This window comes from Aegilops tauschii, chromosome 7 (genome assembly GCF_002575655.3).
Source record: "Aegilops tauschii subsp. strangulata cultivar AL8/78 chromosome 7, Aet v6.0, whole genome shotgun sequence".
Taxonomy (NCBI): domain Eukaryota; kingdom Viridiplantae; phylum Streptophyta; class Magnoliopsida; order Poales; family Poaceae; genus Aegilops; species Aegilops tauschii.
In genome coordinates, this window is record NC_053041.3 from 94,949,195 (window position 1) to 95,021,283 (window position 72,089).

General features: G+C 45.3%; 1 protein-coding gene and 1 pseudogene across 1 annotated transcript; both read left to right on the top strand.

The window, feature by feature from the left end:
- Positions 1-19,629: 19,629 nt before the first annotated feature.
- On the top strand, positions 19,630-21,656 carry LOC109732614 (uncharacterized). The gene is made up of 3 exons (XM_073505047.1): positions 19,630-20,613; positions 20,706-21,067; positions 21,139-21,656. The coding sequence occupies exons 1-3, from the start codon at positions 19,785-19,787 to the stop codon at positions 21,376-21,378; spliced, it is 1,431 nt and encodes a 476-aa protein (XP_073361148.1). The 5' UTR covers positions 19,630-19,784; the 3' UTR covers positions 21,379-21,656.
- An 11,553-nt stretch (positions 21,657-33,209) lies between these two features.
- On the top strand, positions 33,210-35,555 carry LOC109732599 (uncharacterized; annotated as a pseudogene).
- Positions 35,556-72,089: the final 36,534 nt, after the last annotated feature.

Below are 72,089 nucleotides of genomic sequence, written 5' to 3' on the forward strand. Positions count from 1 at the left end.
GATCGGACGAGGAGGAGACGAACCACGCGGACGCGCTGCCCCAACTCCTCTTCCGCTGCACGGCACTGCGCGTCTAGTGGTAACAAACTGTGATCCATCTTCCGTAGCATGTTCTTAGTTGTTCTGCGCATAGGAATTTTTAATTTGCGGTCGACGCACCCTACTGTAGAACCCTACAGTGGTATCAGAGCCTCTACTATGGGATTGGGATTCAGATCGTATGCATATTAGATATGTGGAGGCGGCAGATGAGATCTGTTGTCGTTGATGAGATCGGCTATGTGCACGGTTGATGAGATCAACTGCACATGGGGATCGATGAGGCTATGTTTTCTGTCAATCGGTATCGATGAGGTCGTGACACAACCTACCCCTACCGGTTGGTATCCGCCATCGGGGTTAACAGTGAAACGTAAATCCGTATCGTATTCGCGATGATCGATGGGACCGCCGTGTGCGTAGCGCCGTGTATTTCGTACCCGTCACTCAAACCGGTAGAATGCAATTCTATGCATAACTTTGTTTTGCAGGTTTGATGTGAATAGTATGGCTCATATGTATGTGATGCATGTGTGTAAATTATACATGGCCTACATGTCATGTTTGTCAGCCGGCAGGAGCCAAAGTGCTGTCATTATATTGTATAACGACCTGCGTGTCGACTTGTGACTCTATGTAAAATTCATTACTAGTTGTAGTAGTTGGATAATAGAGATCAGGTTGGTGTCTTGGCGTCCCGGCGTGACAAACAAGAAGGAGTTCCTAGATGGTCATCGGAGTCGGAGCCGACCTGGAAGAACGTCCATGAAGGAGCCATACTATTTCACAATATATGTTTATTTGTGATTGTTATGCTTCTTGTTTTCTATGCATGTTAGAATGGTAGAAAGATCCCTCATGAATATCAAGAGAATTGCCATCCCCGATGTTGCACCTTCGCACGTCAAGTACGTCTAGTAGTGGGCTCATAAAATTGAGGTGCTGCTGGGTGTCCTTGAACTGAAGGGTTCGTGTCGGACACGGACATGCACTGCATCAGGTTAACTTGACAAGGCTATCAAAACAGTTTTAGGCCTTGTGGCAAAGAAGGTTGGGGGCCGGGGTATGAGATACCTTCCCGACCGACAGGAGTCGTATAGAGATACGATTAGCAAGGACTTTCTTACCGAATAGGCATGTTGTCTAGCAGTGATGCTAAAGCTCACTAGTCGCATGTGCTAGTCGGATCCTGAATCACTGAGAGTTTGCGGAGGGATGCCAACTTCAGTGGGAGTATTTCTGTTTAAGGCTAGAATTACTCTACATAAACACATTGCTTAGTGATTGCATATTTTTTGTTGTAGATCAATGGCACCACCTGCTCAACCCAACTTTGCATTGAAATCAATTCTGGAAAAGGATAAACTAAATGGAACAAACTTTACCACCTAGTATAGAAATCTGAGAATTGTTCTCAAGCATGATAAAAAGGAACATGTTCTAGAGGATCCACTACCAGAGGAACCTGCCGATAATGCTAGTGCCACAGCTAAGAATGCCTACCAAAAACTCGTTGATGAATCAACGGAGATCAGCTGTCTGATGCTGGCTTGTATGGAGCCCGATTTGCAACAGCATTTCGAAAATGTTGAGGCTTACGATATGATCGAGAGTCTCAAGAGCATGTTTCAGACACAGGCTAGGACCGAAAAGTTCAACGTCTGGCGATCCTTGATGGATTGCAAGCTGAAGGAAGGTGATCCACTGAGCCCACATGTGATCAAGATGATCGGATATGTGCAAGCTTTGGATAGGTTGGATGAGCTGGCTACAGATGCAGTTCTGGGTTCTCTTCCGCCTAGCTATGGGACGTTCATCTCGAACTATCATATGCACGGCATGGATAAGAAGCTCACTGAATTGCATGGGATGCTCAAAGTGGCAGAGCAGGATATTAAGAAAGGCACGCATCAAGTGTTGATGGTGCAGAAATCGGCTAAGTTCAAGAAGAGTTGGTCTAAGAAGAAGGCTAAGGCAAAGGGCACGGAGATGGTAACCTCCGCCGCTGCGCCGAAGTCTGGACCGGACTCAAAGACCATTTGCTATCATTGCAAGGAAACTGGTCACTGGAAGAGGAACTGTAGCAAGTGGCTTGCAGAGCATGGCAAGAAGGCCGGGAATGCTGCTTCAGGCAAAGGTACACTTTACCTTGCTGACATACCTAGTAGCTCTTGGGTATTTGATACCGGATCGGTTGTTCATATTTGCAACTCGATACATGGGCTGGTAAGAACTAGGTGTGTGGCACAAGGGGAGATTGACATCAGGGTCGGCAACAAAGCAAGAGTTGATGCGTTGGAGGTCGGCATGATGCAGCTCCAGCTTCCTTCTGGATTTATTTTGGAATTGAATAATTGTTATTACATTCCTGCACTTAGTCAGAACATTATTTCTGCCTCGTGTTTGATGAGTCAGGGTTATGAATTCAATTTAAAAGACAATGGTTGTTCGTTTTATTTGAATGGTATGTTCCACGGCTATGCACCCATTGTTGATGGGCTATTTATATTGAATCTAGAACAGGAACCAGTCTATAACGTGAATGTCAAGAGGCATAAGCCTAATGAGATAAATCCGACATACTTCTGGCATTGCAGGCTTGGACACATTAGTCTGAAACGCATGAAGAAGCTCCATGATGATGGGCTCCTAACTTCGTCCGACTTCGGGTCATTCGAGACATGTGAATCATGCTTGCTCGGCAAGATGACTAAGTCTCATTTCGCAAAGAGTTGCGAGAGGGCGTCCGAGCTATTGGAACTTATACATAGTGATGTGTGTGGTCTGATGTCTACTACGCAACCTTCTTCTTGTAGACGTTGTTGGGCCTCCAAGTCCAGAGGTTTGTAGGACAATAGCAAATTTCCCTCAAGTGGATGACCTAAGGTTTATCAATGCATGGGAGGCGTAGGTTGAAGATGGTCTCTCTCAAACAACCCTGCAACCAAGTAACAAAGAGTCTCTTGTGTCCCCAACACACCCAATACAATGGTAAATTGTATAGGTGCACTAGTTCGGTGAAGAGATGGTGATACAAGTGCAATATGGATGGTAGATATAGGTTTTTGTAATCTGAAAATATAAAAACAGCAAGGTAACAAGTAATAAAAGTGAGCGAAAATGGTATTGCAATGCTAGGAAACAAGGCCTAGGGTTCATACTTTCACTAGTGCAAGTTCTCTCAACAATAATAACATAATTGGATCATATAACTATCCCTCAACATGCAACAAAGAGTCACTCCGAAGTCACTAATAGCGGAGAACAAACGAAGAGATTATGGTAGGGTATGAAACCACCTCAAAGTTATCCTTTCTGATCGATCTATTCAAGAGTCCGTAGTAAAATAACATGAAGCTATTCTTTCCGTTCAATCTATCATAGAGTTCGTACTAGAATAACACCTTAAGACACAAATCAACCAAAACCCTAATGTCACGTAGATACTCCAATGTCACCTCAAGTATCCATGGGTATGATTATATGATATGCATCACACAATCTCAGATTCGTCTATTCAACCAACAGAAAGTACTTCAAAGAGTGCCCCAAAGTTTCTACCGGAGAGTCAAGACGAAAACGTGTGCCAACCCCTATGCATAGGTTCATGGGCGGAACCCGCAAGTTGATCCCCAAAACATACATCAAGTGGATCACGTGATATCCCATTGTCACCACAGATAAGCATGGCAAGACATACATCAAGTGTTCTCAAATCCTTAAAGACTCAATCCAATAAGATAACTTCAAAGGGTAAACTCAATCCATTACAAGAGAGTAGAGGGGGAGAAACATCATAAGATCCAACTATAATAGCAAAGCTTGCGATTTATCAAGATCGTATCACCTCAAGAACACGAGAGAGAGAGATCAAACACATAGCTACTGGTACATACCCTCAGCCCCCGAGGGTGAACTACTCCCTGCTCGTCATGGAGAGCGTCGGGATGATGAAGATGGCCACCGGTGAGGGTTCCCCCCTCCGGTAGGGTGCCGGAACAGGGTCCCGATTGGTTTTTGGTGGCTACAGAGGCTTGCGGCGGCGAAACCCCTGATCTATTTTGTTCCTCGATGGTTTTAGGGTATATGGATATATATAGGCGAAAGAAGTCGGTCAGGCGAGCCACGAGGGGCTCACGAGGGTGGAGGGCGCGCCTGGGGGGTAGGCGCGCCCCCCTGCCTCGTGCTCTCCTCGTTGATTCCCTGGTGTGTACTCCAAGTCTCCTGGATTGCTTCTGTTCCAAAAACAACTCTCCCGAAGGTTTCATTCCGTTTGGACTCCGTTTGATATTCCTTTTCTGCGAAACACTGAAACAAGGGAAAAACAGAAACTGGCACTGGGCTCTGGGTTAATAGGTTAGTCCCAAAAATAATATAAAAGTGTATAATAAAGCCCATAAACATCCAAAACAGATAATATAATAGCATGGAACAATCAAAAATTATAGATACGTTGGATACGTATCAGCATCCCCAAGCTTAATTCCTGCTCGTCCTCGAGTAGGTAAATGATAAAAACAGAATTTTTGATGTGGAATGCTGCCTAACATAATTATCAATGTAATCTTCTTTATTGTGGCATGAATGTTCAGATCCATAAGATTCAAGATAAAAGTTTAATATTGACATAAAAATAATAATACTTCAAGCATACTAACAAAGAAATCGTGTCTTCTCAAAATAAGATGGCCAAAGCAAGCTGTCCCTACAAAATCATATAGTCTGGCTATGCTCTATCTTCATCACAGAAAGTATTTAATCATGCACAACCCCGATGATAAGCCAAGCAATTGTTTCATACTTTTGATGTTCTCAAACTTTTTCAATCTTCACGCAATACATGAGCGTGAGCCATGAACATAGCACTATAGGTGGAATAGAATGAAGACAAAAAAGGAGAAGATAGTCTCACATCAACTAGGCGTATCAACGGGCTATGGAGATGCCCATCAATAGATATCAATGTTAGTGAGTAGGGATTGCCATGCAACGGATGCACTAGAGCTATAAGTGTATGAAAGCTCAACAAAAGAAACTAAGTGGGTGTGCATCCAACTCGCTTGCTCACGAAGATCTAGGGCATTTTGAGGAAGCCCGTCATTGGAATATACAAGCCAAGGTCTATAATGAAAATTTCCCACTAGTATATGAAAGTGACAACATAAGGAACTCTCTATCATGAAGATCATGGTGCTACTTTGAAGCACAAGTGTGGTAAAAGGATAGTAGCATTGTCCCTTCTCTCTTTTTCTCTCGTTTTTTTATTTGGGCCTTTTCTCTTTTTTTATGGCCTCTTTTTTTCGTCCGGAGTCTCATCCCGACTTCTGGGGGAATCATAGTCTCCATCATCCTTTCCTCACTTGGGACAATGCTCTAAAAATAATGATCATCACACTTTTATTTACTTACAACTCAACAATTACAACTCAATACTTAGAACAAAATATGACTCTATGTGAATGCCTCCGGCGGTGTACCGGGATATGCAATGAATCAAGAGTGACATGTATGAAAGAATTATGAACGGTGGCTTTGCCACAAATACGATGTCAACTACATGACCATGCGAAGCAATATGAAAATGATGGAGCGTGTCATAGTAAATGGAACGGTGGTAAGTTGCATGGCAATATATCTTGGAATGGCTATGGAAATGCCATAATAGATAGGTATGGTGGCTGTTTTGAGGAAGGTATATGGTGGGTGTATGATACCGGCGAAAGGTGCGCGGTATTAAGAGGCTAGCAATGGTGGAAGGGTGAGAGTGCGTATAATCCATGGACTCAACATTAGTCATAAAGAACTCACATACTTATTACAAAAATCTATTAGTTATCGAAACAAAGTACTACGTGCATGCTCCTAGGGGGATAGATTGGTAGGAAAAGACCATCGCTCGTCCCCGACCGCCACTCATAAGGAGGACAATCAATAAATAAATCATGCTCCGACTTCATAACATAACGGTTCAACATACGTGCATGCTACGGGAATCACAAACTTTAACACAAGTATCTCTCAAATTCACAACTACTCAACTAGCATGACTCTAATATCACCATCTTCATATCTCAAAACAATCATAAGGAATCAAACTTCTCATAGTATTCAATGCACTTTATATGAAAGTTTTTATTATATCCCTCTTGGATGCCCATCATATTAGGACTAAATTCATAACCAAAGCAAATTACCATGCTGTTTAGGACTCTCAAAATAATATAAGTGAAGCATGAGAGTTCATATATTTCTTCAAAATAAATCCACCGCCGTGCTCTAAAAGATATAAGTGAAGAACTAGAGCAAAAAACAAACTACTCCGAAAGATATAAGTGAAGATCAATGAGTAGTCGAATAATTATGCAACTATGTGAAGACTCTCTAACATTTAAAAGTTTTCAGATCTTGGTATTTTATTCAAACAGCAAGAAAAACAAAAGAAAATAAAATGACGCTCCAAGCAAAACACATATCATGTGGTGAATAAAAATATAGCTCCAAGTAAAGTTACCGATGAACGAAGACGAAAGAGGGGATGCCATCCGGGGCATCCCCAAGCTTAGGCGCTTGGTTATCCTTGAATATTACCTTGGGATGCCTTGGGCATCCCCAAGCTTAGGCTCTTGCCACTCCTTATTCCATAGTCCATCGAATCTTTACCCAAAACTTGAATACTTCACAACACAAAACTTAACAGAAAACTCGTAAGCTCTGTTAGTATAAGAAAATAAATCACTACTTAGGTACTGTTGTGAACTCATTTTAAATTCATATTGGTGTAAAATCTACTGTATTCCAACTTCTCTATGGTTCATACCCTCCGATACTACTCATAGATTCATCAAAATAAGCAAACAACACATAGAAAACAGAATCTGTCAAAAACAGAACAGTCTGTAGTAATCTGTAACTAACGCAAACTTCTGGAACTCTAAAAATTCTACCAAAATAGGACGACCTAAATAATTTGTTTATTGATCTTCTGAAATTGGAATCAGCATCATATCACGTTCTGGTAATTTTTAACAATTGTTTCGGTGAACAGAAAGTTTCTGCAATTTTCAGCAATATCAAATAACTATCATCCAAGAAGATCCTATAGGTTTAACTTGGCACAAACACTAATTAAAACACAAAAACAAATCTAACCAGAGGCTAGAAGTATTATTTATTACTAAACAGAACCAAAAAACAGAAACTAAAATAAAATTGGGTTGCCTCCCAATAAGCGCTAACGTTTAACGCCCCTAGCTAGGCATGATGATTTCCATGATGCTCACATAAAAGATAAGAATTGAAACATAAAGAGAGCATCATGAAGAATATGACTAGCACATTTAAGTCTAACCCACTTCCTATGCATAGGGATTTTTTGAGCAAACAACTTATGGAAACAATAATCAACTAGCATAGGAAGGCAAACCAAGCATAACTTCAAAAATTTCAACACATAGAGAGGAAACTTGATATTATTGCAATTCCTACAAGCATATATTCCTCCCTCATAATAATTTTCAGTAGCATCATGAATGAATTCAACAATATAACCATCACATAAAGCATTCTTTTCATGATCTACAAGCATATAAATTTTACTACTCTCCACATAAGCAAAATTCTTCTCATGAATAGTAGTGGGAGCAAACTCAACAAAATAACTATCATGTGAGGCATAATTCAATTGAAAACTAAAATCATGATGACAAGTTTCATGGTTATCATCTATTATATATAAAAAGTATTTGACGGGTTTACGGACTAACCAGAAAAAAAGAAATTATGCTAGAAATTACCACAAAAATCAGAAACATTTAACCTTTAATTTTATACCATCAGAAAATCATAACCGTTAGACCTACTTTAAAGCTAATAAATTACCCACCATTGCCATTACATACATACATACTTTTAGGAAACATAAAAGATAGTTTTATTTTCGGAAACATAAAAGGTAGTTATTTTCCGCGTGACGATGGGAGCATTATTAGGGCCAAAAGAAAACTACCGTGATAAGAAAGTCCTTTGGTTCCTTGATGCTGACGCCTCCATCGCCTCCTTTTCAGATCGCCGCAGACCAGCCAGCCCTTCATCGCCTCCTTTTCAGATCGCCGCCGACAAGCCAGCAGGAGCTCCGTGTAGGCAGTGGCCACAGCAATGAGCAGGTCAGGGTCAACGCTGGCAAAAAATGTAGGAATTAACCACGAGGTGCCCTATCCGGCTCAGACATAGAAACAAGTATGCATGTTATATCATGCAAAATCCATCCAGGTGCTTGCTTAAGCTAGCTCCATGTGTACGTGCATGTCCCGTCTCCTTGCAATATGGTTCGGCTCAGGAAGTAATCCAGCCAGCAACGCACGAGCGGACCTCATCGGAGAATACCCGGATGGTTTGACACAAACGCCGGTGTAACTACAGCAGCATGTTGTCGTGCTGCGGGTTGATGATTGGGTTCGTACTGATAATCTTGTCAGAACCTGTCATGTATGGATGATTAGCTGGAGTACCTAACTTGCGGAACAGCCGACGATTTACGGGTTGATCCGCGGCAACTACAGCACCATATGGTCCTGGTGGCCGGGGCTGATTGGTTCCATAGGAATAAATCCTGCCCGAGCCTACCATGTGTGGATGATCTACAACAAAGAAATCAGCAGCAGGGTTGAGGGAGGGTGCAGCAAAGACAACCATAGTTACTTTATATCTGAAAGTACGAAATTTGGTTCTTTCAGTAATTACTCGGCGACCACATGTTCCAGATGGTGGTTGCGGAGCAACCTCAGATATTTATGGCCCAACTCTTAGTACCATCACCCTCATGCTCCGTGGCAAGCTCCAGGCTGGTACACCAAAACACAACAGTCAAACACGGTATGATAGTTAACTAATTGCATATGTACGTTTTGTTGTAAATAAACGATTTGATTATAATCTACACATGCTCAGTTGCTTATTGTTCTCGCGTTATACGGGGTACCTCGACTGTGGATGTAGAAAAGTAATTTGATTTTCAGTTACACATGCCCTATTACTTGGTGCATATCTGATAAAATATAGTGATAAATCATGGTGTGCCCCTATCTTGGAATCTTATCCCCGTAGTATATATGCACGTGATGTCTAGGTATTTGGATATATTTGAAGTGTTTTGGGGAGCTGCATAGGATGAGTTGGTGCAGTTTCAGTTTCAGTTTCAACCGGAGAATAATTAACATGGTAATCTATTTCAGTTTTGGTAAGCTGATATTGTACTATTATTTTCCATGTCTGCTTGTGGGGTACTTACTTGCATGATGATGTGACTGAAGCCTGTTAAGTTATAGTGAAATTACCACGATTCCGTCGCAAAGCATGATCTGAGTAGTGCAGTTCTTAAGGTCCAGATAATTCTATGTTATATCAAAATAGGCTCTGCTTATGGTTACAAATAGCTTTTTGAAATAATATATAGTTTTCCAGTACTGCCCTAGATGAGAAGCACCTCAAGTGAGATCTAAAAAAAACACCTCAAGTGTATAGATGATCCAAGTATCTTATTCATTAGTAACATCTTTTATTTACAGAACGGAGTTGTATCAGTACAGTTAATGCCCCATTTTTTTTTCCTTTAGTGCAACTGCAAGCTATGTTCTAGACAATGTGGAGGAACTGTATATTTCTAGAGTAATTTCAAAGAAGCTTATTTGATTTGGCTCCTTGCATGGCATTAGAACCATATATATATACCTCGCCCCTCAGAGAGACATAGCTATAAGCTAGACGACCACATCACTCTGATAGTACACATACTTTTTTGGGCAGAATAATAGTAGTACACAATACTAACTATGGTCTTTTAAGGCAGTTTTTTGTCACACGGCATGCTTGGGTCAGTATACGAATCACACGATTGAAATCAAATTCTACATCATGTATGATACTTGTGATAATCCTGACATATTTTCATGCAAATGAATAGATCATTAGCACTGTTTGATGATGATGAATTACATGAGCTATGTTCTTGAAATAAAATTGCATAAAAACCTAGAAAAAACCTGTATGAGCTATACAAACTCAAATAGTATGTCTATATTATGGGTACACTCACATTTATATGTCTAATTTATATCTTGGTGAGGTGACAGGTATATTAGAGGAGATAGTGCGCAGAGAATTCACTTGACTGATATATATCTCATGGTTGAAACTTGACTGATATACACACATGTTATATGTCTCATGGTTCGAGTTACGTATATATGTCTCATGGTTCAAGTTATGTATTTCTTAAATTATTCCAATGTGCATATGACAGCCACACAGGGTGACTACAATTGGAGATCTATTCTTGCATTTAATTCTGTCATATCAACTGACTTTTATACCTACGTAGCCCTCGAACAAGATGAGTATGGTGATGGTCGTTTTTCTAAGATAGTTTGGTATGTCCCCATGTTATGCATTTAGTGATGTAATTGGCGTATTCCTATAGCTTAGTGCATTTTTTCCAAGAATTTCCTTTGTGTGTCATCTTTAAAGTCTCCTCATTCGGGTCGCACCGGCTTCCACTATGGTAGGTTTTTGTGAACTCATTTACATCCATATTTATTTTGGGCAGGCCACCTGAGTACTTTATATACCTCCGAATATTTGCTCTATATTTGGATTGACAAATCTATGTTAATTAAAATGATGCAAAACAATGACATAAAGATAATTGAATAGCTTAGGTAAGACTAATAGCTTAGGTAAATCTAATTCACAATGTGTATAATAAATATGGATACGAAAAAGTACATTGACAATATATATGGAACTTCAGTATACTAATAGATAAACATATAATATACAAATGCACTCTAGCTTCAGATACCAAACTACCATAACACTTATGGTAAAAACTCACGAAACATACTCCTTTATGATATATGCAGGATATATACATCGTACATTTTGATTTTGATTTTATAATTCCTAGAAGAGTTTTGGTCAAAAAAAATTCTTAGAACAAGACAAAAATGGGTATAAAATACAAAAGAGAAACTTCCATTGTCTAATGGCTAGGTCAGAGGTATTCTCAACCTTTCGAATAGGTTCAAATCGTATTGGATATAGTCTTATTTCTATATGTTCTTTACATAACTATAATTAAAAAAAGTACACCTTATCGCAATGGTCATCCTTAAGTTTTGTACAACTTATCTTCATTAAGGATTTTTGTGTTTAAAGAAAAATATATTACAATCCAAAATAATACAAATGTTAGAAAAAATGATAGAAATATAATTTACATAGGTCCTATATTTGTAAATGTCATCAAATTTGGCCACAACTTTTCTTTAAACAAATCAAACAATATGTTCTTATTATTATACTATCTAAAGCTCTAGCCCGCGCATCGAGTGGGCCACTCTGCTAGTTATTCTTAATAGCATACAAGTCATCACAATAATCATCATAGATAGCAACTTTGTTCTCACAATCAATTGGAACCTCTTCCGAAATAGTGGATTCATCACTAAATAAAGTCATGACCTGTCCAGATCCACTTTCATAATTATCACAATAATATTCAACATCCTCCAAAATAGTGGGATCATTACTTTCTAAAGTTGACACTCTTCCAAACCCACTTTCATCAATATAATCATCATAAATAGGAGGCATGCTATCATCATAATAAATTTGCTCATCAAAACTTGGGGGACAAAACATATCATCTTCATCAAACATAGCATCCCCAAGCTTGTGGCTTTGCATATCATTAGCATCATGGATATTTATAGAATTCATACTAACAACATTGCAATCATGCCCATCATTCACATATTTAGTGCCAAACATTTTATAGATTTCTTCTTCTAGCACTTGAGCACAATTTTCCTTTCCATCATTTTCACGAAAGATATTAAAAAGATGAAGCATATGAGGTACCCTCAATTCCATTTTTTTGTAGTTTTCTTTTATAACTAAACTAGTGATAAAACAAGAAACTAAAAGATTCGATTGCAAGATCTAAAGATATACCTTCAAGCACTCACCTCCCCGGCAACGGCGCCAGAAAAGAGCTTGATGTCTACTACGCAACCTTCTTCTTGTAGACGTTGTTGGGCCTCCAAATGCAGAGGTTTGTAGGACAGTAGCAAATTTCCCTCAAGTGGATGACCTAAGGTTTATCAATCCGTGGGAGGCGTAGGTTGAAGATGGTCTCTCTCAAACAACCCTGCAACCAAATAACAAAGAGTCTCTTGTGTCCCCAACACACCCAATACAATGGTAAATTGTATAGGTGCACTAGTTCGGCAAAGAGATGGTGATACAAGTGCAATATGGATGGTAGATATAGGTTTTTGTAATCTGAAAATATAAAAACAGCAAGGTAACAAGTAATAAAAGTGAGCGAAAATGGTATTGCAATGCTAGAAAACAAGGCCTAGGGTTCATACTTTCACTAGTGCAAGTTCTCTCAACAATAATAACATAATTGGATCATATAACTATCCCTCAACATGCAACAAAGAGTCACTCCAAAGTCACTAATAGCGGAGAACAAACGAAGAGATAATGGTAGGGTACGAAACCACCTCAAAGTTATCATTTCTGATCGATCTATTCAAGAGTTCGTAGTAAAATAACATGAAGCTATTCTTTCCGTTCGATCTATCATAGAGTTCGTACTAGAATAATACCTTAAGACACAAATCAACCAAAACCCTAATGTCACCTAGATACTCCAATGTCACCTCAAGTATCCACGGGTATGATTATACGATATGCATCACACAATCTCAGATTCATCTATTCAACCAACACAAAGTACTTCAATGAGTGCCCCAAAGTTTCTACCGGAGAGTCAAGACGAAAACGTGTGCCAACCCCTATGCATAGGTTCATGGGCGGAACCCGCAAGTTGATCACCAAAACATACATCAAGTGGATCACGTGATATCCCATTGTCACCACAGATAAGCACGGCAAGACATACATCAAGTGTCCTCAAATCCTTAAAGACTCAATCCGATAAGATAACTTCAAAGGGAAAACTCAATCCATTACAAGAGAGTAGAGGGGGAGAAATATCATAAGATCCAACTATAATAGCAAAGCTCGCGATATATCAAGATCGTATCACCTCAAGAACACGAGAGAGAGAGAGAGAGAGAGAGAGAGAGAGAGATCAAACACATAGCTACTGGTACATACCCTCAGCCCCGAGGGTGAACTACTCGCTCCTCGTCATGGAGAGTGCCGGGATGATGAAGATGGCCACCGGTGAGGGTTCCCCCCTCCGGCAGGGTGCCGGAACAGGGTCCCGATTGGTTTTTGTTGGCTACAGAGGCTTGCGGCGGCGGAACTCCCGATCTATTCTGTTCCCCGTTGGTTTTAGGGTATATGGATATATATAGGCGAAAGAAGTCGGTCAGGAGAGCCACGAGGGGCCCACGAGGGTGGAGGGCGCGCCTGGGGGTGTAGGCGCGCCCCCCTGCCTCGTGCTCTCCTCGTTGATTCCCTGATGTGTACTCCAAGTCTCCTGGATTGCTTCCGTTCCAAAAATAACTCTCCCGAAGGTTTCATTCCGCTTGGACTCCGTTTGATATTCCTTTTCTGTGAAACACTGAAACAAGGGAAAAACAGAAACTGGCACTGGGCTCTGGGTTAATAGGTTAGTCCCAAAAATAATATAAAAGGGTATAATAAAGCCCATAAACATCTAAAACAGATAATATAATAGCATGGAACAATCAAAAATTATAGATACATTGGAGACGTATCATGGTCCAATGAGCACAACTGCCAGAGGTGGCTATCAGTACTTCATGACATTCACTGACGACTTGAGTAGATATGGATATATCTATTTGATGAGGCACAAGTCGAAAACTTTTGAAAAGTTCAAAGAGTTTCATAACGAGGTTGAGAATCAGCTCGGCAAGACTATAAAGCTTCTGCGATCAGATCATGGAGGTGAGTACATGAGCCAGGAGTTTGATGATCATTTGAAAAGCCGAGGTATAGTACCTCAGCTCACACCTCCGGGTACGCCACAGAGAAACGGTGTGTCGGAACGAAGGGATCGTACCTTGTTGGACATGGTTCGGTCTATGATGAGCAAATCGGATTTACCCTTGTCATTTTGGGGATACGCTCTAGAAACTGCAGCATTCACACTTAACAGGGTACCATCAAAATCCGTAGACAAGACACCACATGAGATGTGGACCGGGAAGAGTCCCAGTTTGTCTTTTCTAAATATTTTGGGTTGTGAAGCATTTGTCAAGCGACTGATGTCAGACAAGCTTACACCCAAGTCGGATAAATGCATATTCGTGGGATATCCGAGGGAAACCTTGGGATATAGCTTCTACAACCGGGAAGAGAACAAAGTGTTTGTTGCTCAGAACGGGGTTTTCCTTGAGAAAGAGTTCCTCAGTCGGGAGGCCAGTGGGAGGACGGTCCGACTCGAAGAAATTCGAGGACCACTCGGGGACGGCTCGGCTGGTGATGAGATCATACCGGAATCAGTCGGGGAACCTGTAGTGGAAGTGGCACCGGAATCACGGAGGTCGGAAAGATTGCGTAGAGTGCGCGATGTATTGTTGCTAGAAAGCGACGAGCCGGCCACGTATGCGGAAGCGATGGTGAGCCCAGATTCCAAGGCATGGCTGGAGGCCATGAGATCCGAGTTAAAGTCCATGGATGAGAATCAAGTCTGGGACTTGGTTGATCCGCCGCCTGGCGTAACAGCCATTGGTTGCAAATGGGTCTTTAAGAAGAAAACCGATGTGGATGGAAATGTTCAGATCCACAAAGCTCGGCTTGTCGCTAAAGGTTATGGACAAGTTCAAGGAATTGACTACGACGAGACTTACTCACCGGTAGTGATGCTGAAGTCGGTGAGGATCGTATTAGCTATAGCTGCATATTTTGATTACGAGATATGGCAAATGGATGTCAAAACGGCTTTCCTTCACGGAAATTAAACCGAGGACGTGTATATGATACAGCCCGAGGGTTTTGTCGATCCAACTAGCACTAGCAAGGTATGCAAGCTCAAGAGATCCACTTATGGGTTGAGGCAAGCATCTCGGAGCTGGAATATTCGTTTTGATGAGGTCGTCACTGGTCTCGGTTTCATCAAAAGCGAAGAGGACGCTTGTTTATACAAGAAGTTAAGTGGGAGCTCGATAGTGTGTTTGATCTTGTATTTGGATGACATACTACTGATCGGGAACGATGTTTCGATGCTGAACTCGATCAAGGAGTCATTGAATGGCAAGTTTTCGATGAAGGACCTTGGTGAGGCAATGTATATTTTAGGCATTAAGATCTATAGAGATAGATCGAGGAGGCTGCTCGGCTTAAGCCAGAGCACGTACATAGATAAAGTGTTGAAGCGGTTCAACATGAGTGAGGCGAAGAAAGGGTTCTTGCCACTCTCACATGGTATAAGGCTAAGCGAGACTCAGAGTCCTTCGACATCTTATGAGCGAAGCAGGATGAGTAGGATTTCGTATGCCTCGGCAATCGGATCCATCATGTATGCCATGATATGTACAAGGCCTGATGTTGCTTTTGCAATAAGCCTAACAAGTAGATACCATGCCAACCCAGGTGAGAGTCACTGGGCAGCGGTAAAGACTATTTTGAAGTACCTGAGAAGGACTAAAGACATGTTCCTAGTTTATGGAGGTGAGGAAGAGCTCGTCGTAAAGGGTTACGCCGATGCTAGTTTCCAAACCGACAGAGATGATTGTCGATCTCAGTCCGGATTCGTGTACGTCATGAACGGAGGGGCAGTGAGCTGGATGAGTTCCAAGCAAGATACGGTGGCCGATTCTACCACAGAAGCCGAATACATTGCGGCTTGTGAAGCTGCAAAGGATGGTGTTTGGATCCGGAACCTTCTGGATGATCTTGGTATTTTCCCAGCCTCGGTAAAACCGTTGGACCTTTATTGTGATAATTCTGGTGCCATCGCACAGGCCAAGAAGCCGAGGAATCACCACAAGGTCAGGCATATAGATCGGAAATATCACCTGATACGAAAGATCGTAAAGAATGGTGATCTAGAGTTATGCAAAATTCACATGGATGCAAATGTTGCAGATCCGTTGACTAAGCCACTTCCACAACCCAAGCATGAGGGGCACATTAGAGCTATGGGCATTCGATGTCTATTTGATTGACTCTAGTGCAAGTGGGAGACTGTTGAAGATATGCCCTAGAGGTAATCATGTATGATGATATTTCCTATGTGTTTATGAATAAAAATAGTCCTTGGACATTATCAATGATGTGTATCAGCAAGTACGTGACTTGTTTGTGGGACTATGCATTGTATGATGACTGTCCTAAAAGATCCCTAGTCGAAAGGGCTGTGTGGACGCGCAGCCGACTAGACTAGCATATGACACGGTCGATGGCTTGGTCTCACTAGCCATGTAGCATTGGATGCTAACCGGATAATATGGACTTGGAAGGATCTGGTCCGATTCGACGTAGTCGGATCCGAGTCGAGATAAGGTCCGAGTCGGACACACCCAACTATGAGACGCAGCGATATGTCATCTGTGAGTCTCTAGTACAACATACGTTCTATGTCCTAAGACCTGAGCTGCCACATGTACTCGGGATGGTGACAGACTTGCTTTGGGCTGACCAAACGCTACTCCGTGACTGGATAGTTACAAAGGTAGGTTTCGGGCTTGTCCAGACCCATGCTGCGAGACATGGTCGAGCAAGATGGGATTTGCCCCTCCGATCAGGAGAGATATACTCTCGGCCCCTCGTGTGATCCGACCAGGATAAGCATGGCCATGCGATAAGGATTATGAGATAATCCAGTTTGTGGTCGGCATCACTGAAACGAGAAAGAGGTCGGGCTAGCAGAAGCATGACAGACTCGCCTTGAGCTCGACAACATATATCGTGTGGCAAAAGAAATGGAAGTGTGATGTACAGGTTTGCTAACCAGCTTCATAGTCTGCTTGGTATTCGGCATGCCTTGCTAGAGGCCGCTACCAACCGTGCAGTTCGGAGGTGATCCGAACTGCGACCAAGCCGGCTTGAACCTAAGGGGTCGCGCGCTTAAGGGAAGGAACCTACGAGGTCGGATCCGAGGACAATGGTCGGATGTGATCCGATCTGTATTCGGATTGTGGCCGAGTAGACTTGTGGGCTTTAGGGTCCGTGCGAGGCCCAAGTGTTGAGCCCGCGACGGACACCTATATAAAGTGGAGGTGCGGCACACTCATGCGATTGATCGCTTCGGCGCTGTCACTAGGGTTTGCATGTGTTGCGAATAGACACCTCCACTCGCCGTCGATTGTGTGATTGGACCTAGCAGTCCGCCGCACGACATTCCTCCTGCACGCATGGATACCGTTAGAGATGGTGCACTTGCGCCGCTCCGGCGAACCTGTACGAGGGATCCGATGGCCGGCTGTTCCAGGAAGATCGGACCACGCGGACGCGCTGCCCCAACTCTTCTTCCGCTGCACGGCACTGCGCGTCTAGTGGTAACGAACTGTGATCCATCTCCCGTAGCATGTTCTTGGTTGTTCTGCGCGTAGAAATTTTTAATTTAAAGTCGACGCACCCTACCGTATAACCCTACAGGACCATCCCTGAGTCTGCCCGAGTGGCCTCCAAGGCAGGGCAGAGCGGGAGGGAAGCAGAGACTCAACGACGGCGGCGGCCATCGAGAGAAAGAAAACACCATCGAGAGGGAAGCGCGACGTGCACAAGTTTCATAACTATTTACTTCAATGCATGGCTGCACCTAGTCCCGTATCATTCCCTCTTGACAACTTCGTATCCTTCTCGTGAAGGTACAATTTTTCTCTTTCCAAAACAAAACGGTACATCCTTAAGTGTACATGTTTTCTTTTTCCAAATGAAGACGCTTCATACTTAAACTTTGGCGCGTACACCTCTATTTTTTCTTGAGAACATAGTACAGAGCAGACTCTCATATATACGCGCATACACTAACCCTATGAACACACACGCATACCCTACCTCGAGCGAGAGACTGAGCCGACATATCATCTTGAGATTGACGAAGAACCCTGGTGGGCTGAGGATACCCCTGTCCTCCTAACCATCTAACCACAGGTTGGTTTGCTGGCACGTACACGGTACACTTGTAGGTAATTTAGCTTTGGCACGTACACCTCTAGGTAATTTGAGCCATTCGCTAGCTATTGCTTAATCCGAACCGTTCCTTTCCTATCGTTTTAATAATATTAAAGCCATGAGTACACATTAGCAAATAAATACATTTGAACAAGCATATACACACTTCTTACAAAAATTCTATCTAAAGTCACATACATGTCTACAAAAAAAATACATACACATACACATGCTTAACTTTTTTCTCTATAAATCCAGTAGTACACAATACCAAATACATTATGACCCCACAATTATATATTGTATGTCAACCAAATATAGCCCCAACAATCTCTTTAAACTAATTAGGGAAAAATAATCTTAAGGTTCCACCAAGTATCAAAAAATGCAACTAACATAGCAAGTTTTGACCGATTTTTTTTTGGAGGAATAGAAGGAGAATACGTCAACCAACTTGGGGAAGCTAAGATCCACGGATTTTGACGGTCAAACGAGTGAATTTGGCAGGGTTTGGTAAAGAGGGGAGGGAGGGTGCTGCCTCTATTCGTTGGGTGAGACGAGGAAGATGACCCTATGGGGCTGCGAGTGGATTGAGCCCCACCTGCGGCCCCACAACCACTTACATATGCAGGTAAGAAATACAAGGGTCCATGGCGTATCCAGAAATGCTGGGCGGTTTGATGTTTCCTACTGTGACATGGGTAGACGATGCCCCCTTGGCCAGAAACGCCCAGTGATTCGACGTTGCCCAAAAGGGTTAAATTGTTCTATTTTTTCTGGAAGAGTTCATTTTGTGCTAAAGATTTCGAAAGAATGTCACATGAAAACCAAGCTTCAAAGAAAACTTTGCGGAAACCATGTTTGGAAGTATTGATTTTTTTATTAAAAAAAGTTAAGGGTTAAGAGGGCGGTGTTCTATTGTCATGCAAAATTCCAAATTTAAACACATTATCATTTATGAGCCGTGAAAAGAACAAATTCAGTAATGGGTAATGATGTTTACTGTTTGATACCATTCAATGTTAATTTTGTTTTTTTACCTCGTAATGGTAATGTGTCCGAACTTAGGAATTTGGCATGCTAGTAGAACATCACACTCTTCACATCACATATCTTTTTGAGATTTTTTTCTAAAACTTTAAAACATCGTTTCCACTTGGTTTTGATCAGTTTTCAACTTGATTTTCATGTGATATTTTCTTAAAAACATGTCTGACAAGGTTCAAAACGTGATTTTCACTCTGCGAGGTCCAATACCTTAACTGCGAGAATAAAGAAAAGAACCATGCAGCGGTAGCAGACTGCAATGTCTAGTCCAATCAAACGACACATGACTTCTCTGTGACGCCCTGACAACCCGGCCGTGGCTCATCTGCGCTTCCACGAAACCATTGTTTACTCCTCTGCTTCCTCCGAATCTCCTTCCCATTCACCTACCTCTGCACGTATGGCAGCGAGCACGCACGCAGAGCACGTGGCTCATCTTCTCTTTCTCTTTCTACTTCGCCGACGCCCTCGACATCAGCGACGCCTCACCACCGCCCGGGCCTATCTACTGGCGCGAAAGGTACTCCCCATACCTGGTTCCTGTGTGGACTATCGAGTGAGCAGATAATAATTTACTGATGTGTTCTGAGCTAGGGATGGACTCCTCATCCACCGCCGTCGACATGAGCGACGCCGCCGCCACGGCTGCCATCTCGAGGACCGCCGCCTATCGGGTCACCTCGTCTCTCCGTACCCAGGACGCGGTCGACGCCCTGCGCGCAAAGCACGGCGTGCCGACGGCCTACACCGCGCGCCCCGCCGGCGACCGGCGCGCCTGCATGCCGCCGCCAGAGCGGGCCGTGTGCCTGTACGCGCACGCGTTGGAGGCCGGGGTGCGCTTCCCGCTGCACAGCTTCTTCTCCGAGGTGCTCACCCACTTCTGCCTCGCGCCGGGCCAGCTCACGCCCAGCGGGTGGCGCATCCTCGTCGGCTTCGTGGTGCTCTGCCACGACGCCGGCGTGCAGCAATCGGCGGGCGTGTTCTGCTACTTCTTCTCGCCGGTCGCATTCAAGCTCAAGTGTTGGTACGGCTTCCAAGCAAAGAACGACGACCGCAAGCTCTTTGTAGAGGAAAGCGACCAGAAGCTCTTCACTGGGCTTTCGGCATCGGACGAGGCGTGGAAGGGCAGGTTCTTCTTCCTGACATCGCCGGAGCCATGGCCGTGCCCCGTGCGTTGGGGCGAGCCGCCGTCGAAGTACAAGTACTCCCCCGTATGCGTCGATGATCCAGTGCTCACAAGCCAGCAAAAGAAGGCGGTGGCAAAGCTACTGGACGCACACCGCAGTGACCGCACCGCGGTTAATCTCCGGATTTACCTCTCTGATACCAAACTTTCAGCAGCTTTCTCTTCCAACCTCGCCTCACCACCACCACCCGGGCCTGCCCTTCGTTCTACTGGTGCCAAAGGTAAACTTGCTTCTGACACTCCCGATACATTAACATTGTTCCCCTATCAACTATCGAGTGAGCAGATAATTTACCGATGTGTTTTGAGCCAGAGATGGATTCATCAGCGGCGAAGGTGAAAACTGAGCCGGACGGCGACACACCGACGGTATCCCTGAAGAAAAGGAAACACGAGGAGGCCGCAATTGCAAAAGACAGCCTTTGCCGTTCTGAGCAGAGCACGCAGCATGCTGCCCATGGCTGCTCGGCCTCCGCGTCCGGCTTGGATGCCCCGCCAGGATTCAGCCCGGAGGCACGGCACTCGCCCGTGCCCGCCACACACGACGGCGACAGCGCCGACTGGGAGGCCTCGAGGAAGATGCTGGAGCGCATCACCACGCCGTCGTGGGAGAGTGAGTTCGCCGCGGCAAAGCCGTCCGATGTCGTCGCGTCGAGCTACTCAGCAATGATCCGGGTATGCTGCGACCAGATCGTTCATTGACAGTTGCATGTGATTTATCCGGTCACATTGTGTTTTATGCGCAGGCCGCGAACTGCGCGTCGTTCTCCTTCGGCTACGCACTGGAGCTGGAGAAGAAGCTGGCGGCGAGGGACGAAGATAATGCCGCTCTGCGGGTGCAGCTCGTAGAGCTGGAGAAGAAGCTGGCGACGCGGGACAAGGAGAATGCGGCTCTGCAGGTGCAGCTGGAGAGCGCTAAGGCCAAGCTTACCGCGGTGAAGCGCACAGTGGAGGCGGAGGTGAATGCCAAGACGACGACGGTGTAGCAGTTCCTGCGGTCCGAGAAGCATACGCCGAGGACATGAAGCCGCTCTCAGGATATACCCGCGCTTACTTTAGCTTGTGTCTACGGTTTAGTTTGTTCTTTTGTGCGTGCAAGTTCAGAAGTACTCCGACTCTCTGAACTGACTTGTTTTCACGGATTCAACGGACTGGGAATAGGTGGCAGTTTTTTATTGGAAATTAGGAGTGAGGCGGGGCCATCCCCATGAAAATCAGGGGGGAGAAGATTAATTAGTGTTGAGATAACTGTGAGTTGCCTGTATTCCTCCGTGCGTCTCAGATTATCGCTCTGAACTAGTACTATGCTACTTTTTTTTTTGGAACAAGTACTATGCTACTTTGGTTCTGTAATACCAAGCAGAAGTTTTGTTGAAACCCACCAAACGCCTTCACGGCATTACCGCGCCAGACGCACTGATGCCGGCCAGTCGATGCGGGTGTAATGGCCGTGCAACATCTACGTCGGTTTTTCTTCATGCGGCGTTTGATTGGGAGGGAGGCCGTGGTTGCGTCATGGGGAGGGAGGCTCCTGCTTGACGCGCCGGAGAGGCGGTGACGCCGGCTCCCCCTAGACACGGTAGAGAGGTGGCGACGCTAGCTCCACCTTATTGGCGCGGTGCACATGTGGTGAGGTCTAGCGCCGAACCGCGGTCTTTGAGCGACCGCTTGAGGAGGAGCTCCAGGTGTGCCTAGTACTTCCCCGTTGTGGCGGCACCCGCAAGGACGACGGCTGTGGCTGCTACTCCTTGTTGGAGGAGAGGATAATCTCCTTCAGGGCATGTTCGGTTAATCCCCTTGCCACAAGGATTGGGGAGGTTTGAGAAGGATTTTGAATTGCAAGGGATTTAATCCCTGCCAATCCCTTTCAAAATCCCTGTCAACCGAACAAGGCCTCATAGAGGATCTGACCACCGTGGAGAACGATGTCCCCGCAGAGCAACGGCGCCAGCGTCATGATCCAGACCCATAAGTTGATCCAGAGCCACCCGCCAACGCGGAGAACCAGGATAGAAGACGTGATGTGAACGACCCAGGAGCCGTGCTTAAATAGCTACGGCTAGGTGAGCAGACGGACCACCGACCAAAGTAGGCTTCTGAGCGGCGGCGACATCATTCAAGCGGTGCGGCCCACTCGTCCGGTCATGTCACTCTTACCGACATCAATGTTGTCGAGTCACGTCCGTTATGAAGCAGCTTGACCAGTAAGAATGCGCGACAACCCTTTCGCTCAAAGAGGGCTTTGGGTGGGATTGATCGACCAGTAACGTAAGTGAGAGACGTCAAGACTCCCACAGACCTTCCATGATTTGCGTCCGGTTTGCGGGAATTTGGGCACGTGGACGCACTGTGGACCGATGCAGCACCATGTTGGATGACTTACATCGTTCGAACACCTTGTTCCACACGTTTGCGTGTGTTTTGAGGATCCACGTTAAAAATACTCTAATATCTCATTTTGTTTACTCCCAACATTTTTGAACTGTTTGGTTCGCTAGATTCTTGGAACATTGAAATGAAATAAAAAAAGATTAATTGGATGATATGTCAGTAGTGTTTACTTTAGGCAATTACAACACTAGGTTAAATTTTTTCCAGAAATGTCCAATAATTATTCTTTGGATAATGGGTGCATCGCAACAATAGCATAGACACAAAGAAAATAAGACCCTAATATTTGGCTATCGTCAGCTGGGGGTTGCCTCCAGCAAATGATTTTTTTAGACAATCTAGCAAACGATTGGTTCGCTGGGGGAGCCACCCCCCCCCCCCCCCCCCCCCCCTCCCACGGAACATTTCACCCTAGTTTGGACCCTGCCTCCTGCGTGACCTTGTGTTTGGACCAGACCCCCAGTTCAGCCTTCTAAAAGATGCCATCAAGAAAAAAGACCTTAAAATTGCCATGAACTAACATATAAAAAAATGTAAAATTACTATATAAAAATATTCCATCACTCTAATTTTAAAAATATATAAAAATGAGTATGATTAAAAAAGTTGTATGAACTATACAGATAAAAAAAATGTCATGCTAAGACTTTAAAAACTGTCATTCCTCGGGATAAAAATATCATCTCTTAATATAAAATTTTCAGCTCTTCATAATAAAAATTCCATCTCTTAATAATAATATTTCCATCTCTTAATATAAAAGCGCCATCCCTTAATAATAAAAAATTACATATCTTAATAATTAAAAATTCCATGTCTTTATAATTAAAAACTCCATCTCTTAATATAAAATGCCATCTCTTATATAATAAAAAATGCCATCTCATAATATAAAAATGCCATCTCTTAAGAAGAAAAAAATTCAATTTATTAAAATATGTCATCTCTTAGTACAAAAACTGCCATCTCTTAAATAAATAAAATGCCATCTCTTAATAAATAAAAATGCCATCTCTTAAAAAATGTCATGTAACATACTTTGAAAGTTTGTAAACTACCATGTTGATTTTTCCTATAAAAAATGTCATCTGATAAAAAAAGGGAATAGGGTGTCGTGGGAACGGATCTGACAGTAGAGTATGGGGGTACGTAGGAGAGGGCAGAGTCCTAGCTACGGTGAAGTTGTACACGCGGATTTACGAGTTCAGGCCCCTCTCGGAGGAGGTAAAATCCCGACATCTCGGTGCTGCGGGAGCTCTGTTGATTGGAGGAGTTACAGGGGGTGCGAACGCTTGTGCCAGAGGGGAGGGGTGGCTTATATAGAGTGCGTCGATCCCTCGCAGCCCACAGTTACACAGGGTTCAATGAGAGTTAAGTCCTGAACGTTACTGGTAACGCCCGTATTAAATGGTCTTTATGACAACGGAGGGAATGCCTGACCGTTGCCATCCTGGGGTGACTCTAGGTATTCTGTACTCCGAGTGGATTCTTGTATGGTCGGGTGAAATAGCTATGGTCAAGTGGAATTGGGATATCCGAGTAGAATCTTCTGTCGAGTGGATTGTACGTCATGAGGACTTCAGTCGATATCTTCTGTTGAACCTTATAAGCCTTGGACTCTTGTGTAGTGTCCTTGGGTAGGGTGTCTAGGTTAGGCCTAAGACCCTATCCTAGGTACATGTCATTGTCACAGGGGTCGGGGCAGGGGGGCTAGAATTCGAACCCAGGTAACCCTTTGTGAAGGGGTGCGCCGCTAGCCAAGATCTAGTACTTTGACTATGTGGTTCGCTGGCATTTCCCTTATAGTGAACAAGTTTGGGATTCCAACGTGGCCACGATCCTATGCCAAGATTCGTGCAAACGAAATCTATGGGAGATAGGGGGAGGGGTGTTGCGAAATCCCTCCTAGCCAACGGTCGCCAAGTACATTTCCGAAGAAAATGATGTAAAAAACAAAAATGCTAAATCGCGCCGTCAACGATGTGTGATTTCACAGCGACCCCTCAATCTGCCATCGGTTTCGTTTGCGCGAATCTTGGCGCAGATCGGAGCCACATACAATTTTAAAGTGTTCGTTGTGTGGTAAATGTGAGCGAACGTATTAGAGAGATCAAAACACTACAGCACAACGCAGTGGCTGTTGACACGCCGTCGCACCCAGGAGCCCCCCATTTTGCAGCAGATGGCATCTTTTGTAGGAAATTTTTACATGGTAGTTTATAAATTTTTTGAACTACGTCACATGGCATATTTCAAATTAAGAGATGAAACTTTTTATTTATTAGGAGATGGAATTTTTCATTTAGTTAAGAGATGGTGTTTTAATATTAAAAGATGGCATTTTTATTATCAAGGGATGGCATTTTATATTAAGAGAGGGCATTTTTTATATTAATGGATGGTCTTTCGCTTATTAAAAGATGACATATTTCTAAAAAATTGTATAAAATGACATTTTTTAAGAGATTTTTATTAAGAGATGGCATTTTTCTAATTTTTAAGAGATGGCATTTTATATTAAGAGATGATATTTTTTATTATTAAGAGATGTCATTTTTGGTACATGGCATTTTTTTAATAACATGGCATTTTTATATGTAAAACAACTAAATCGGCCTTTTGGGCTCAATGGGGGGTCGCCCCGGCCTGCCACCCATCGAACTGTTGAAAACGGTCGCTCGGAGCTCCTCCCCAGGGGAATGAGCGAACTGTCACCAGATAAGGGCGCAAAAGAGCCATGTTCTCAAAATAATGTTATAAAAAATAAAATTGAGGACAAAAATTGTACTGTATTGAAACCCTAGATTTAACTGAAATTTTGCATTGAAGAGGCCCTTGTGGGAGAATTTATATATAATATGGAAGTATTTAAAAACAAGCACACAACTAAAGTATCCCCCCTGATTATTTATTGAATTTGTAATGTACTTCACCACCAAAGGGCTTGGGAGGAAGAAGATGAACTGCTCCGGGCGCTATGGGATGAGTGGTGGACATGCAAAAAAACCACGTACGACCAAGTATTTATACAGCCGCGAGAAAACCGCATGACATGCGTCAAAAAAGGAGGTCGTGGCGTCAATTCAGCGCGAGAATCCATACGATCAGCATTTAAAACACACTATACCGCAAGGCGTCACTCTGGCTTTCTGTCAGTCGGCGCACGGAACCCAAAGAGTCTTCCCGCGCGAGTGGTCAGACGAAAGCTTGTCAGACACACAAAAGATCCAGATGTGATGATTCACGAAGATCTATAATGATAACTGCTGACGACCGACCTTCTAGTCAGCTAAGGCTGGCCATGGTGGGTAACATAAGTAGTATCATGCACTTGGAACTCACAAACATGCTTATATGGCAGGCAATTAAAGAAAGAGAGAGATGGTTATAGTAACATAGGTAGATACCGTAACATAATAAATGTGATGCTACTATATGTCATGCATGGCAATAAAATGAGACCACCTATGATACTAATCTTTGATACTTTGCACTATAGAGGTAGTAACATAGACTAGTAACATATGCATGTTACTAGTCTAAGTTACTCCCCACTATGACCAGCCTAAGGATCCACCTTCCAGCAGGTTGATGATCCACCTTCCAATTGGCTGATGCTCACTTTCTAGTTGGCTGAGAACTACAAAGTAAATCGACCGGGAGGGTCCACCCCAAGTTGAACAATCCATGCCCAAGGCATGATGACTAGCCGAGTGCGCGAAGAAAACCAAGTGAACCGACGGTCATCGCAGATCCGGTCTGCTTGAGAGCAAGGAGCTCTTGAGATATTGGCACGAGTCAGATTCCCTCCCGGGGAAACCGAATATCCAGCTGTGCAGACTTGGTTCCGCAGAAAGGCTTCCAGCGGGCATTCCTCTCGAAGGATATTGACCGGTGACACTTGACCCGATCAACCCCACACGCCTCAGACGACCACTCGGAGTTTGATGATATACCCACAGTCGAGCCACGAGCCCTTCTCTCCAGAAGAGATTGAAAAATGGGTATCATCGAGTCTTCTTCCTAGTTGCTCACTTTTTCACCCTCCGCGGGCATGAACAAACTGAGTCCGCTAATGTCTCTCAGTTGAACCTCAAGCCCGTCGAGCAGTTGGACATCTTGCTCGGCGGAGGCACATGGACGTTCTCCAGTGAGACCTTGACCAACTCGGGGGCTACTGTCGGGGTTACAAATACGGGGTAGGCCCAAAAACACGAATGGCACACCATAGGCTTATGACTCATATAAGATACATCCCAAAAGGCAATGGGCCAAGGGGCTTCGCCATCGGCCGATCAAGGACAAGGAGGGTGGCTCAAAATTGCGCTAAGTCCCAACAGTTGGATGTCGAACCTGTTGACTATCGTTAACCAATACTCGGTTGAAGACGAGGGGAACAGTCGATCGCTACCTAGGATACCTCTCGACCACGATGTCTTAATGACAACAAACGGTGGTATAATCCAGTTAAATACGGCAGTCACCGGTAGTAAATACCATGAAATAGTTGGCCACACCTGAGGCCATGAATAGCATTAATACCGGCTCATTATGTACCCCTATCTGGCGCACTCTATATAAGCCAGGAGGGATGCCTCGGACTGAGGGTTGAACATCCACACTTTGTACCTTACGCCAAGAGTTAAGTGTACCACACGAGTTGGGTATTACCTCCACCGCAGAGGGCCTGAACCTATATACTTGAGCGTAGTCCAAATCACACCGTTCGCTAAATACGATTGCCTCTACATTCCTACCCCCCCCCCCCCCTTCCTAGAAATGTGAGGATTATATCCACGACACATATTCATTACGAAATTTTCTTCCCACTTATGCAATAATCTGTAGAGCCAATTAACGAAAATTGTCATGTCGGTTCTTCTTTGTTATTTTGAAACTATGTAAATTTGCCATGTCCCAATTACAAATTCCAAAAGTTCAAATGTTTTTACAGAATATTATTTCTTAATTTTGCCGTGTGCACTTCAATTTTTACGTACCATGGCGATTTTAACAACTAGTCGATGAGAATTTTAATAACTAGACCATGGTACGTTTATTGTAGGTACCATGGAAATTTTATTTTTAAAATAGTGGCAATTTTTTATTAATTAGTCAAGTTAGTTTTATTGTTGTTAGCATGGCAATTTTTCTGATTAAATCATGGAATAATAATAATATATTATTCCCATAATAACATAAATGTCATGGAAATATGTAATTGTCACACGATAACGTTTACGTGTTACACTTGTCTCACGTGTCCATGGAAAATTCCGAAATTTGCCATCCTTTTAAAGAGTTATTAATCCCCTAACTTTTCCATCCCCTTTCTTAAAAGAACAAATTTTATCATTTTGCCTTGTCCTTGTTACAAATTGTTTGAAATTTGAATTCTATTAAGAAAGCATTTTTCCTTATTCTCCCATGTGCAACTTAAATATAGGTACTATGGATATTTCAATAGTTACACCATGTTTACTTATTAGACCACAGAAAAAAATAAAATTTTCATGTGCAATTTTAATCATAGGTACCAAGGCAAGTTTCTTAGTTAGACCATGTTAGTTTTATTTAGTGGTAGCACAATAAATTTTTCTTTAGACCTTGGCACTTTTATTAATTAGACCATGATTTTTTATATGTTTAACTATGTTAGTTTTTGTTGGTAGCATGGCAATTTTGACTTGTTTATGACTAATACCCATTGTACAACATGCAATGTAATCACAACTTTGCCATGGAAACTAAATACATGTTAACATGATAATTTTAAAATGGTTTTTACATATAAACTTAAGATGCAATTTTGAATCATCTTAGAAGCATAGCACATTTTTGAAAGCATAACCAATTGATAGTTTTTCGTAGCACAGTCTTGGAGCATGTCAAACTTTTTAAAAAATATAAATACTCTGAATATGTGCTAGTTTAATCACTTGGAAGATTGTGAACATTTTTGTTTGCTACAGTTTGTGGCTATTTCCTAGACATTCAAATTACATGGTTTTTGTTAGTAGCCATGTCATATATATGAACTTTTCAAATCCATATCTACGTGGTTGTTTTTATTTCCAAAAAGATTTCAATTTATCAGTTTGCCTTTTTAATCTGTGTTTGAATTGATAGTTATTAAGACCTAGGCTTTTGTGTGCGTAAGGTGGGCCACTTTTTTTTCATGTTACGTTTGTTTAGTGATATGGTTGCTCGTGAAAGGGATTTGCGCTGAGTGTTCTCCTATCAAAGGTTATGGGCCTGTTTGGATGAGGCCACACAGACATCTCACACAACAATTTCAGCCTAAGGCTTGAGAAATCTGACGCCTGATATTCCTGCCTGACTCAGGCAGGTGTTTCCAAAAAAACAAATGATAAGTGCCACACGTGTGGCATGAAGCAATATGGTCCACACGCCCCTATTACCATCCATTTTGTCACATCAAATAGATGACATCAGCAAAAACTTTTATTTTTTCAGACTTAAAAGGTTTTATCTTTTAAATAAAAAATCCAATTAAAATTCGTCTCGACGAGCTCTTCAAAACTAGGTCCCATATTGATATATTTCAACGACTTTTTTAGGGCCAAAAGTTGCCATGATGATACACTGAAGTTGCCATAGTTTATACACTAAAGTTGCCATGATGATACACTGAAGTTGCCATAGTTTTTACACTAAAGTTGCCATGATATGTTTCATATATATTTTTCTTCTGGATTTAAACCTACCATTGCATTTCAGCTACTTTTCACGGCAAATTTTATTAAATTGACCATGGCAGTTTTAGTAATTAACCATGGCTAATTGAATTCATGGATCATGGCAATTTTTAGTAATTCATCATGGCAAATTTAGTTTGTCGATCATGGCAATTTTAGTTTATAGATCATGGCAATTCTAGAATTTTGACCATGGAAACTATTTTTTGTATGAACCATGACAAATTTTAGTGCATGTATCATGGCAAATTTAAGTAACTAGACAATACCCCGCGCGTTGATGCCGGAATACATTACAATATATTTCGAGTGAGTTGATTGTATGGAACATAAATAGTTGAATTAATAATACAGAACTAAATCTAGAAGTACACATTACATATTGTATTTGATTGTTGTTTAGTTGATTTTTTTGGAATATAAGTGGCATAATATAATCGAGAACTTTGGTGAGGTGACATGTTTGATAAGGTGGGTCTTTGATGCGGTGGCATGAGAATAATTGATAATGGAAAACTTTTTATCATGCATGTTGTGGTGGGTCTTTGATGAGGTGGCATGTGCGCATTTTAAGACAATAGAGATAGTCGAGATAAACTATTTAGGTATTTAGGAATCACCATGGCAATTTCAGTTTCTCCTTCATGGCAAATTTGAGACATTCACCATGCATTTTTAAAGTAATTGACAAAGGATATTTCTAAATTATGAACCATGTTAAAATTATTCCATGGATCATGACAAATTTTAGTAATCCGTCATGGCAAGCTTAGTTTCTTAATTCCCTTTTTGTAACATGTCAAAATTTACTTTCAACGTAGAAGAAAAAGCAGTTGAAATATATCATGGCAACTTCAGTGTTAACGCCATGACAATTTATGTGCAATACGCATGACAACTTTTAACCCCCCAAAAAATCGTCAAAACATATCAATATAGGATCTAGTTTTGTAGATCTCGTCGCGACGGATTTATTGATGAAAATTGGCTTTAATCGAATTTTAATTTAAGAGATAAAACATTTTAAAAGCTGAAAACCCAAAAAATTCGTGTTGACATCATCAGTTTCGTCATCTGTGCATGCGTGCGGTGACGTGGTGTGATATGTGGTGATGTGGCATTTGGTCCAAGTTGCTTCGTGACACACGTGTAATACTTATCAGGATAAAAAAAGACTCAGGTAGGTTTCTTATCTTAAAAAACAAACCAAACTGCCTCTATGTTCAATTGGGGTTACTCTGAGATTGAACGATTCGTTCGCTGGGTTTCCCAGATCAAACGCTCTGGGGATATCCAGGTCCTAATTCAAACGTCAACATGATGCTCTTTTGAGAAAGAGTCCAATTCTGCTAAGAGCATCTTAGCAAACCCCTTAAAACCGCGACCATTATAAGCGTGATAAGGGTCGAGAAAATTGCGTTTTAAGGGTCGAAATCGGCTACGGCGGAACATAGCCCGCAAACCCGAGCGGTAAAAGAGAATATCCGGGTTTCCGGGCTCTGTTCCGCGCGCTTCCAATTTCGGCCCTCAAACCGTAAAAGCGCACAAATGAACTGACTGCGAATTTGAACAAGTAAAACATATATGCCCAGGATTCAAACATGATCTTGCCACCACCACACAGTTTTGGCGGCATTTAAACATAGTTTTTGCGCCACAACCGAAAAAAAGTTGCATCCGTCATCATTGGCACAACCCAAAAGACGCATCCATCATCATCTTCACCGCCACCATTGCCACCACCGCTTGCAGAACCACTATGCTCACTGAACCTTGGCACCACATGGCCTATTCCGACTAGCCTCCTTCTCTCCAAGATCTCCAACCTTGCCATGTCATTCCATTCTTTGGTGACCTCGTCCATCTCATTTCGGTTCACCATCATGATCTTGTTCTCCCCTTGAAGAAGTTTGGCCATGGCTTTGTCCTCCTCGGCCTTGGATCTTCTCTCCTCAATGGCGGCCTTGCGGTCGGTCCCCTCCTTGCGTAGTTGCCACTTCTCTTGCTTCTCTTGAGCTTTCTTCTCGACCAACTTTTTTGCCTCCAATGTCTTGATCACCAATATCTCATTGGACTTGACCATATCATCTAGCTTCTCCCGCAAGCTTGATGCCTCCGTTTCCTTCTTGATCTTGTCTTTGGCCTTCTTGTTTCTATCAGGCTTGTTCTTGTTTCTTGGGCCATCATCGTCATCATCATCATCATCATCATCATCATCCTCGTCGTCGTCGTCGTCATCCATCTTGGTGAGTGCACCTCTCTTCGGTGGGGATTCTTTGTCAATCACCTTCCACTTCTCGCTATCTTTGAGAAGTTCCCAACAATGCTCTAGTTGAAATGCCTTCTTGCATGAAGCTTCCATGTCCTTGTATCTTTCTTGCGCAATTTTGTCCTTAAAAATGGAAACAATGTCAAATTATGCAACCGCCCTGAGTTGCACAAAAGATTTGCGCTACTTGGGACATGAAAACGAACTCACATAGCCGGCTTCGACGACACCACTTGGAGGTGCATTGCGGACTTGCGTCAAGCAAGCAGCCCAACGGCTACAAATCGACTTGATCAAGGCCTAACGACCTTGAAGAGACCGAAAGGTGAGTGCGTCCGGTTGGGATACTTTGCCATCATGCAGAAGAATTGATCCTCGATCCTTTGCCATACCGCTTTGCAGTTTGGTTGGTGCCGGTGCGCGCATCAAGAGACACCGACTCTCAAGCCTTGATCAAAACTTTATCTTCCAATGGAGTGTAGTTCTTCGATCTTGCGCGTTTTGCTTGCACTTCGTCGTACACCCACTCGTCAACCTCCTCCACATCATCTTCTTCCCCGTGACCGTGCACAGCACCATCCATCTCGTTGTAACTGAAGTCACCGATTGGGGTGTGATCGATGTCGACGGTGTTGTCGTCCAACATTTGCACGAAGTCGATAGTCGCATCATGCATACGGCGCTACAATTGCACTCGACAAGTCACGTACAAGCAGAATGAACCAAAATGAAAGAAGTGACGGAAACCGAAGAGTCATACCTTGCTCCCATTCCATCGAACACCTCGGGGGTGGCAGCAACGCCATCGGCGGGCATCCTCGGGGCAGCTCTAGCCGGAGCAATCGGGGGAGGTGTTGGCGGGGTAGCTCGTCCCGCGAGCTTCCTGCATTTCATACCGGAGGCCTTCACTTTCTTCGCCGGCAGATGCCTGACCGATTCACATCGCAGACGGCGGGGCAGGCGGGCGCGAGTGCCTTCCCGGCGGGGCCCGCGAGAGCGCCGCCCTGGATGATGACGTTGCCCTGCCGCTTGCGGGGTGGCGCGATGCAACCTTGAACGACGAAGGGCGCGGCATGGCCGCTAACGAGATCTGCCCAAGGGGGTGTCGCGTGGATGGCGGCCGCGGTGACGGATGACGACTGAGAGGCTTCCATGGCGGCGGAGGACGCCGGCGAAGGTGCTCCTGGACGAGTGGATAGAGGTGGTTGGCGGCGGAGGGAAAGGAATCGGGAAGAGCCGCGTGGAAATGTCCCTCCCGCCAAAACTCGCAGCTGACAGGGGTCGAGCTCGAGTCAGCCTCCCGCCCCCTGAATCTAAAGGTTGAGGGCCGAGTTTTTCGTGCCCCGCAAATTTTTTTTTACAGTCCACGGGTCGATACAAGGTCTGGTCGCGGTTTTTTCCACCTAAAACCGTAAACGAGCGGTTATTTTGCAGGTCGACGCGTTTTAAAGGGTCTGCTAGAGATGCTCTAAACTTTGCATAATAGATTATTTTGTGCTAAAGTTTGATTCCAGGGCCAAATGTGTAATTTTGCCTCCGTGTATATCTGTGAAGTACCGAAGTCCAATCACTTAGGGGGTGTTTGGTTCAGAAGTCCTAGGACTTTTTCTAGTCTCAGAGACTAATTAAAAAAGACTCGACTAATTAAAAAAGACTCTTTAGTAGAGTCTTTTTCTAGTCCCTGTAGCAAAAGTCCCTCCCGTTTGGTTTTAGGGACTTTTTCTAGTCTATGAGACTAAAAAGTCCGTGAAAAACACCCCCTTAATTGCGCGAATTGAAAAAGAATCGTGCAGCGGTAGCCAGCAGAGAGCAGACTGTGGTGTCGAGTCCAATGAGACGACAAAAGATTTCTGCTCGACGCCTCGGGAACCCGGCCACCATTACTTGACTCTTCTCTCCAAACCGGCTCCCAATCCTACCTCTGCACAGCTCAGCGAGGCAGCGAGCGCGAGCGAATAGCGCCTGTTGCGCCGACGCGATGCCTTCCACCAATCCCCCCTCCTCCTCATCCGCCGGCGACATCAGCGACGCCGCCGCCGCGGCCGCCCTCTCGAGGCCCGCCGCCTATCGGGTCACCTCGTCCCTCCTTACCCAGGACGCGGTCGACGCCCTGTGCAGGAAGCACGGCGTGCCGACCGCCTACACCGCGCGCCCCGCTGGCGACCGGCGCGGCTTCACCCCACCTCCAGAGCGGGGCGTGTGCCTGTACGCGCACGCTCTGGAGGCCGGGGTGCGCCTTCCGCTGCACAGCTTCTTCTCCAAGGTGCTCACCCACTTCAACCTCGCGCCAGGCTAGCTCGTGCATAGCGGGTGGCGCGTCCTTGTGGGGTTCGTGGTGTTCTGCCACGACGCCGGCGTGAAGCCATTGACCACCGTATTCCGCTACTTTTTCTCGCTGGTCAAACACAAGTCCAGGTGCTGGTACGGCTTCCGAGCAGAGCACGGCGACCGCGAGCTCTTTACTGGGTATTGTCTGGAATCCGACGAGGCGTGGAAGGGCAGGTTCATCTTCCTGACATCGCCGGAGTCATGGCCTTGCCCCGTGCTTTGGGGCGAGCCGCCGGCGAAGTACAGGTTCTCCAGCAGCGTCCCTGAGCGATTGCTCACAAGCCAGCAAAAGAAAATGGCGGCAAAGCTACTGGGCGCACACAGCAGCGCGGTTGATCTGCGGACTTACCCCTCTGATACCAAACTTGCAGAGGTTTTCTCTTCCAACATCGCCTCACCACCGCCTGGGCCTGCCCTCGATTCTACTGGCGCCAAAGGTAAACTCGCTTCTGAAACTCCTGATACCTGGTTCATGTATCGACTATCGAGTGAGCTGATAAGTTACTGATGTGTGTTGAGCCAGGCATGGATTCATCCGCGGTAATGGTGAAACCTGAGCCGGACGGCGACGCACCGACGGTGTCCCTGAAAAAGAGGAAACACGAGGAGGCAGCCATTGCAAAAGACGGTGTCCCTGAGCACAGCACGCCCCATGCTGCCCATGGCTGCTCGGCCTCCGCGTCCGGCTTGGTTGCCCCGCCAGGTTTCGGCCCGAAGGCACGGCACATGCCCGTGCCCGACACACACGACGGCGACAGCGCCGACTGGGAGGCCGCGAAGAAGATGCTAGAGTGCATCACCACGCCGTCGCGGGAGTGTGAGTTCGCCGCGGCAAAGCCGTCCGATGTCGTTGCGTCGAGCTACTCCGCAATGCTCCAGGTATATGCCGCGACCAAATCGTCCATCGGTAGTTGCATGTGATTTATCCAGTCAGATTGTGTTTTACGTGTACCTCGAGCACGTGCAGGCCGCGAACTACGCGTCATTCTCCTTCGGCTACGCACTGGAGCTGGAGAAGAAGCTGGCTGCGCGGGACAAAGAGAATGCTGCTCTGCGATTGCAGCTGGAGAGCGCCAAGGCCGAGCTGACCGCGGTGAAGCGCGCAGCGGAGGGGGAGGTGAAGGCCAAGACGACGGCGATGTAGAAGTGCGCCGCTCTCAGGATATGGCCGCGCCTCGACGCCGCCCGACTCGTCGTCCCCCTTGATTTAGCTTGTCTCTACTCTCTACGGTTTGGTTGTTCTTTTCTGCCTCTCGTCCACTTCAGGGATTTAGCATCTCTTTAGAAGTACGACTCTCTGAAGTCTGAACTCTGCGCTATTTTGGTTATGTAATGGGAAGGACAAGGCATTGTCATTGGCGAAGCCACACTTGACCTGTGAGGTCAATTGACTACACAGATTTTTGTAAATACATCATACAACAAGTAGAAATCAGGCAACAAAATCTTATAAATTCACACATTTGACTACACAACACCCAATTGACTACACATGATATGATTCCTCTAGTCCCCCTTGATTTAGCTTGTCTCTACGGAGGTGAAGCCCAAGTTAAACCCACCGAAGAATTTGCAGCCACTGTAGGCACCTCCAACGCCGGCTCGTAAAACAGACACCAGTGATGAATCGTTAGAAACAGGGCTGAGCTAAGACTTCCTACAAAATGGAGCTTGATCGGTAGCTTCGGTCTCCCTGACCAAAATTAAGTTACCAACATGAAATGATATTTTCAAATCCAAATTAAATTACCAACTTGAAATGACATTTTAAACCTAAATTGTGTTACCAACATGAAATGACATTTTAAACCTCACTTCCTGTTTGTATTGGAAAGAATGGAAGATGATTGTATTCCTCCTAGAAAATAATACAAGAAGTCAAAATAAAAACGAAGAACATTCGTCAATATCAAGCTGGTCCATTTTACAGGACACAGATCCCCTGACGTGGCTAATCCTGCCTTACCCTGCCTTTGGGTCGCTGACAAGTAGGCCCCATGCATGACGGGACCCATATGTCAGTGTCTCAATGGCAGGTTAGCCAAAGTCAGGGGATCCTCGTCCCATTTTACAAGGGATCCCCTACTTTGCATCTCGAAGACCACATGGTCTAGAGCAAGAGCGATCATTTCACATACATAATCTCTGCATGCAATACAAACAAAAGTTAAACTAGACGGACAGATATCATGCCAGCACCACAAAATTCATGCAAATGGACGTAAATTCGGTATAAGTTACATAAATCGGACGATATTTCATTTGCCGTGGTCACCGGCCAGTCTCAGGCACATGCCTACACAAGGACCCAGGCAAGCGTGACGTCGGACTTTGCAAACTCGGCCCGGCGCGTCGTATTGCATAGCTCCTTCCGTGCGGCATTCCGAGCCGCACTCTTCTTCGCCGTCACAGTGCTCAGCGTTAACGAGTCGCCACCGCCGCGACCGAGGTAGTAGAGGAGGCGCACGAAACGCCGCGTTGCCTAGCGCCTTCCACGCGGCCTTCTCACTAGAGGAGAGGAGGAGCCAACCGTCATGGAGGACGATGTCTCTGGAGAGCAACGACGGCGCCACCATAGTCTGGATCCAGAAGGAGATCCAAAGCCACCCACCGACACGAAGAACCAGGACAGGAGATGTGATGTGGACGGAGCCTGAGCTGTGCTTAAATAGTCACGGCCTGGCGAGCGGATGGCCCACGGCTTCAATGCGGAGCATTGCACCGGCCACAGAAGACTTGGCCGTCGCGTCGGTATTGAAGCGGCACCACAGGCTTGTCGGGTCGCATCACTTTGACCGACATCAATGTCGTCAAGTCACGTCCGCTTGGAGCGGCTTCACCGGCATGAATGTGTGTCAACTGTTTCGCGCGAAAAGAGTATTAGGTGGGATGGACCAATCAGTCGCGCAAGTGGCGAACATCTGGTCTTCCGCAACCCCCTCCCCCTGGTTGTGTCCAGTTTACGACAATTCGAGCACCTGGGCGTGTCTGTCGACCGATGCGCACCGTATTGCATGACATACATCGTCCAGACACCTCAGACCAAACATTTGCGTATGTTCTGAGGGTCCATGTTGTAGATGCCCTGACCTCATCTTATTTCCTCCAATTTTGGATTTGTTTGGCGCTATGAATTCTTGGAACAATGAAATGAAAAAAAGGTTTTTTTTGAGACAAAAGAAAAAGATTAATTGAATTGGATGTTATAGTCCTTTTTTTAATTTCCAAACGGGGGGTGGGGGGGGGGGGGAGTAATCCTCTCCATTTGAATTGTATTCATTTTTTGCCTATAGGGTTCAAGTAAACCAGAAGTACAGAAGGGAAAGAAATAAAGCAAAAACAGCACACAAACAACACATGGCGAGGGGGGCACAACACAACAAGGGGCACCACGGGCGCTCGAACTGCAACAGCTAGCCAAGACCAAACCATGACACTGCACCGTCGATGCAGTCGAAAAGCACTGGGCAACCGAGACCGCACAAGGCCGCGACACCAGCTATGTCATGGAGTACACTCGAAAGGTCACGCCGGGCTGAGACGATGCCATAACACTGTGTACCAGGTCTTTCATCTATGGTTTTACAAGAATTCAAAATTTTATCCCGGTGCTCCTTTTTTGGGGAATAAGGAAGTTTTATTTCACAGTTGTAGGCCTACAATCTGCTCGTATAAGGTGGTGAATGAAGCTGACTTCCCGCGAAAGTGCTTTTGTGATCTCAAGCACCTCCATAAACATTAAATAAAACATAACTTTTTTACAACAAAAATTGTTGAACGCTCTGCATATGTTCAATTTTTCATGAATAAAAAAAATTCCTAATTCTTTGGACCAAAAAGATCAACGCTTCAAAATACTTTCTAGATTATTTTTTTATCCACAAAAATGTATACTGTACCTAGATCATTCAACAATGTTTGTATACAAAACAAACAAATAAATTTTCAATTCTTTTACCATTTTTTATTTTACTGTTCACAAGGATGCATGTGAGTTTGAGGTCACAAACTCCATGTTCAAGTTTTCTTTAATATGATAATGAGAATGGATAGCATAAGCACAAATGGCTCTTTGTATCGGGTACATTAAGAGCAACTCTAGCAGTCCCCGCATCCGGCCGGCCCGCAAAACACGTTTGCAGTTCATGGAAAACGGCTTTTGCGGGCTGGCTCGGACGGGCGCAGATGCAGACCCCCCAAACGGACCCATATAAAAGGATAATCGCGGAATATACTTTTTTACGGGTCGGCTTTTGTGGGGTCCGCTCGGGCACCGCCGCGTCGACCCGCAAACTGAAAACGCCCAATTCAAAGCATTTGACATAGATTCCCACAAATAAGTTCAAATTCAAATAGCATAACACAGTTTACGCGCAAATAAATGCCTCAATTTAAGTAGGATAAACGCAAAAGAGGGTCTTGCAAAAGTGACGACCACGTCCGGCATCATCTTGGTCGATCTTCAGTCCGCACCATCGAGTCCATCTTGAAGTTCATCGCCACCACCGAATCCACCTCCGGCGCTTGTCCCAACTCCCGCACCGAAATCATCGACATTGCCACCATATGGAGCAGAGAAAACATCTCCGGAACTGTAACACGCACCGGCCGACGCAACCATTCTACTCTTCAAGATTTCTCTCCTTGCCATATCATGCCATGTTTTGGTTAGGTCATCCATGTCATTGCGGTTCATTGCCATGATCTTGTTCTCTTCGGCGAGCAACTTGGACATGTATTTGTTTTTTCAGCGGCACAAGCTCTTCTCTTCTCAATGGTCGCTTTGCGCAACCCCTCTTCCTTGCGCAATTCCCACTTTTCTTGCTTCTCCTTTGCCTTCTTCTCGGCCAATTCTTTCTTGATCTCCAACGACTTCAACAACACCAACTCATTTGATCGCACGATGGCATCAATCTTCTCCCTCAAGCTCAATGCTTCCTGCTCTCTCTTCATCTTCTCCTTAGTCTTCTTGTCGCCATCGGGCTTGTTCAAATTTCTTGGGCCATCATCATCCTCATCTTCATCCATGTTTGTAAGTGAGCCTCTCTTCGGTGGGGATTCTTTGTCGATCAACTTCCACTTCTCGACTTTTGGAGCAACTCCCAACAATGCTCTAGTTTGAAGAATTTGCCTTCCGAAGCTTCCATGTCTTTGTATCTATGTTGGGCAATTTTGTCCTACACAATGTGAACAAAGTGAAATGATGCAATCAATTCATATGATGCAATATGATGATGCACAACTTGAACAAAGGCAAAACAAATTCACATAGTCGGCTTCCACGGTTCCACTTGGAGGTGCATTGCGTACTTGCTTCAAGCAAGATGCCCAACGGGTGCACATAGGCTTGATCACCTCCCAACAGCCTTGAAGCGACCGAAATGTGCGTGGAGTCCTATTGGGGTACTTTGCCATCATGCGGAAGTATTGATCTTCAATCCTTTGCCAATACCTCCTAGCGGTTTGAGAAGTACCCGTGCATGCATCAAGAGACACCGCACTCCATGCATTGACCAGAACTTGATCTTCCAGGATCGTGTAGTTCTTCGATCTCTGGCTTTTCCCAGTTTTTGTTTGTGATTGCTCATACGCTTCCGCTTCGATCTCCTCTAATTCTTCCTCACAACCATGATCGTCCACGTCGCCCTCCGTTTCATTGTAGTCGAATGCGGCGAACGGGGCTTGATCAATGTCAACGGCGTTGGTGTCCAACAAGTTCATGAACTCGGCAGTTGTATTGTTCGAACCACCGCTATAGTGAACGACAACAAGTCACGAGCTATCGCAAAATGGCGAAAAGCAAAGAAAATTGCCATGACCGAAGACGCATACCTTCCGACCATTTCGTCAAACACCTCACTTGCGGGGGGAGCAACACCGTTGAGCGGCATCACCGGGGCACCTCTTTCCGCGGGGAGTGAGCGGATGAAGGATACGGCTTCTTCGTAGCCGGAATCCTCTTCCTCTTGCCGGCGGCGGCCTTGGCGACCTTCTCCGCAGCCGACCGAGATCGCGCAACAGCGTTGGCGCCCGGAGCGCGGGCCTTCGCGGCAGGGGCTGCCGGATTCCCGCCCTGCACAACCACGTTGCCCTGCCGCTTGCGGGCTGGCGCGGCGTTGCCTTGGGCGACGGTGGAGCCAACATGGCCGGCGACGAGATCCGCCCGAGGGGAAGGAGCGTCCGCGACCTCGACGGCGACGGGGGACAGCAGGGAGTCATCCATGGTGGCGAAGGATGGTCGGGGAAGATGCACCGGAGCATGCGGTGGCGGGGCCATGGTGGCGGAGTGTGGGGGGAGCAGGAACGGCCGCGCGAAAAATTTCCCTCCCACCAAATCTCGCTGCGGATGGGGGCTGAGCTCGGGTCGTCGTCCTAGCCCCCGTGAATCTAGAGGTCGGGGGAGATGTTTTGCCGCGCCCTGCAAAAAAAATTGCGGGCCGGGGCGGGATGCGGGGTCTGATCGGGCAGGTTTTCCCGCCCCGATCCGCACTTTGGTGGTTATTTTGTGGATCGGGGCGGGATGCGAGGTCTGCTAGAGATGCTCTAAGCATACTTATATATCAGTCCCATTAAGAGCATCTTCACTCGCGCCCCCAACGGGCCGCCTAGGACGCGATTTTTTCCGCCGGCGCCGATAAAAAAACCTAGTCGCCTCCCTCAAGATGCCGAATTCTGCCGGTTCGGCCTATTTTTTGGCCCGGCGACTCCAGGCCAAACCCAGCGCACTATGGACACTCGGGGCTCCGGCAGAAGGAAAAGTGGCGCGTGGGCCACCACTGTCAGGAGAGAAACAACTTTTCCCCGCCCAGATTCGACCTCGAGCGCTGTAGGACGCCACTTCCCATTTCACCGCCGTGTCGATCCCGGTGCCGCCTACCTGCCCAACCGCTGCTCCGTCACTAAATGGCCATTCCCCACCGGAAAGAGAGGGTTTCACCGCGACAGCCTCCATCCCGCTCCTGGGCGAGCTTTCCAGCGCTCCGGCCATGCAGGCGGGGGATACCGACGGCTGTGCACCCACCACTCCCGCCAGGTGTTCGGCGATGGACTCCGACGACGAGGAGGCATCCACGGCGCTGCTAGAGGAGGAAGTCGAGGCCGACACCTAGGACGAAGAGCACATCTTCATCCTCGCCGCTCTGGCCGGCCTGTTCCCGAGCAATGCAAAGCCGCAACGAGGTGGCTTAGCGCTGGGCCACCGTCAGAGCAAGCAGAGGCATCGACAGGAGGGCTATTGCTTGCTCTACGCTGACTACTTCGCCGACGCTCCACTGCACGGCGAGAAAGAAAGTATTTCGGCACCGTTATCAGATGAGCCGAAAGCCCTTCCTCAGGATTGTGAATGTCATCCGGGTGTTCGACAGTTACTACATTTGCAAGAAGGATTGCACCGGCACAGTTGGATTCTCCTCACTCCAGAAGTGCATGACAGCTATGAGGATGCTTGCATACGGAGCTCCCGGTGATATACTGGAAGACTATGGACGCATGGCCGAGTCCACCATCATTGAGTGTTTGTACAAGTTCTGCAGTGCGATGGTGGCAGTGTTTGGACCACAATACTTGCGATTATCGAATGCTGAAGACACTGCTCAGATCCTAGCACAAAATGCAACAAGAGGATTTCCTGGGATGCTTGGAAGCATCGACTGCATGCATTGGGCATGGAAAAACTATCCATTTGCTTGGCAGGGGATGTACAAAGGCGCCAAAGGAGCTTGCAGTGTGGTACTTGAGGCAGTGGCCACAGGACCTTTGGATTCGGCACTCCTTCTTTGGTACGCCAGGAACTCACAATGACATCAACATACTGCAGTGCTCAAATGTCTTTGCGAAGCTTGTTGAAGGTCATGCTCCTCCGGTGAACTTCGAGGTCAATGGGCGCCAGTACAACCTAGCAGGCGACATCTATCCGAGATGGTCCACATTTGTGAAGATTATCTCAAACCCTGTACCAGGAGGCAAGAAGTCCTACTTTGCCAAGTGTCAAGAGGCTTGTAGGAAGGATGTCAAGCGGGCATTTGGTGTGCTCCAATCTCGATTTGCTGTTGTCTGGTTCCCCGCTCCGACCTGGTCAAACGATCAAATGTGGGAAGTCATGACTTGCTGTGTCATCTTGCACAACATGATCATTGAGAGCAGGCAGGAAGAGCCAGTGTTTGACACTGGACCATATTACAGGCAGGGTCCTCTTGGCCAAGTTGATCACCAGTTACCAGCATCATGGGCTGCCTTCCTCAATAAGCGTCAGGAGATCCGAGACCCACAGGCGCATCAAGTTCTGTAGCACGATCTGGTGGACCACCTATGGAGGCTAAAGGGCAACGCCTAGTTTGACGTGTGATGAACTATGAGTTTTAATTTGTGTTTGAATTATGAGTTTGCTTCGTTGAACTATTTGATTTGTATTGATTTTTGTGATGAACTATGTGATAAAAAATGGTTTTTGTTAAATTTGCGCCGGAGCACGCCGAATTTGGGTCGAAATCGGTGGCTGGGGGAAACTTGGGGGGTCGGCTGGGAACCCCACCACCGCCACACCGAATTTACCGCCGGTTGGCCCCCAAGCGGCGCTATTTCAAGCCCTTGGGGTGCGGAACGGCTGGAGATGCTCTAAGCATGCAGACTTTCGCGTACTCAAAGTGAAATGTCTAAATGCTCTCCTTTTTACGCTTTGTCTCATTCTATATCTTGTCATCACTCGATGAAACCTGGATCACGCAGGAGCGAACGAAACTCAAGAGGTTCGACATCCTTAAGGCTGAATTGTCGCCATCCCCGCCGTCCGCTCCACTCCCTAGTCTAGCCCCGCCGCTGGCCACTCCAGCCACGACAGCCTCCGCCCAGCCATCCCATCGCTGGCCACTCTGGCCGTGGCGGCCACCGTAGTTCTCGCCTAAAGCCTCGCCGATCCAAGCCATGTCTCTAGCAGATCTCCGCTTTGAGAGGGGTCATGCTTTTGAAGATCGAATCCGCTCCTCCCTGAATCTGCCGATCAACTTCAGGGCGGAGCCAGGGTAACGGGAATTCTTTCTGGTGGCTGAATTTACTAGATCAAAGATTCGACTAACAGAGGAGTCTGTAGGTACCATTCTTCTCTCTTGCTTTGGAGGCCGAGCTTCTTTGTTGAAGGTTCACAAACTTCGAGATCATCTCTTCAAGTTCTCATTTCCTTCGATCAACGTTCAATTTGCTATTTACAATGGAGGAAATGTCTCCTTGCCTGAATTCAATCTTGGTTTTCTCCTTTGGGGTTCCAATGGTCCTAAGTTTCGTACTCTCTCGGATCCTGATCAAGATAATGGGTGGACATTAGTTTCACGTCCGAGAAATGTGAATTCTTTTGCTGATGCTGTGCGTGCTCCGAGATTCTTCAATCATGCTTCATTTCTGCCTCAGATCCGTAGAACTCGCCCAGCTCAATCCACGGTGGAAGTTTCTATGGTTTTTGATCGTCTTCAATTTCCGGAGGAGGGCAATAATGAGGCAGCAAATCAGCGGATTCAAACAGGCCCAGGAGTTATCTCTGGTCCCTTGACTGCCCAAAGGAATGACTCGGCCTGACCCAAATCGTTTTGTGTCCTTTGTCTGCTAACGGGCCATGAGCGATCGAGCTGTAAGAATAAAATCTGCTGTCATAATTGCAAGAGGTGGGGTCACGTTGCCAGTGACTGCCGATTGGGCTTCCGCTCCCTCGCATTGTCAAATCAATTGACTGGCTCAGTATCTGCTACTGCCGCTGCAGCCCCCATTAATGGTGCGATTTTGGTGCCTCCTCAATCGGGGAATGCTATCGAGCCCTCCGGCAATCAAGTGCCCAGTTTTACTCCTCCACCTATCAATCCTGAAGCTACAACGCCTCATCCTGCTTGCTCCTCCTCTCTTCCTCCTCTGCCTCCATTGACAGTCAGTAGGCTGCTGCAGTCTTCTGAGCTGCGGGGAGAGCTTGTCCCGCGAGCCATGGCCAACATCCTGTTCGATCAGACGTCGTTTCTTCCACCGCATCATCAGGCAATCCAAGTGGAGGGGAGACCGGCAAGAGTGAGGGTGATGACTGACCCTGCTTTGCCGCGGCACGAGGACCGGGGAATCGTCACCATTGTCCCTATGCCTAATAACCAAGTCCATTTCCCTAATGTGAGGCAGATCATCAGTGAGTTCCTTACTCAAGTCAAGCATCTAGGGTTTCAAGAGATTTGCCTGTGCCCCTTTGGTCAAGCTTATGTCAGATTAGGATCACCTTTTGATCGAGATGATCTTGTTCTACAAAGCCCTTATGTGCATGCAGATGTTCATATTATCTTCGAGAGGCATAACCAAGGCCTTAACTGGAGGAATCTGGCCCAGAATAGGGATATTTGGGCTTTGTTAATTGGGTTCCCATTTGTTAAGAGGGAAGTGCATGAACTGGCTAATGCTGTTAGGAGCTTTGGTAAGATGTTGCTCTGGGACAGGGCAAGGAGAACAAAAGCTGCTTTGATGGTTAAAATTCGAGTTGAAGATATGAGAGATTTCCCTATAAGTATAGTGGTTGGAGAATCTGATGATCCAAATGCTGAGTCATGGACTGTCCCTGTTGTTATCATTCAGCAGGAACCCTTGGGAGGAGGGCCACCAGATGAAGATCCAGTGCCTGTGGATGGAAATCCTCACCCTCAACCAGCTAATAATTTTCACCACCCCAATCAGCTTAATCATTTTATTGGGCCTATTCAGCAGCATCAAGCTCAAGATGTTATGGCTGGAGAACAACAGAACTTCCACCAGCAAGCTATGCAGCAAGATGCAGCAGCAGCAGAGCAAGAGGAAGATGGGGATCTTCCTGGCTGGGGGCATTGGGCAATGCTAGTAGAGGATGATGATCTCATTGACCAGGAGCTGGAAGATGGATAGTTTTTGGAGCTAGCAGATCTGTTTCAGCTTTGGATGAGCAGCAGCAAGTAAACCTTCCTGATATGGATCCTCAGAATGATCTGACCCTCTTTGTGGGGTCAAATGGTGTGGAGATTGACATGCTAGAGGCAAAAGCATAGCCAAATGAGGAGGGAAATGCTATTTTAAACTTCATGGGCCAGGCCCAAGATGCCATTCCTGACCTCAATTTGGCCCTTGGGGCCCATGCAAGTTCTGCCTCAGGGATTTATTCAGCTTCCTGGTCAGCCTGTTGTTGCTACTCCTCTGGAATTTCTCAACCTCATGCTTCCTGTGGAGCACAATAATCTGATTGGTCTTGATCTCAACCAGGTTTTACCTCAGGCGCCTTCTTTTGCTTCTCCTAGCAACCAAGCTCAAGTGAACTCTCCTTTGTTGGGTAATGTGATGATTTCAGAAGAGGATTTTGTTGAAGAAGATGGCTCTCTTTTCAATCTGAATCTAGCTGAAGGAGTGGACCCTGTTATACAGTTAGCTTCTCATTCTAAATACTTGGCAGCTATAAACAGAGAGGATGACCAAAGTTTCTTTGTGGATGAGGAAATTGAAATTTTGGACTGTTCTTCAGATGCTTCTTCAAGCCAGCTTCAGATTCTGAAAGTATTACTGTCACCTGTAACTCATCCTCAAGTAATTTAGCTCCTCCAGGTTTTAAGGTCAAAGAAAAATATTTAGCTAATCCTGTCCCTACTGGCTCTAATGCATCAGGGATATGGCATGTCACTCAGCTTGGGAGCAGCACTTTTCTCTTAACTCTGAAGACATCACAACAGTAAAGGTACGATTTGATTGGGTGGATTTCATTTGCTCTGCCTTATTGACCCCTGAAAATTTTGATTGGGCAAAGATGTTCTTGCTATCTCCTATGTGGAATATTATTTGTGAAGGATTTCAACAATCTCAACAATTAGTTTTCTTCATTCCTTCCTCCTGCCCTGTAACTGTAGCTCCTTCATGCTCTCAGTTGCAGGATCATAGACTGGAGGAGGTCCCACCTCTACTTGCTATTGAGGAGATCAGCTTTTGTAGCCCTTCTGCTCCCAAAGGAAAAATAAAAGACAGAGTGCCAGTAGTGGAAACTGAGGTAACAAGAAGTGAAAGATTGCAGCATTTACATAAAGGATATAGAAAGAAAACTTGCCAAGATAGCAACTGTATGGCCTGCTCTGCTAAACCTCCTCTCTGTAATTCCAAAATCATTAAGAATCTGAATTCCTCTTACTGCATGGTGGACCCAAAGGTGTGCACAGAAGATAACCTCCTGCAGAAGAAAGTCAAGAGGGGAGGAATGCAACCAGCATGGAAAGACTGAAGATTCTGAGTGCAAGGGTGGTGGACCTAGTAGAGGGTCTCTTTTGGGGGATGTTTAGCAGTTTGTGTAGGAGAAATATGCATTATTCCACTTTTGTAATGAGTACTCTTCCTGCTTTGTTGGCCTTCCAAAGATTATATTTGTTACGGGACTGTAACAGTGGAGACTGCCTGCTTTATCTTAAGTGCTTGAGAACTGCTTTTAATTTTTGCTACTGTGTCTGTTTGAGTTGCAATGAATAAATCCTGGAACATCTTGAATTGGAATGTTAGAGGTATAAATTCAAGTGATAAGTGGCTAGCTATTTCAAACAAAATTGATGAGGCCTAAAGCTCAGTTATCTGTCTGCAAGAAACTAAAATAGAATCTTTTGATAGCTCTTATTTAAGGAAATTTTTCCCAAGAAGAATAAATAAATTTGATTATCTGCCTTCTGTAAGCTTCTGGGCGATTGCTCATTGCCTGGAATGATAATATGTTTCAAGGAGAGTGCCTGTTCAAAAATGAATTTTCTATCTCTATAAGATTTATCTCAGTCCATACAGGGGATTCTTGGATTTTAACAAATATTTATGGGCCTAGTGATAATGAAGGCAAACATAACTTTTTGTCATGGTTCAGAAACATTCAGGTGCCTGTAGAAACTGATTGGATCATCACTGGAGACTTCAACTATATTAGATATCCTTCCAACAGAAACTTAGGATCTGGAGACATGAACAATATGATGGAATTCAATGCTGCAATCAGTCAACTTGCCTTAGTTGAAATTCCTTTTAAAGGTAGAAGTTTTACTTGGAGCAATATGCAGCAAGCCCCACTTCTGGAAAAAAATCAATTGGGTATTCACCTCTGAAAATTGGTCTTCAAATTATCCCAATACACTGGCAATTCCTCTGGCAAAACCTGTTTTTGATCATTGTCCATTTGTCATCAAAATTGGTACTAGCATTCCTAGAGCCCAAGTCTTTAGATTTGAAAACTTCTGGCTTCAACATCATGACTTTCAAGAGGTAGTTCAATCTAATTGGCAGCAACCTTTGTTGGCTAGTGACAGTGCTAAATTAATCACTGCAAAATTTAAAAGGCTCCGGAAATGCCTTAAAACTTGGAGTAAAAGCATTTCAAACTTAGCTGGCAGTATTCAGGCCACCAATAATGTTATTTTGATGTGGAAATATTTTGAGGAATATAGAATGCTCACTGGCAGTGAGCATAATGGAAGGGAAATGCTTAACGAACATTTGTTAAAGCTGTTGTCTTTTCAGAGGATTTATTGGAGGCAAAGAGCAACAATTAGATGGGTTAAATTTGGAGATGAGAACTCTAACGACGCGTTTGGTTGGAGCTCAAGTAACGTATTCACTGTTGTATCAGAATACACTGTATTAGATTAGAGGTAGTTGAATACGAGATGTGTTTGGTTCACGCAAGGGAGTAGGAAGCCGTGGAATACCGTCGTCAGCCTTGTAGACTATGCCGGACGATTGGAGGACGGACGACTGCTGGGATGGCTCGTGACGGAAAATGAGATCACTGGCCGTTCACAACAATCGCTACTGTGCTCACGGCGGCGCTGCCCACTACTTCGGCGAAGAGAGATCAGCGGCGCTCGGCATTGGACGCAAATGGATATCAGCAGCCCTCGGCGGCAGAGAAGAAGGGAGATTGGCGGCGCTCGGTGGCGGAGGTGAACGAAGAGACGACGATGGTACTGCTCATGGCGAGGGAGATCATCGTCGCTGCCGCTTCGTCCTCGTGGTGAAGAAAACAATCAGGAAGAAAACGATCAGAACGAGTGGTATTGGATAACAGGCTGGAGCGGGTGTTTTCGGTTTTGTGAAAGATGTTTTTCGGCTACATGGGAACTAAAACCGACGTGGCCGAAACAAACGCTGGTAACGTAATCGTTAGCCGGTGTATTCGGAAGACAGCGAGAATGTCACGAACCAAACGCGTCGTAAGTTTTTTCAGGCAAATGCCACCATTGAATACAGACACAATTTCATACAATCTTTAAATAATGATCAGGGGATTGAGCTATTGATACGTCTCCAACGTATCTATAATTTTTGATTGTTCCATGCTATTATATTATCTCTTTTGGATGTTTAATGGGCTTTACTAAGCACTTTTATATGACTTTTGGGACTAACCTATTAACCTAGAGCCCAGTGCCAGTTTCTGTTTTTTGCCTATTTCAGTGTTTCGCAGAAAAGGAATATCAAACGGAGTCCAAACGGAATGAAACCTTCGGGAGCGTGATTTTTGGAACGAACGTGATCCAGGAGACTTGGAGTTGAAGTCAAGGAAGCTTCAAGGTGGCCACGAGGCAGGGAGGCGCGCCCCCACCCTCGTGGGCCCCTCGTGGCTCCCCTGACCGACTTCTTTCGCCTATATATATCCATATACCCTAAAAACTTCGGAGAACAGAATAGATCGGGAGTTCCGCGGCCGCAAGCCTCTGTAGCCACCAAAAACCAATGGGGACCCTGTTCCGGCACCCTGCCGGAGGGGGAATCCCTCACCGGTGGCCATCTTCATCATCCCGGCGCTCTCCATGACGAGGAGGGAGTAGTTCACCCTCGGGGCTGAGGGTATGTACCAGTAGCTATGTGTTTGATCTCTCTCTCGTGTTCTTGAGGTGGTACGATCTTGATGTTTCGTGAGCTTTGCTATTATAGTTGGATCTTATGATGCTTCTCCCCCTCTACTCTCTTGTAATGGATTGAGTTTTTCCTTTGAAGTTATCCTATCAGATTGAGTCTTTAAGGATTTGAGAACACTTGATGTATGTCTTGCATGTGCGTATCTGTGGTGACAATGGGATATCATGTGATCCACTTGATGTATGTTTTGGTGTTCAACTTGCGGGTTCCGCTCGTGAACTTATGCATAGGGGTTGGCACACATTTTCGTCTTGACTCTTTGGTAGAAACTTTGGGGCACTCTTTGAGGTTCTTTGTGTTGGTTTGAATAGATGAATCTGAGATTGTGTGATGCATATCGTATAATCATACCCACGGATACTTGAGGTGACAATGGAGTATCTAGGTGACATTAGGGTGTTGGTTCATTTGTGTCTTAAGGTGTTATTCTAGTACGAACTCCATGATAGATCGAACAGAAAGAATAGCTTCGTGTTATTTTACTACGGACTCTTGAATAGATCGATCAGAAAGAATAACTTTGAGGTGGATTCGTACCCTACAATAATCTCTTCATTTGTTCTCCGCTATTAGTGACTTTGGAGTGACTCTTTGTTACATGTTGAGGGATATTTATATGATCCAATTATGTTATTATTGTTGAGAGAACTTGCACTAGTGAAAGTATGAACCCTAGGCCTTGTTTCCTAGCATTGCAATACCGTTTACGCTCACTTTTATCATTAGTTACCTTGCTGTTTTTATATTTTCAGATTACAAAAACCTATATCTACCATCCATATTGCACTTGTATCACCATCTCTTCACTAAACTAGTGCACCTATACAATTTACCATTGTATTGGGTGTGTTGGGGACACAGAGACTCTTTGTTATTTGGTTGCAGGGTTGTTTGAGAAAGACCATCTTCAACCTATGCCTCCCACGGATTGATAAACCTTAGGTCATCCACTTGAGGGAAATTTGCTACTTTCCTACAAACCTCTGCACTTGGAGGCCCAACAACGTCTACAAGAAGAAGGTTGCATAGTACATCAAGCTCTTTTCTGGCGCCGTTGCCGGGGAGGTGAGTGCTTGAAGGTATATCTTTAGATCTTGCAATCGAATCTTTTAGTTTCTTGTTTTATCACTAGTTTAGTTTATAAAAGAAAATTACAAAAAAATGGAATTGAGTTTGCCTCATACGCTTCATCTTTTTAATATCTTTCGTGAGTATGATGGAAAGGAAAATTGTGCCAAAGTGTTAGAAGAAGAATGCATTAAAATGTTTGGAACTAAATCTTTGAATGATGAGCATGATTGCAATGTTGTTAGTATGAACTACTTGAATATCCATAGTACTAATGATGATTGCACTAGTCATGATGAAAATATCTCTTATAAGCATGTCAATTTCCGTGGAGTGCATAGAGCTCGCAAGTACATACCAATTAGGGAAAATAGATTTTGCAAGAGGCATAAGTATTTGGAAACTAAATGGTTGCAAGAAAGGCTGGATGTTTGTGCTGAAAATTTAAACATTCTTAGCCCTACTTGTGAACTTTGCAATGAACGTGATCATTTCAATAACCAATGCAAATTGTTTCATGATCGTATCGTGTCTAAAAAGTGTGATGACTTGATTTCCCTTGCACATCATAATGAACTTAGTTTGCTTTTGGTTATGAAGAAATGAAACGTATAACTAAGGATCTTCCAGAAATTGTCCTTGATAAAGTTCTTGATTTTGATCTAGAAGAAATTTATATGTATTGTGCGGTGAATTGCATTGAAAATCCTTATATTGCCAATTACATAAAGAAAAGAAAACAAATAGAGGATGAAGAGAATACTAATGGAAGGGAAGAGGCTTCCCAATATCCTCCTATTATTTCTTATGATGAATCAGGTAACGAGGATGAGCCTTCTATTCAACCAATCTCATTAATAAGGAGCTCCAAAAAGAGGATTAAACCCACACATGATGTGAAGAAGAAAAAGAAAAGACGGAGAAGCAAAGGTAGAAAGGTATCTCTCCCAAATAATGTTGCTCCTATTACTCATTGTGATGATGATAATTGCTATACTATTGGTGCTATCCATACTATTAATGATGAGAGTGATTATGCTTATGATATGAAAAGGCCCAAGCTTGGCATGCTATGTTTGAAGAAGATGATGTTTTTGATAATATATTTGCTGCAATTAATGTTTCTCCCAAGCTTGGGGATGCTATGTCTAATGAAGATGATATTTTTAGCCTCTCAAGTTTTGATATGCAAATTTATAATGATGATAGCATGCCTCCTACTTATGATGATTATATTGATGAAAGTGGGTTTGGAAGAGTGTCAACTTTAGGAAGTAATGATCCCACTATTTTGGAGGATGTTGAATCTTATTATGATGATTATGAAAGTGGATTTGGAGAGGTCATGACTTTATTTAGTAATGATTCTACTATCTTGGAAGAGGTTTCAATTGATTATGATGAGAACAAAGTTGCTACTTATGATGATTATTGTGATGAAACTTATGCTATAAAAATTAGTGATGATTTTATTTATAGAACTTGTCATGATTATGATTATCCTTTTTTCTGAACATTATTCTTTTAATGTGGAAACAATTTATAGTATTCGAGTCTCTTATGACACTCCCACTATTCCTAATGAGAAGAATTTTGCTTATGTGGAGAGTAGTAAATTTTCTATGCAAGTAGATCATGAAAAGAATGCTTTAGGTGCTGGTTATATTGTTGAATTCATTGATGATGCTACTGATAATTATTATGAGGGAGGAATATATGCTTGTAGGAATTGCAATAATATCAAGTTTCCTGTCTATGTGTTGAAATTTTTGAAGTTATGCTTGTTTTGCCTTCCTATGCTAGTTGATTATTGTTCCCATAAATTGTTTGCTCACAAAATCCCTATGCATAGGAAGTGGGTTATACTTAAATTTGCTATTCATATTATTCATGATGCTCTCTTTATGTTTCAATTCTTATGTCTTATGTGAGCATCGTTGAAATCATCATGCCTAGCTAGGGGCGTTAAACGATAGCGCTTGTTGGGAGGCAACCCAATTTTATTTTAGTTTCTTGCTTTTTGGTTCTGTTTAGGAATAAATAATCTATCTAGCCTCTGGTTATATGTGGTTTTATGTTTTAATTAGTGTTTGTGCCAAGTTAAACCTATAGGATCTTCTTGGATAATAGTTATTTGATCTTGCTGGAAATTCCAGAAACTTTCTGTTAACGAAAAAAATTGTTAAAAATTACCAGAATGTGATATAATACTTATTCCAATTTCAGAAGATTAAAAAAGAAATTATTTAGGTCTTCCTATTTTGGTAGAATTTTTAGAGTTCCAGAAGTTTGCGTTAGTTACAGATTACTACAGACTGTTCTGTTTTTGACAGATTCTGTTTTTCGTGTGTTGTTTGCTTATTTTGATGAGTCTATGGCTAGTAAAAGAGTTTATAAACCATAGAGAAGTTGTAATACAGTAAGTTTAACACCAATATAAATAAATAATGAGGTCATCACAGTACCATGAAGTGGTGTTTTGTTTTCTTTCGCTAACGGAGCTCACGAGATTTTCTGTTAAGTTTTGTGTTGTGAAGTTTTCAAGTTTTGGGTAAAGATTCAATGGACTATGGAATAAGGAGTGGCAAGAGCCTAAGCATGGGGATTCCCAAGGCACCCCAAGGTAAATCCAAGGACACCAAAAAGCCAAAGCTTGGGGATGCCCTGGAAGGCATCCCCTCTTTTGTCCTCATTCATCGGTAACTTTACTTGGAGATATATTTTTATTCACCACATGATATGTGTTTTACTTGGAGCGTCATTTTATTTTATTTTGTTTTTCTTGCTGTTTGAATAAAATACCAAGATATGAAATTATTAAATGTTAGAGAGTCTTCACATAGTTACATAATTATTCGACTAGTCATTGATCTTCACTTATATCTTTCGGAGTGGTTTGTTGTCTGCTCTAGTGCTTCACTTATATCTTTTAGAGCACGGCGGTGGATTTATTTTGAAGAAATATATGAACTCTCATGCTTCACTTATATTATTTTGAGAGCCTTTAGAACAGCATGGTAATTTTCTTTGTTTATGAATTTAGTCCTAATATGATGGGCATCCAAGAGGGGTATAACAAAAACTTTCATATAAGTGCATTGAATACTATGAGAAGTTTGATTCTTTATGATTGTTTTGAGATATGAAGATGGTGATATTAGAGCCATGCTAGTGGATTAGTTGTGAATTTGAGAGATACTTGTGTTAAAGTTTATGATTCCCGTAGCATGCACGTATGGTGAACCGTTGTGTGATGAAGATAGAGCATAGCCTGACTATATGATTTTGTAGGGATAGCTTGCTTTGGCCATGATTTTGAGAAGACACGATTGCTTTGTTAGTATGCTTGAAGTATTATTGTTTCCATGTCAATATTAAAATTTTGTTTTGAATCTTATGGATCTGAATATTCTTGCCACAACAAAGAAGATTATATTGATAAATATGTTAGGTAGCATTCCACATCAAAAATTCTGTTTTTATCATTTACCTAGTCGAGGACAAGCAGGAATTAAGCTTGGGGATGCTAATACGTCTCCAACGTATCTATAATTTTTGATTGTTCCATGCTATTATATTATCTCTTTTGGATGTTTAATGGGCTTTACTAAGCACTTTTATATGATTTTTGGAACTAACCTATTAACCTAGAGCCCAGTGCCAGTTTCTGTTTTTTTGCCTATTTCAGTGTTTCGCAGAAAAGGAATATCAAACGGAGTCCAAACGGAATGAAACCTTCGGGAGCATGATTTTTGGAACGAACGCGATCCAGGAGACTTGGAGTTGAAGTCAAGGAAGTTTCGAGGTGGCCACGAGGCAGGGAGGTGCACCTGCCCCCCTGGGCGCGCCCCCACCCTCATGGCTCCCCTCACCGACTTCTTTTGCCTATATATATCCATATACCCTAAAAACTTCCGAGAACAGAATAGATCGGGAGTTCAGCCGCCGCAAGCCTATGTAGCCACCAAAAACCAATCGGGACCCTGTTCCGGCACCCTGCCGGAGGGGGAATCCCTCACCGGTGGCCATCTTCATCATCCCGGCGCTCTCCATGACGAGGAGGGAGTAGTTCACCCTCGGGGCTGAGGGTATGTACCAGTAGCTATGTCTTTGATCTCTCTCTCTCTCGTGTTCTTGAGGTGGTACGATCTTGATGTATCGCGAGCTTTGCTATTATAGTTGGATCTTATGATGCTTCTCCCCCTCTACTCTCTTGTAATGGATTGAGTTTTTCCTTTGAAGTTATCCTATCGGATTGAGTCTTTAAGTATTTGAGAACACTTATGTATGTCTTGCATGTGCGTATCTATGGTGACAATGGGATATCACGTGATCCACTTGATGTATGTTTTGGTGTTCAACTTGCGGGTTCCACTCGTGAACTTATGCATAGGGGTTGGCACACGTTTTCGTCTTGACTCTCCGGTAGAAACTTTGGGGCCCTCTTTGAGGTTCTTTGTGTTGGTTTGAATAGATGAATCTGAGATTGTGTGATGCATATCGTATAATCATACCCACAGATACTTGAGGTGACAATGGAGTATCTAGGTGACATTAGGGTTTTGGTTCATTTGTGTCTTAAGGTGTTATTCTAGTACGAACTCTATGATAGATCGAACGGAAAGAATAGCTTCGTGTTATTTTACTACGGACTCTTGAATAGATCGATCAGAAAGAATAACTTTGAGGTGGTTTCGTACCCTACAATAATCTCTTCATTTGTTCTCCGCTATTAGTGACTTTGGAGTGACTCTTTGTTACATGTTGAGGGATATTTATATGATCCAATTATGTTATTATTGTTGAGAGAACTTGCACTAGTGAAAGTATGAACCCTAGGCCTTGTTTCCTAGCATTGCAATACCGTTTACGCTCACTTTTATCATTAGTTACCTTGCTGTTTTTATATTTTCAGATTACAAAAACCTATATCTACCATCCATATTGCACTTGTATCACCATCTCTTCGCCGAACTAGTGCACCTATAAAATTTACCATTGTATTGGGTGTGTTGGGGACACAAGAGACTCTTTGTTATTTGGTTGCAGGGTTGTTTGAGAGAGACCATCTTCAACCTACGCCTCCCACGGATTGATAAACCTTAGGTCATCCACTTGAGGGAAATTTGCTAGTGTCCTACAAACCTCTGCACTTGGAGGCCCAACAACGTCTATAAGAAGAAAGTTGCGTAGTAGACATCAGCTATCAGAACATCATGCAAAGGCTGCAATTCTTTGGGCTGCATTCAAAGAGAGACTGGGACAGACTGGTGATATTTAAGATCCTCTAAACTTGGTCAATCTCATTCCCAGAATGGAGGGCTTGCAGGATTTAGATGCTCCTTTCACAAAACAAGAGATTGAATCTGTCATCAAGAACCTCCCTTCTGATAAAGCACCAGGGCGAGATGGATTGAAAGGAGATTTCATTAAAGCTTAATGGAACATCATTGCTGTAGATTTTTACAAGCTGATAGATGATTTCTACCATGGAAATATTTCTCTTCAAAGTATTAAAGCTTCTTTCATCACCTTAATACCAAAAAAAGATAATCCATTTACAACCAATGATTTCAGGCCAATTTCTCTGCTCAAGTGCACAATCACGATTTTAACCAACTTGTTGGTAAATAGGTTACAGACAGTTATACTAAAGATTGTGCACACCAATCAATATGGATTCATCAAGAATAGAACCATTCATGTCTGTCTTGGGTGGGCTTTTGAGTACTTGCATCAATGACAACAATCCAAAAAACCATTGTTCTGCTTAAATTGGATTTTGAGAAGGCTTTTGATCTACTTAATCATAAAGCAATTATTGCTATTCTGAGAGCTAGAGATTTTGGACAGACATTGGTAAATTGGATCAAAATACTGCTGTCCTCAGGAACATCCTCTGTCCTGCTCAATGGAGTGCCTGGAAAATTCTTCCATTGTAAACAAGGAGTCAGGCAGGGAGACCCTGTATCTCCCTTGCTATTTTTTCTGGCAGCTGATCTTCTCTAGTCAATTATTAATGAAGCTATGCATCATAACCTGATTCATACACCTATTGTCATCCAAGCTTGCCCAGATTTTCCTGTGATCCAATATGCTAATGACACAATCTTAGTTCTGCCTGCTGATGCCAGACAAGTTGGTCAAGTGAAAAACCTCATTTTGCATTATAGCGCTTTTACTGGGCTCAAAGTTAATTACGAGAAACCTTTCATGGTGCCAATCAATGTGACTGATTCTCAGATCAACATTGTGCTTAATATCATGGGATGTCAACAAGGTCATTTCCCCTTCACCTATTTGGGACTTCCACTTGGCACAACAAAATCAAAAATTGAAGATTACAGCCCAATGATGCAAAGAATTGAGAGAAGACTTACTGGTTGCTCTACCATGCTTTCCTATGATGGAAGATTTTTACTTATAAAATCTGTATTTGCAGCCTTACCAATCTTCTTTATGTGTACTCTGGCACTTCCCTTGGGAGTTATTGAGCAAATCAACTAGTACTTGAGAAACTTTCTTTGGAGGAAATTTGGCATGGAAGACAGAGGGACAGCTCTAATTGCTTGGTCCAAAGTTTGTTTACCAAAAAAGCAGGGGGCGTCTTGGTATTATAGATATTGCTCTTCACAATAAGGCACTACTCATGAAAAACCTCATCAAGTTCCTCAACAAAGAAGATATACCTTGGGTTAATCTGGTCTGGGAGAAATATTATCATACAGAAGCACCAAAAGGAAAAGCTGAAGGTTCTTTCTGGTGGAAAACTCACATTAGACTCTTAGACAGATTGAAACACATTAGCAAATGCACAATTGGATCTGGCTAAACTGTGCTATTTTGGAAAGATACATGGAATGCACATACCCTACAAACCATTCTCCCCCATCTTCACTCATTTGCAGTGAACAAAGATCAGTCTATGCTGCATTTCTTTGGGGAGCATGACTGGACTGAGCATTTTCACCTACATCTATCCATTGAAGCATATGAGGAATTTAATCAGTTGCAAGACCTAGCACCCATCCTGCACCCACACAGAGAGGATAAATGGAATATCATTGGGGATATTGGTAAGCCCACAACAATTCACATTTACAATCAGATGTTGGAGCAGAAAGAAGAGCATCCTTTTTACAACATAATTTGGAGAAGTTCAAGTAGACTTAAACACAATGTCTTCTTCTGGCTAGTGGCTCATTGCAGAATCAACACCAGGTCTCTCCTGCTTAGAAAAGGCATGCAACTTGATGACACTTTTTGTCCCAATTGTAACCAGCAGGCAGAGGAGACAACCATGCACGTATTATGGGACTGCAACTTTGCACAAAAATGTTAGAACTCCTTGATCCCCAATAGAAAGAGAGGCACTTCAGTATATGAGGGCACCACCCTGGCCATAAATCTCTTTCCAAGGCAGTTTGCAGTAGAGATCATCATTCTGGGTTGCTGGAACATACGGATTCAGAGGAATGGAAAAGTTATCAGAGCAATCCAGCAGTTTGTTCAATCCTGGAGATTTCACCTTAAGCAAGATTTAAAGCTTCACAGAGACAAGATCAAGCAAAAGTTCGAAATTCGACTCTCTCAGTGGATAGATCATAATTTGTAATCATGAGTTTCATTCCTAGAGCAGGCATTGGCTAATCTCTTAGCCGAATTTCATCCCCTTGGGGGTGAGTATTATATTGTACAATATTTATTTTAATATATTTACCATAGAACAATTGTTCTACGGTGTTGGGTCAAAAAAAGTTTCTCCTACTACTCCTTATCTTACTCACTTGGAGTTTTTTTTTTGCGAAAATTCTTGTACTCAAAACTCAGAATTACAATCACGACGTACAATATCAAGGACTTCTCCGGGTCTTGACCCAAGCCATACCGCAGTACGAACTTGAACCCTACCAATGTTGGCCATAAAATGACTAGCTAGATTTTGACTATGTTGAATATGAGTCACTACAAAAAAAAAGACACATCCGTGACATTTTGGGCCGAACGAAAATCTTTTCTGTCATACTTATGACACTTCTATGATGATACTTGTGACAAAACCCGGTATCATCATAGATGTGGTGGGGTCCTACTTCTATGACAAAAAATCATGACAGAAAATGGGCTTTTCGTCCTGGGCGGGCCGGAGACGTAGCTGCATGACATTCTTTGGGCCGTCCATGACGGAAAAAACCATGGTAGAAGCAAGGGCACGGAAAATATCGGGGAGTCCCGGTTACGGTGGGTGGTCAGGGGCCGAGCGATGCGCGTTTCTCTTGTACGTACGCGCGTGTGTGCGAGGCATTGGGCTCTAACTGAACCCGAGCGAGGCGTTGGGCTCTAACTGAACCCGAGCGATTGCACTGCAGGCTACGCGTTACTGAACCCGAGCGATCGATCGATGGCTGTTAACTGAACCCGATCGAGCGATTCCTTTGCTACTGCTGCTAACTGAAGCCGATCGATGCTGCCTCTGGATGAACAGTGAGTGTTGCGGGGGGGGGGGGTTGGATGAACAGTTCCCGGTGGGGTGGATGAATAGGACCCCGTGGCGTTGCCTCTGGACGAACAGTGAGCGTTGCTGGGGATTTGGATGAACAGTTCCCGGTGGGGGTGCATGAATAGGACCCCGATCGTTCGAGCCGGTTGGGGCTGGATGAACAGGACCCTGTGGAGGGCAGGATGGACAGGACCACCCCGTGGAGGGCAGGATGAACAGTAGATGGTGGAGGGCTGGATGAACAGTAGCCCGTGGAGGGGTGGTTGAACAGTAGCCCGTGGAGAGGGCTGGTTGAACAGTAGCTGGTGGAGTAGCGCGCGGTGGAGGCTGGATGAACAGTAGCCGGTGGAGTAGCGCGCGGTGGAGGCTGGATGAACAGGAGCCCGTGGATGAACAGTCACAGGTGGAGGCTGGAGGAGGTCAACGGTGGATGAACAGTAGCCCGTGGAGGCTGGAGGGGGTCGACGGTGGAGATGAACAGTATCCCGTGGAGTCCCTTTTGCGGTACGCCACACCCCTCCCGATGAACAGGACCCCCGTTTTGACCGAAGCGCTCCAACACAAGTCTGTTTCCTCCGTTTTGTGGTACGCCACACCCCTCCCGATCAACAGGATCCCCGTTTCGACCGTAGGAGGTCCGTTTCCTCCGTTTTGCGGTACGCCAGACCCCTCCCGATGAACAGGATCCCGTTTCGAACGTGGCCGGTCGAACACAAGGCCGTTTCCTCCGTTCCGTGGTACGCTAGGCCTCATTTACATCGGCTGTTCCGTCCAAGCCGGTTGGCTCCCACGCATTCCGTTTCCTCCCGATGAACACGACGCATTCCGTTGCCTCCCCATGAACACGACGACGACGCTGTTTCTCCGTTCCGACCCAGCCATGTACACGAGCCCCGGCCGTACGTACGCGCGAGTAGGCGTTCGAGACCCTGCCCGTATGTACGTACATGGCCGTATTTACTTTCTTGCACCCTGGCCGCTATACGTACGTGCACATGCTACGTGCGCGCCTCTACTACGACACGTGCGCGCCTCTACATCGACCAGTATGTACGTACACGTTCGCGACCAGAATGACAACGCTACGTACGCTTCGACCAGGTGTGTCCCGACTGTCAGGCACTTCCTTGCGTGCGAAGATGTAGCTGGTGGGTCGCAGCAGTCAGGGGGAAACGTTTTTTTTCGCGAAATACGGTGGCCCGTCCGGTGGGTCCCCGCTGTCAGGTGGAGGAATAATTATTCTGCGCGTAATAAGAAGGCACTTCCTTGCTGCGGCTGTGGACCCAGCTGTCAGCCTCTGCACGTATAGTCCACATCCGATGGAAGCCGTTCCTTGACCACGGTTACCACGCCGCGTCGAGAGCACCAGGGCGGTGGACGACGGCGAGGCCTAGGAAGGGGACGACGCAGAGCCAGGGAAGACGTGGCAGTGGATGCCCACGCGTAGAGGAGTACGAGGGTTCACTGGTTCGCTACGGTGTGAAGCTGCCGTCGCCACAGAATAACAGGGGGTGTGGGTGAGTAGAGGGATGGCCTGGCCAGCGGTGGGAGTAGTAGGGGGCGGTGAGGCCTCCGCCGCATCGCAGCTGGCCACGGGAGGCAGGAGCACGAGGCACGGTCGGCGCTGGTTTGGGCGGTTGGAGCAAGAAGACCAAAGGTTGAAGAAGCACTACGGCCGTTGGATGGACATCATACGGTCACTGGAGCTAGAATCGTGCATATTGACTAAGTTGACAAAGCCCTCCGTCCCCGTCAACTTAGTAGGCCCACAAGTCAGCCTGCCACTACACTAGGTCCCAGCTAACAGGGGGAGTATTCATTTTTTGTGCGTAATAAGGAGGCACTTCCTTGAGTGCGAGGATATAGCTGGTGGGTCCGAGCTGTCAGCGGAGGTAACGTTTTTTTTCACGAAATACAGAGGCCCTTTCGGTGGGTCCCTGATGTCAGGTGGAGGAATCATTATTTTGCGCGTAATAAGGAGGCATTTCCTTGCGTGCGGCCGTGGACCCAGCTGTCGGCCTCTCCATGCACAGTCCACTTCAGATGCATGTCGGTCGTTGATCACGTAGACCAGGCCGCGCCGAGAGCACCAGGGCGGTGGACGACGGCGAGGCCTAGGAAGGGAACGACACGGAGGCAGGGAAGACTCGGTAGTTGTTTCCCACGCGGAGGGGAGTACGACTGTACGAGGGTTTACTGGTTCGTCTGCCGTCGCCGGAGAATAACAGCAGGTGTGGGTGAGTAGAGGGATGGCTAGGCCAGCGGTGGGAGTACGATGGGGCGGTGAGGCCTGCGCGGCAGTACAGCCGGTCGCAGGGAGGAGGGAGCAGGCAGTCCCACTGGCGCTTGTTTGAGCGGCTGGAGCAGGAAGAGCAGAGATTGAAGAAGCACGACGGCCGTTGGATGGACATCCAACAGTCACCGCTTGTGCCTCAACCTTTTTTTAGGAAAGCCTCAAATCTGTAGAAAACAGCATACAGCCCATCTGCCATTATTTCTAGTAATTTACAGCCCATTTGCTAATTCTTAAGGTTTTTTTGGAGCCCATATTCTTTTTGTTAGCATTACAGCCCATATTGTGGCCACGGTTAAAAAATTATACGAAATTTTGCATATTTCGGTGCGGTCTGAACTGTTTTTAATCCAGAAATTTCGAGTCACATTCAAACTGATTTTAAAAATAAATGTATATCAATATAAAATCCAACAAATTGTCCATGCATAAAAATTAATGTAATTTAAAATCCGAAATAAAAAAAGAAATTTGAAACTAATTGCCGGTTTGATGTGTTTTAAAAATGAACATCCCATTTCTCATTACTGATAGGCCATTTTCTCGGCCAGCCGAATGAAAGCTCTCCTCGTCTTGAAAGATTTGCAGCCCAACAGGCCTGACAAAGCGACTTACTTGGCAAATCACAAAAAAAACTGGGCTGTGGCCGTGGACCCAGCTTTCAGCCTCTCCACGTATAGTACTCTTCCAATGGAAGTCGGTCGTTGACCATATTGACCACACCGCGCCGAGAGCACCAAGGCGGTGAATGACGGCGAGGCCTAGAAAGGGGACGATGCGGAGCCGGGGAAGACGCGGCAGTGGATGCCCACGCGGAGAGGAGTACGAGGGTTCACTGGTTCGGCTGCGGTGTGAGGCTGCCGTCGCCGCAGGGCCTGGCTAGCGGTGGGAGTAGTAGGGGGCGATGAGGCCTCAACGGCAGCACAGCCGGCCACTGGAGGCAGGAGCAGGCGGTCTCGCTGGTGCTGGTTTGGGCGGCTGGTGCAAGAAAAGAAGCGATTGAAGAAGCAGCAGGACCGTTCGATTCAAATCCAACGGTTATTGCTGCTAAAATCATTTGTTGACTAAGTTGACAAGCCCTGCGTACGCGTCAACTTAGTAGGCCCACAGGTCAGCCTCCCAACCGGTGCGCCCCAGATGTCAGTGGGGAGAATCATTTTTTTTGCGTAATAAGGAGGCAGTTGATTGTGTGCGGCCAGGCCAGCAGAGGGAGTAGGGTGGGCCGGGGAAGCCTACGCGGCATCACAGCGGGCCACAAGAGGAGGGAGCAGGCAGTCCCGCCGGTGCTAGTTTAGGCGGCTGGAGCAGGAAGATCAGAGACTGAAGAAGCACGTCGGCCGTTGGATGGACATCCAACAGTCACTGCTGCTAGAATCACATGTTGACTGACAAAGCCTTGCGTAAACAAGTCAGCCTCAAAATCTGTGGCGTGTACAGCCCATTTGCTTATATTTTTATAATTTTTACTCATTTTATAATTGATATGGAATTTATTGCAGCCCGTTTTCCATTTTTAGAATTGCTGCCCATTTTCTGGTCTAAAAATATGTGGGAAATTTTGAAAATTCGCAATTTTTTGCTGGGGAACAAAATATTCTTAATCCAAAAATTAGTAGCCATACTAAAACAAATTTAAAAATAAATTAGTACTATGTCATGTTAAATCCAATGAAATACGTATAGGATATCAGTGAAGAACAAAAACAAAAAAAACTAATATCCCATTTGCTATAATTCTTTTGGAATTTTCAACCCCTTTTGATATTACTTTTAACAGACACTGACCATACTCTTTGGCCAGGCCGGAATGCATCCCTCCTCGTCTTGAAATATTTGCAGCCCAGTAAGTTTGAGAAAACAAATAGGCCTAGCTTGGGTATTCTTCAAAAAGAAATACTGGGCTACCTATTTTCCCAAAGAAAAAACTGCTGGGCTGGTCATGTTGTTAGACGGGCCACAGAGACTGCACAACCCAGTTTATAGCCTGCTCCTCCGAATTACTACTAAAAAAAGTTGTGCAATTCTGTCATTAATTGACTATACGTTGAAAATGATGTGGGTCCCAGATATCAGCAGGGTGGATTAGAGTAAAAAAATGAGGGGTTCATCTGAGTAGTAAAAGAGGCGCTTGCTTGTGTTTGGGAGTGGACCTGGTGGGTCCGTACTGTCATACTCACAACTACAGTCCTCTCCCGATTCACTATGTTGACAGGGACCGTTTCGAAAAAAACTATGTTGACAGGGCCAGACGGCGGCGCCGCGGCGAGCGCACCAAGGCGGAGGATAAAGTGCTGTCGCCAATGTGCTGGGCTGGGTTGGACATTCTTATTGAAAAAATGGACCGGATCTATTTACGACGTTGACTACGATTTGCATGGGTCCGCTGGTTGCAGGAAGAAAATGCTGGGAGAAAGAAGACTAGTCGCTATCTTTGCCGAAGAATAATATCTACTGAATGTAACGACACTATCATAGGAAATAATATCCTCCTGTTAAATCGTGAATTTAAAGAACTGGTGCATGAGCATTTAGCTTTATTTATTTATTTACTTATTTAGGTTTAGGGGACCATGAGCATGTACCTGGGCCGGATTCATGTGAGAGCCTCCCTTCCAGTTAATTATGGGCTTCTCGATTGGGCCTTCATCAGTGGGCTGCATGTTATCAACAAGTGGAAAATGTGTTCCGTACGAAAAATAGTCTGCGCTACGTACGGTACGGGGCACTAAAGGATCGAACCGTGCAACGACTTCCAAAACATTGTGTTTGTAATTCTAACAACACATTTATTCAACCAACAGACGAAATATACTACTGATTGTACATTGAAAACAGCAGTAGCAGCAACCAGGGCTGGGGGTGCAACAGAAGCAGTAAGCAGGCCAGAAGAGTGAAGACGCAGCTCTCTCTTCCAAACCAAACATCAGCCATCATTACAAAAGGGCTACCAAAAAATAACAAGTGTATGAATCAAACTAAATAAAGATCCTACTACACCAAGTGTACGCATCTAACTAACTGGCTCAGTTAGACGTTACTATTTATTAAGCTGTGGAGATTGGCTGACGGCTTGAACCAGATGGGTGCTTGACGGGGGAAACTCCAGCCAGCAAGTCAAAGTCTGATACTTGCGACCCTCTCTCCTACTTTGGGCTGCAGAGCGTGGCGGCACATATCAGGGTATGGTGCATGCAGAGACGCATGGTACGCTGTGTACACACAGTTTTGCCTGATGAACGAAACCGCGCCGCCATCATGATCCTTGCCATCGGTTATCTCCTGGTTAATCGGATAATTCAGTCCGACAAACAGAGAGCGTGTACCAAGGCTACTTACCAACCTCCAGTCAAAAATTCTTGAAGGCCCAGAGAAGCTGGGATCCTGCTCAAAGACCTTGCAGTGACTGTGATTGTATTCCGCGAAACAACACGTCCGGTACATGCGAACGATCATCAATCGTTCACCGTCGTCTGATCGAGCCAGGAACCACCTGCAACTGGCATGCCGCTTTTATTTGAAAGGTTCTGCGATTAGGAAGGGTAGGGACACCAGGTGGCCTACAACATCATATCAAGTTGGAGTCAAATAACCCTAAAAAAAAAGTTGGAGTCAAATAAAAAAGGGCTCTTGATGTAGTCAATCTTAAGAACAGCATGTTATGAGCATGAATAGTTTTTTAGTAAATGTTGATAGTAATATAAGCAAGCCATCATGATATCATAGGAAAGTAACATACTGCTGTAACAACCGTTTGTAGCGATGATTGGAGTAGGCCAGCAATACGTCCAGCCATAGAAGGAGTTGACAGCATAAATGAAGCCCTTGTGTTCAATGGCATCAGAGAACCATGGAGGATGTATGATCCTGCGATGGACGTGCAGATTTATCCACTTACCGCAGTGACCTGTTAGATAGGCGAGACCGCGGTTGAAGAACGCAATTAGCCTGAAGTCTTGTGGGCACTTGGCAGATTACAACCATGAGCAAATCAAACTTGGTATCATGTTGGCTACTGTAAGATTCCGAGTATTCTGGGCCGCGGTGCCAAAGCAGTGCAGTGTTAATCGAACGAAGGGGGATTAATCGCCGGGTGTAGACCTCCACGAGCATCCAACTGCCGCGACCATCGACGAGCACCATCCAAGACGTGTTCATGCCGACCCAGTACATACCGTTAATGTAGTTGAGGGTGACGGGGATCGGGTCGCAGTCAAGGGGGTTGATGCTCGCCACCCTATGATCGTTATGCTGCGTGACACACCGTTTCTGAAGATCAGGCGGCATAAGCAAGCAAGGAGCTGGCTTAAAAAGCTCTGGCCTGAGGGCTTTGAGTAAACGGTACATCCCCGACGAGCACGCGGCGAGTAGCATGGTACTGAGATTGTCCACACGCGAAACAATGAGCTTGATTACCTCTGTGGGGAGCGAATTCCAGCCACTCTTTCGGCGGACGCTGCTCGGTTCTGCCATTGTTAGTGCTTGGGTTTCGGACGAGGGGGGGGCGCCTTAGTGGGGATGGAAGATTGGACGAGGGGGGAGGCGCCTTAGCAGGGATGGAAGAGCGGACAAAGATGGAGAACCGAATATGTGCTGCGGGAAGTGGACATGTGATGATGACTACAGCATGCCGCTTGACTTACGAGACACATACCAGCAGCATAGGGTCATATCGAAGTCAGACAACTTGCTTGAGTGATCACAGTACTGGTACTCCCTACAGTACCTGCTACTATGCCCTAACTTGCTTGAGTAGAGTAGTAGTGGAGCAGGACTCTGCTCTACTACTAGCACCGGAGGAGTAGTATGTTCTAATCTAAAATAGTTACAAACTTCAATGCCCGAGCGTGGAACGACTACGAACTGCCATCGGTGCTAACTCCAATCCTGCAAGTCATGGATTTGTTTCTTTCTAACTTTCTGTACAAATCTGTAGCTAGCCTGCAAGTCATGTACACTGTACTGACAGTGGAACCCACAGAGTACTTAGAATACAAGATTAAGGATGCAATTAACTTTTTATAGAGGGAGAATTATACACGCAATTAACTCAAATGGATTGGACGTAACTCTATTATTCTCCAACGGCAACCGGCAAATTTCCTCCCGCGGGCCGGAGTAGGTTTCTCGGTTTGCATGCGGGTTTAACGGAGGGGTTTGATGGAGGCGAGGGGGCGTGTTCAGCCGGGCGTGCAGTGGATGGCGCAGTACTATTCGATTTGACAACTACAACTAGTATGTTATAAAAAACAAAGAAGAGTAGTAGAGATAGAGATAAGAATAGAGACTAGGGAGGAGCACCATCTACTGCTTCGTGGGCTACTCCTGCGCTCCATTCGGCGGCCGCAACGTCCCCTACAACCACTCCCTCCTGCGCTCCATTCGGCGGGCGCTGTTGAAATTTGGGGAGCGCACTCTCGCGACTGCTAGCAGCGACGACTTCACCGACGACGACTTCTTCCCCGACCTCGGCAACCTCGTCCTCAACGACATGGGCGACAACCTCAACGCCAATGGTGCTGCTCCTGTTGCACCGTATGTGTTTCTGTCCTCCCTGTTCGAAATCGTGGTAGAATTCATGTTTCTAGTATGTGTCCTAGATTCGATCTGTTCATCTACTATGCTAGTCCGCATGATTAGTTTAATATCTGTTATAGCCGTCATGATTTATTTTGTGCTTATTCGGACTAAATCTCGTAGTAACTTGCTCATATATTCAACTGGCGGAACGTCCCCTACAGCCACTCCCGTTTCATGGACGGCCTGGTCGATGCCTCCAAGGAGCCCTTTGTCTACTGCTATGAGTGCCCGGTGCCGTTTTGGGGCTCGCCAGAGGACATCGTGCATCACCTGACGCAGGCGTGCGGCAATCACTACTGGCCCTTGGCGAAGAACATCAAGTACGAGACGTGCTACCCGTTCACCGTGCCGGAGTCGCTGGAGGATCAGCGCCGCCTGCTAGTCTCGGAGGAGGATGACAACGTCTTCCTCTTGATCGTGGCCACCAGCGAGGCCCATGTAGGCCGCCACCACATCTCTGTAGTGCGCGTCAGGGGCGACGCCGCTGACGCTGACACTGACACGAGGCCGATGTACGGGTGCGTGCTCACTATTACTACCCCTCGGAGGTCCGTGGGCGGCGACACTGGCTACGCCAAGCATACTTGGACTCTGCCAAGCATACTTGGACTCTGCCAAGCTGGGACTTTCCCGCCGATGTGGACATGGAAGACGCACGGTGTTATTTGACCACCCCCAACAATGTGCACGGGGACTCCAAGGAGGTTCACCTGGACATCTGCATATTCAAGTTAAATGTTGATCATTAGTCTTCGCTCAATGTAATCCGCTGTCTAAGAATGTGGAGACTTCCATGCATGATCTTGCTCTATTGGAGTATCGCGCATGAATAAAAGTGTATCCATTTATGGTTTAGCCTAGAATCTTCCATGTATGAATTTTTACTACAGTACTGGTGAAAGACTTATGATGAACCATTTCTTACATATCCTCTGCCCCCTTCCAAGTCATCCTGATTTAATCCCTCCGTCTAGGTGTATAAGGGCATGGTTAATACTTAAATAGTATAGCCAACCGTTGACTATAAGAAAGTGCCATGTCATCTGTAGCCAACATGTATAACAATGGATACTCAAAAACTAATTCTTGAAGATCATTTCCTGCAAAGCACAATAAGAGTTATTTCTTCACAAGTTTTGGATGCAGGTTGAACGGTTGAATGCTTTTGTTTGCAAAATATACTTTTTTATCTATTTCACCCGGATGTTTGTGAGCTCTAGAGATGAAATAATATCCGAACAAACCTATCGATACCTGTTACACATGAGATGACCCCCACATCCTTTGTCAAAATAAACAACTCCCCGATCAATGCATTTCACTCTTCCGTGCAACGCACGGGCACCTTACTATAGATTAGTACGACCAAAAATTGAACTAACATTATATATAGTACGATAAATGATGATGCATGCCACCTAAAATTATATCATTGAAAACTATGTTCAAATACGAATCCAACGATATTGTTTTTGTTGACATGCACTAACATTTTGTCAGTTAAATCTTCAGTCAAATTCAATGGGGGATAAACCACGACCGATGTAGTAGTACTAGTGTATAGGGCGGCGCTGCACGGGAGTCTCACCTCTCACCCCGCTCGTGGCGTGGCAGTAAAGCTGTCATATCACAAAACCCAACCACTCCCAGTAATAAGTGGCCTGGTACAATAAACGGACAAGCAACCATCACATCCCTCCGTCTTTTTTGCATTTCGTCTCTCTCCATTTACTTTCTCCGGTTCATCTCGCACACTCGATCCCTAGCTACTACTCCTAGTATCCCTAGCTACTACTCCTAGGGCCAGTTATTTTGTCGGCTTCCCCAGCTTTTCCCATAAGACTAGTCACAGTGGAGAGTAACATTAAGGCGCCTCACTCATTTATTTGGGCTTCTAAACTACTACTAGTAGTACCTCCGTCCTGGTTTATTCCTCACCATTGTAATTTGTGCTAAATTTTGACCAAAGATTTAACTGATAAAATGTTAGTGCATGTGACATGCACTAACATTTCATTAGTTAAATTTATGATCAAAATTTGACACAGATTACAATGGGGACCAATAAACCAGGACGGAGGTAGTAGTTATGGGATTACCAATCAAGAAGCCTAAAAGAACCGGCCCCTGGTACTCCTACTAGTAGTAGTACTCAAGTTGGAATTCCAATTGCACGGCACATCTTGTTAGGCAAAAAATTCGATACAGGGTGCAGGAAGCGGTTTGGGAATTTGCATGCCTTTCCAACCAGTGAGATACTCCATACAAAGTACGACAGAGAAATAACCACAGAGAAGGAAGCTAAAAGTAAACAATCGAACGAGCATTTTTGCATTTGTTTTGCATTGAATCGTTTCACAAGCTTGACTAGTGCTGTTTTTCTACTTTTACAAAAACCGCATCGTAAAGTTAAAACGTGCATTTGCACGTACATAAGTAATAGTAGTACTCCCTCCATCTAGGTGTATAAGTCTTCCCTCCTTCTTGGTCACGGTGCACAACCAAAGATGACTTATTGACCTGGACGGAGGGAGTAGCACAGTCTGCAAGCATATATCGAGAGAGACGTGTAGTGCGATAGTATATAGTAAAGTTTGTGCTATATGCACGTACTTGCAAAATGCGTACGAATACACAAGGTTTCCAAACTTTCCCTTTTACATACTTAATTAAGGACGCTAAAAATTCCTGAACGTTCGGGATTTATCATTTGCGTCCCAAAACTAATGAGATCGCCTTACGAAACAAAAATTATACTCCTCCTAAAAGCCACGGCGCTCGCAGGAGCGCTTGCGGCGCGCCACGAGTGCCCTGGTGCACGGCCGTTTCCCAGCGCGCTGACACAACGCCTCTTCCTCAGCCTCACAACTCGCGAGGTGCTGATTGGCGGCTTGCCGGCGGGCGAGCGCAATCTCACCGGTGTTGATCCGGCGCCAACAGGTACTCCTCCTCGCTGGAAGCGTGCACCCGGTCCACGTACCGCCAAGCGTAGATGAGGCGCTTGGGCCCGACTGCACTCAGGGCGTCGGCATGGGCGTCCTCCGCCACCCTCACGTCCCTCGCACGAGCCTTCTTCCAAAGAGCCAATTGCCTGACTCTCTCGGACGCGACATAGGCCTCCTAGGCAGCTTGTTCCGCGGTGTGCTTCTCTTCCTCGGCCTTCTTCTCCGCCTCTATTTTGGCGCGCTCTGCTGGAGGCAAAGCCTCCCACAAGGTGACATCCATTTCTTTCCAAAGCTCCTCAAGGCTGGGGGGCTCGATGGGCGGCGCGGCGTTCTCCTTGTAGCGGGGAGCCGACGCGTCCTCCGACGCGCGTGTTGGCGAGATTCGGAACGCCAACGCGTCCACCTCGACGCATTGCGGCGAGGAGCGGAACGCCGACGCGTCCTCCTCGACTAGTGGGGGCGAGGAACGAAACGGCGACGCATCGCGTCGCGGCAAGGAGCGGAACACTGACGCGTCCTCCTCGACTAGTGGCGGCGAGGAACGGAACAACGACGCGTCGCGTCGCGGCGAGGAGCGGAACGCCGACGCGTCCTCCTCGATTAGTGGTGGCGAGGAACGAAACGGCGACGCGTGACCGTCCGCGCGGTGCAGCGAGGGGCGCCTAGGGCTTGGGAGGGGCGATGCCATGGTGGTCGACGTGAGAGGGAGGGGGAGGAGATAGCGATGAACGTGAACGTGAGGGGGATGAGATAGCGATGTCGTGGGAGGCGCAGTATTTATAGCGAGCAATGGCACACCTACGTAAGATATGGACTAAGCTGTACTGACTTAACTGCAGGTCCAATTGCGTCACTGACATGTGGGCCAGACCCCTGTTGGGCCCATATGTCAGTGACCCAATGCACCTGCAGTTAAGTAACAACTACGTGGGCATATTTGTTGGAGTAAATTACGGGGGAGGGAAGGGGTGGAAATATTGCTGGTCACAACGGATTGGATGAGCGCGGGGGGAGGAGAGTCATGCATGCAGATTTTTTCCACACGGGGTGGAGTGGTGGGACCGCCGGAGGGAGAAGGAGAGTCTGGCAGGCATATTGTTTCCACACATGGAGAGGAAAAGATTTGGATACGAACGGGCTTCCTGCAGGTATGGGGAACGGTGCATAATAAATCTCATCTTGCATGCCGGGCTAGGTATAGTCTCAAGTCATCAAAAACATACACGCCCCACACATGTTCATATTTCAAGGTGCACTAAATTATTGCATGCGATGATTAAGGCTGGCCATAATGGTGGTATCTTAGCTGGTATCATGCACACGGGAATAGCAAACATGCTGATGTGGCAAAGAATTAAAGAAGAGAGGGGGGGTTAGAGTAACTAATGTTCATGCATGCATTGGTAAACACATTTTTTTGTGAAGAACTACAAAAACTATTCCACCGCCTCTATCTTGCTAAGAGTAGGTCAAATTTTTGAATCGAACCCTTTAAACTAGAAGGGAGGTAGTAGTACTCTAATAGCTAACCTTGGCCCTGTTTGGATCCATATGTTAGAGTTAGTTTGGGTTAGTTTGAACTCAACTAACCCAAAAAAAATCTAACCCACCCAAGAGGTGCTTTATACTACTCATTATAATCACTATTGTAGATATTGATATTTTTAGTATAAACGGTTGACGGAAGTAAAAAGGACCAGAGGGAGTATCATGCATGCGGAGTACGCAAAAAAATTTGCCCATTTATAGCCGGTCGAAGTCTCAAAGGGCGCGATCGTGCGAGGGAGGCGAAGGTCGTGGGAGGCGCGACGGTTGACAGAATTAATTGAAGTTACACACAAGCTAGCATGGCGTGCGAACAGGCAGAAGCTATACCGCCAGGCCTACGATATGGGTCTAGTAGACATGACATCTAGTGGGTCCCGCATAGTTCTCGAGAACTCTTTGGGGCCTTGCAGCCGTTTATCCACCGGGCAAGCCAGCAACCCCACGCCGTTCGCACGCCCTACTCGTCCCCGTCTTCTACTAGTACAGTACCTTACAACAGTTCGCTCCCAGTCGTCCCGTCCTTCCACATTATGGAGTTGCACTAATCCTAACCCTCATCCCAAATCCATGCCGTCCCAAATCTCCATGATCGGCGGTGAGTACAACGTTAGAACCATCACCGGCAATGAGTTCGACGTCATCTACACCCGTTCTTCCGCAACGGTGAAAGAATGCCTTGCTCGCTTCAAGCGCATGTTCAAAAACTCAAATGATGAGTGGGTCGCTGGGCTAGATGTTGAGTACACCACAGTCCTGGGAAGCGAGAAGAAACTAAAGGAGGCAGAGAAGAAGAAGCCCGCCGTGATCCAGGTTTGTGTGCATGACTTATGCTTGGTCTACCACATATGCCATGCCGACGTTGAGTGCGAGGAATTTAAGAAGTTCCTCAAGGGCGGCCGAGTCAAATTCGTTACTGTAGACTTTAGGAACGACAAGGAAATCCTGGGTCGGATAGGCCTCGTTGTAGGCGACCCCTTCGACCTCCAGAAGGAAGGGCTGGTGTCCTCCTCTCAGCCTTCAATGCTGACCCTGGCAGCAGCCATGATTGATCGTTCGTACGCTAAACTGAAGAAACCTCATCACGAGTTTCATTATGCATGGGAGTCGAAGACATTAGATGAAGATCACATCCTGTACGCAGCAATG

Coding starts and splice junctions, on each gene's coding strand:
- LOC109732614 (XM_073505047.1), top strand. CDS start 19,785: ATGTGTTCTGAGCTAGGGATGGACTCCTCATCCACCGCCGTCGACATG. Junction 20,614..20,705: donor TCGTTCTACTGGTGCCAAAG/GTAAACTTGCTT, acceptor GTTTTGAGCCAG/AGATGGATTCATCAGCGGCG. Junction 21,068..21,138: donor GCTACTCAGCAATGATCCGG/GTATGCTGCGAC, acceptor TTTTATGCGCAG/GCCGCGAACTGCGCGTCGTT.